This window comes from Tauraco erythrolophus, chromosome 2, assembly GCF_009769465.1.
Source record: "Tauraco erythrolophus isolate bTauEry1 chromosome 2, bTauEry1.pri, whole genome shotgun sequence".
Lineage (NCBI taxonomy): Eukaryota > Metazoa > Chordata > Aves > Musophagiformes > Musophagidae > Tauraco > Tauraco erythrolophus.
The window spans coordinates 97,263,773-97,331,684 of record NC_141466.1 but is presented as its reverse complement, the minus strand read 5'-3'; the positions used below and the strand labels follow the sequence as shown (position 1 = coordinate 97,331,684).

General features: G+C 48.7%; 5 protein-coding genes across 9 annotated transcripts in view; 3 read left to right on the top strand and 2 right to left on the bottom strand.

The window, feature by feature from the left end:
* LOC104373427 (epoxide hydrolase 1) overlaps positions 1–8,671 on the top strand; it is a 9,295-nt gene extending 624 nt beyond the window's left edge. Inside the window, 11 exon segments of the mRNA XM_086626181.1 lie at positions 192–403; positions 1,215–1,374; positions 1,376–1,395; positions 2,190–2,420; positions 2,797–2,926; positions 3,897–4,108; positions 6,827–6,859; positions 6,862–6,934; positions 7,260–7,298; positions 7,300–7,383; positions 8,351–8,671. Coding sequence (XP_086482307.1) covers positions 192–403; positions 1,215–1,374; positions 1,376–1,395; positions 2,190–2,420; positions 2,797–2,926; positions 3,897–4,108; positions 6,827–6,859; positions 6,862–6,934; positions 7,260–7,298; positions 7,300–7,383; positions 8,351–8,552 — 1,396 coding nt within the window. The 3' untranslated portion in view covers positions 8,553–8,671.
* Positions 8,672–10,303: 1,632 nt separating this feature from the next.
* MAD2L1BP (MAD2L1 binding protein) lies at positions 10,304–12,303 on the bottom strand. Its single transcript, XM_086626168.1, is given in 6 exon segments — positions 10,304–10,651; positions 10,654–10,941; positions 10,944–10,980; positions 10,982–11,092; positions 11,686–11,852; positions 11,964–12,303. Coding segments are annotated over 6 exon segments (1,032 nt in total). The 3' UTR covers positions 10,304–10,562.
* A 1,378-nt stretch (positions 12,304–13,681) lies between these two features.
* GTPBP2 (GTP binding protein 2) lies at positions 13,682–24,487 on the top strand. Its single transcript, XM_086631658.1, has 12 exons — positions 13,682–13,698; positions 16,034–16,060; positions 16,691–16,875; positions 17,182–17,290; positions 17,841–18,038; positions 18,311–18,485; positions 19,123–19,342; positions 19,785–19,920; positions 20,328–20,386; positions 21,135–21,306; positions 21,584–21,748; positions 22,172–24,487. Exons 3-12 carry the CDS (start codon positions 16,742–16,744, stop codon positions 22,367–22,369), a joined length of 1,566 nt encoding a protein of 521 aa, XP_086487784.1. The 5' UTR covers positions 13,682–13,698; positions 16,034–16,060; positions 16,691–16,741; the 3' UTR covers positions 22,370–24,487.
* Positions 24,488–26,916: 2,429 nt separating this feature from the next.
* Positions 26,917–35,952, bottom strand: POLH (DNA polymerase eta). 2 transcript variants are annotated; one of them, XM_086628222.1, is made up of 11 exons: positions 35,816–35,952; positions 35,588–35,722; positions 35,261–35,497; positions 34,931–34,935; positions 34,727–34,896; positions 32,244–32,347; positions 31,065–31,184; positions 30,354–30,477; positions 29,619–29,684; positions 28,750–28,913; positions 26,917–27,884 (listed from the first exon to the last, which is right to left on the bottom strand). In XM_086628222.1, the coding sequence occupies exons 1-11, from the start codon at positions 35,950–35,952 to the stop codon at positions 27,026–27,028; spliced, it is 2,121 nt and encodes a 706-aa protein (XP_086484348.1). In that variant the 3' UTR covers positions 26,917–27,025. The 2 variants fall into 2 exon arrangements, with proteins under 2 accessions (XP_086484348.1, XP_086484357.1); XM_086628231.1 differs by lacking the exon at positions 34,931–34,935 and having other exon boundaries at positions 35,286–35,497.
* Positions 35,953–36,280: 328 nt separating this feature from the next.
* XPO5 (exportin 5) lies at positions 36,281–66,993 on the top strand. 4 transcript variants are annotated; one of them, XM_086631655.1, is made up of 33 exons: positions 36,281–36,385; positions 36,732–36,853; positions 37,501–37,573; positions 38,177–38,314; positions 38,609–38,791; positions 40,534–40,575; positions 41,460–41,486; positions 41,784–41,969; positions 42,308–42,384; positions 42,822–42,921; positions 44,339–44,422; positions 44,841–44,966; positions 45,214–45,304; positions 46,787–46,915; positions 47,676–47,791; positions 48,735–48,890; positions 49,293–49,334; positions 49,937–50,044; positions 51,390–51,589; positions 52,203–52,302; positions 53,937–54,118; positions 58,938–59,038; positions 60,143–60,239; positions 60,773–60,909; positions 61,502–61,599; positions 62,088–62,134; positions 62,326–62,420; positions 63,253–63,315; positions 63,805–63,887; positions 64,647–64,754; positions 64,935–65,072; positions 65,234–65,398; positions 65,944–66,993. In XM_086631655.1, the coding sequence occupies exons 1-33, from the start codon at positions 36,281–36,283 to the stop codon at positions 66,082–66,084; spliced, it is 3,660 nt and encodes a 1,219-aa protein (XP_086487781.1). In that variant the 3' UTR covers positions 66,085–66,993. The 4 variants fall into 4 exon arrangements, with proteins under 4 accessions (XP_086487781.1, XP_086487780.1, XP_086487782.1 ...); XM_086631654.1 differs by having other exon boundaries at positions 64,935–65,108; XM_086631656.1 differs by lacking the exon at positions 40,534–40,575.
* The last annotated feature ends 919 nt before the right edge of the window (positions 66,994–67,912 follow it).

Genomic DNA, 67,912 nt, shown 5'->3' with positions numbered 1-67,912 from the left:
ATAGATGTAACCCTGCTCCAAATCTTGCCTGTGAGCTTCAGAAATAACGAACCCCCAGCCTTTGGTGACTCCATGAGATCCGCAGGCATTTGTTACTGCTCAGGCCCAGCTGATGTGCATACAAGCCTCAGCATAGTCTCTTTACCCTTGATGCTGCTGGTTTTGAACACAAACAATTTATGCCTCCCCAGGTCTTTTGAATATTCTCAGAAGAATGCAGTCCTCATCCCTGCAGCCACCCTGGGGGTTGGAGGGATGCTGGTTTACTGGCTGAGGTCTAGACACAAGGTCAAGACTATTGAAATGGGCGATGGATGGTGGGGCTCAGGTGAAAGACCCCTAAAAGTGAAAGAAGATGAAAGTATCCGTCCCTTCAAGATTGAAACATCTGACAAAGAAATTGAGGGGTACCAGTGGCTGGGATGTAAGGAGAGGCAGAAATCTGCAAGGTGGAGCTAGACCATCACCCACCTTACTGCTTCGAGGTGATGCTTGGGGGTGGCAGCAGTACACATATATGCAAGTGCAGCTACCTAGCACCATTAGATGATGCCCTGGCTCACTGCCCTTTATGAATGGAATTTGAGCTCAGATTCATTGCAATGTCCATAAAGACTTTCTTGAGACCACAGACCCTCCATGCAACCTGGGGCTGCTCCAACAGAAAGGCCACGCTTTGAGCAGCAGACTTTGACAGTGGGTCTGGAGATGGTGGAGCCGGGGGGAGGGGTCAGGACAGCAGTGGCACCAGTGGGGAAGGACTGAGAGGCTTCCACAGGGGGAAGGGCTGGAAGGGTGAAGAGGGACGAGGTCTTGACTGAGTCGCAGCACCTCTGTCCCTACATGCCTGTCCCTAATTATCTGGCCAAGTAGCAGTCGGCAGCTCAGGCTGAGCTTCTTATTCCTCTCCCAGCCAGCAGTGCTGGCAAGCTCCTAGTGTCAAAAACCCTGAAGCAAGTTAGCAGCAAGGCAAGAATAGGACCCAACTTCCCTGGGTGCCCGAGGGGAATTAGTAACCTGTAGAAAAATACATTCCCCACCCGTGTAAACAATTCAAGGGGTCATGCAGAGCATGCCACCGCTTCAGGAGGGGCTTGTGGTGTCCCAGATAGTGGTACAAAAGCTGGCAGAGCCAGGAGAGCCCATCCGTGCCCACCCTGGCGTAGGGCATGCACAGGCAGCTGGCCAGTTTCAAAAGAAGGGCTCCCCTCTGCAGGACCTGCACCGGCGCCTGGATCAGGCCCGCTACACACCGCCGCTGGAAGGGGCCACCTTCGACTACGGCTTCAACTCCATCTACCTGCAGAAGGTAGTGACCTACTGGAGGAACCAGTTCGACTGGCGCAAGCAAGTGGAAGTCCTTAACAAATACCCCATTTCAAACCACCATTGAAGGTGAGGGGGTCTCTGTGGGCTTGAGCAGGTCTCGCTCTGAAATGCATGGAGAGAACAGGGGAATGTAAGAGGTCACAATATTTAAGACAAAGTATGCATAACACCTTAATGATATGAGTGAAATATCACTAATGGATGCTATATTATTAAGTAACCTTCTCTAGATTAAGGCCATTACACAGTGCCAGTAAAATTAGGGTCTGCTTCAAGATGGGCTTCATCTGGCTCTGAAACCTGTGCTAACCTGATGATGAGGTTTTCTTCTGCTATTGCCTTGGGCCACCTTTGAAAACTGCAAAATTAATTGGGCTCTGAGGCTAGAATTTTCCCTACCACCACCCAATTTTAGCCAGGTGACGTTAGCCAAACTTTAGGTAAGTGATCTGCAGGTAAACTTCTGTCTTGCACTTATTTTTTCATGTTTCTCTTTTTATCACCCACATATTTTGTAATTTTGTCATGGTTTTGCATGTGCCTTACCTGCATTATGCTATTCATTTAAGTGCAGCTCTACTTATATACTGTGAGACCAGTTTCTCAGGAGACAGATGCTCGATCTCGTGCGACCTCAGTATCTGGGGCTGGGATCAATACCTCTGTCTGTGTGTAAAAGATGAGACGTAGGTACAATACCAGGCATCCCCTTTCAGCTAGGCATCTTCTTGCGATGGGTTGATTCTGTAACTTCTGCTATGAATGCTAATTACAATTTTGGCACCTTCCTTCTTCAGAGACCAGAGCAGAAATTGAGACGGAACCAGAGCTTTAATTTATCTGTCTTGGATGTGTGACAGGAATCGATATCCATTTTATCCACGTGAAGCCCTCCTATGTCCCTCATGGTCGAGCTGTTCAACCTCTGCTGATGGTCCACGGCTGGCCTGGCTCCTTCTACGAGTTCTACAAGATCATCCCTCTGCTCACAGAGCCAGCTGGGCACGGCCTGAATGAGGGTGATGTGGTGTTTGAGGTCATCTGCCCCTCCATTCCAGGCTATGGCTTCTCAGAGGCACCGCATCAGAAAGGTAAGCAATGAAAAGGCTCTGTTAGAATTGCAAGGTTTTTGGAGTAACACCTCAGCCATCCCCAGCCCCTCTGGGCGCTGCAGTTCATGGACACTTGGCTCTGCACTAACACTCACATCACTGAGGCTCTGGGGCTGGCTGTGGAGATTTGGAAGGCAATGGTAACTGGAAGCCAGATCTGCTTTCCACTTTCTCCATTTTCCACTGAATTTCTATCATCTTGTGTTCACTTTATTGCCAAGGAGCAAGGCAGAGCAGCATAGCACGCTGTGCCTTCACACAGCAGCATACTCACATCCCTCTGTCAGGCCATGATATTTGGCCAGGGGATGAACACTAGGACAAACAGGTCTCCTGTGTTTCTCTTTACCTACAGGCTTTGACTCCATAGCAACTGCTCGGATATTTCATAAGCTGATGAACAGACTGGGCTTCAAGGAATACTACCTACAGGGAGGAGACTGGGGATCTCGTATTACCACAAACATGGCCCAGATGCTGCCACAGTGAGTAGCAAAGGGAATCAGTGCAGAAAAGCTGCCTCCAGTTCTTACCGTGCCTTCTGGCTCCATGATCTTGGTCCTGCCTTCTGTTTGCTCTGCCACTCATTCTCTTCTGCTTTGTTTCCTCCTCCCTTCCCCACCCCTATGCATTCAGTTGTATTCATATGCTTTGCATTGATACTAGCACAGTTCTCACGCTTCCTAAATCTCAGTGCTGTTTGGCTTCTCTTTCACTAGCTGTGGAAGTAAACTCTGACGCATTTTGATTTGAGACCTCAAGGAGACAGATCATCATTCTAAATCAGGAAGGAGATAAATTTAAAATCAGCAGGGAGAAAAGGAAGGAAGGAGCTCAGCCTTTCAGCAGCTGAACAGTACCACAAAACATAGGATTTTCCTATCTAAAATGCAGAGTTGAGGCTGATCGGAAAAAGAAACACAATACCTTCCTTAGACAATAGCATCACAGCTCATTGCTTAGCATTTAATGAAAAGTGGGCACCACAGCCATGCTTAGGTCAGAGAACAGATAAAGTGGGAAAGTCTTAAATCAGTTAGACTGCGGGCTGAGCAGCTCACTGTGCCTGGTTGCAGTTGTGCTTCACAGCACCCAGAGCACAGTGACCACATGTGATCTACTCAAGCTTTTCAGAAAATACCCAACATAGCCTGTTCCCTACAGCACAGAACAACACAAGATCAGCAGCCAGAGCTACCAGCATGGATATGCCACATCCAGAAACTGAATACCTAACGCTGACATCATACCAGTGGCACAGCTGGATGGAGATGGCACCAGCTGTACCATTTCAAACTTCCATAATTTTTTTTTTTAATCATAATGAACCTGAAGGGCTTTATGTATTTGGGTCAGTGAAATGCTTCTATCACAGCTCCAGTCAGACTTTTTTCTAGAAAATGTGGAGACAGAAAATCACTTGATTTAACCTTCTATTCATTAACTTAATTTTAGATCTGTGAAAGGGCTTCATCTGAATCTCGTCTTCATCAGCAGACAAGGTTTGAGAGGGATGATTTCTGTGATGCTTGGGGCTTATGTACCATGGCTTGTAGGCCTCACTAAGGAATGTTAAACGTACATACCCTTTCATCCAGAAGAATATATTACTCTTCTGCGAGAGTCTGGATACTTACATATCCAAGCCACCAAACCAGACACTGCAGGTAATGAACCCTCTCTATATCACTATGAACATTGTATACTAACTGCTTATGGTATATAAAAACTTAAAGTTGATCAAAGGCCAACCATGTTTGAGAAGCAATGAGTTCTGGTGACTGAATGCGAGACATGGAGACAAGAACTGTGTAAAAGGAAGTTAAAAGGAACAGCATAAAAAAAGTCGGAGACTACAAATACCACTTTTCAAGGTCTTTTAAATGGCATGCCATTTCTCTTGGGGAAAGAACCCTCTTGCAAAAGGCCTCTTAAAGTAAAGCACAGGGTCCTGAAATTGTAGCTTCTAGAAATAAATGTGAGTGAAAACAAGAAAAATATCATAAGCAAGTGCAGCGTGTGCAGAAGGGTAGACACAGCCCCAACACCTGAAAAGCCAAAAGCCTGACATAGTCAGTGCGGCCAGTAGATAAGGAGTCTGAAGAAAGGTATGGCCATCTCAGAAAAGTTAAATGAATTATTTGCATCAGTCCCCCCTAGCGAGGATTATGGAGTATTCTTTTATAGAAACAATCCCTTGTCAGGAAAGAGAGCAGAGCTGTCTCAGACTGGTGTCAGATGGGGGACCATAGAATGAATAGCACCCCATCCTGGCAATTCACTGAAAAAGAGGAAACAGACTGAAATGTCAACTAATGCCTAGTCTGTTGCTTGAACTGATTGTAATACCAATAGAAATAAAAGGAGACAAACAAGATAACAGGTTGGGGTTTTGTTTGGGTTTTTTTTAAGAGCCAAACAGTGAAGGGAGCCCCAGAAAAATGAAGACCAATATGTCTAGTCTCTAATCAGAAAACTAGCAGAACTATTTTAAAGAGGAGAATTGATTTACAGGTGATAATATCACAGTGAAATCATGCTTCAAAAATTAGAGCTTTGGCAGAATCAGAGCTGTGGATCCAGTAATGGAACATATTTCATTTCCAAAAAAGTTTTATTGAGGTTCCTCCCCCAATGTTCTTAAAGACATTAAACTGCCTTAAGAAAATTATTAAGTTCATGGACTAACAGCTAGTTAACATGAGAATCCAAGCATAGGAATAAGTAAGCAATTTCCAGGGGAGGGAGACTATCACAAAAATCCATACGTTTCAACATGATCCAAATTTCTCTACAGATAAAAGTTAATGGTTAAGTGAAAATTCGACAGCTATCCAGGGTTTAGTTCAATCTAAAGATAACCACAGAGTTGCGAAACCATTTCAGTCACTGGTTGATTAAACTGGCCAATAAAACTGATGTCAACGAAGTTCAAAGCAATTTAAGTAGGGAAGAAAATCACAATGGGCTGTAGTTTGGCTGCTGCCGTACAAGAGAATACCTGAGTCATGGACAGTGTGTTGAAACATCAGCCAGCTCAGAGTTTGAGATAATCTTACAAACTCTTAAAGAAAGCAAAAAGAGACTGAGACAAAATCCATAATATTCAGAATCCGTTGCGCCCCTGTTCATCCTGTTTCATAAATATATTGTAGAATCAGAAGAATACAGGAAGGGGAGAAAAGGAAGATTCAAGTGACCGAGCAGCTTCCATACCAGCACTGTATGTCTAGGACTTTTCAACCTGTAAAAAGAAGAGTAGGACTTTTGTAGCACACCACAATTGTGAAATGTAGAAAATTAATAGGGGAGGAAAAATGTACTCCCTACTCAGTCTCAAGAAATATCTACATTATCAGTTTAGTTCTCATTAGGCAGGTTTACAGCAAAGCTGAAGTGTTTTCACGCACCAGAAGCTGTGGTACAGGTTAAATGACTAATAAGCTGCAAAGACGACTGGTACCTCTGAGCATCTAATCTACAGATGTTGAATACAGTGCTTCAGAGGCAGCTTTCAGCCCAGAAAATGCTCATCTCCAGATGGGTCATGTGCTAGCTGGCACATTTTAGCCTGCCCCACCATTGCTGATCAAAGCATTTACATGACCGTGATCTGCAGCAAATCACTCTCTGCCTGCTAGTGCAGGGAAACTGTTGTGCCAGTGTTGTGCCAACTAACTTTGTGTGAGCTGTTGTCTACTATTAAATTGAGACCATGTTGTGCATCGTCTTCTACAAAGTCACTCAGTGCTACGGTCACACGAAAATACACTTGAGAGTAGGCAATACTGAGTATACTGTAAAACTGCAGCCTAGGGTATAATACGGGAATTTTCCCAAAACAAGCCTCCGTCACTACTGAAGTAATCCCTATCCCTGTTCCAAGAACACAGGTATGTGCTGTGTCCCTTCTGTGTTTATAGTGTTTGTTAGTCTTCCCAAAGGCAAGAACAGATGACAGATACGCAACACTCCACTGTTTAAATAGTTAAAAAGCGATGACCAGCATTCAGGGTCCCAGTTATCCGTCCTAAGCAGGACAGTACTCCCAGATAGTTTATCTGAAATTTCTTTTCAGAGTGTAATCCCTTTACATCTGGATTTTCTCATTCTGCCACGCATTACCAAGAAGTGAACAGGACTTTCTTAGCTCCTAGCTTCTTTTGTATAGGAATTACCCAAGTTTGTAGTGCTGTCAGTTACAGCTGGAATTCCATTAGGGTAAATTTGTCAAGAATAAAGTACTACCAGGGTTAGTAAAATAGACTCTCTACTGAATTCTCATAGAAAACTCTAAAGAATTCATGAAAGTCCAGTTTAACTTCCAGTGAAGTACTGCAATGCCAGGCAACTGCAACTGCTCTCCCATTCTTCTCCTGAATTAGGTTGTGGACTGAATGACTCGCCTGTGGGGCTTGCTGCTATATTTTGGAGAAATTCTCTACCTGGACAGATAAATCATTTCTGCAGAGAGATGATGGAGGCTTGGAAAGGTAAGAAAATATATGCTTTCCCATGAGAAGACTCATTAAAAGAATTAGTGATAACTAATGAGATAGTAAGAGACAGGCCAGTCAAAGCTGAATTATAGGATGAAAGATCACACGTGACAAGTAGTTTAAACTTATAGCAGACCTGCCTGCAAACTACTGCTTCGGCACCAGGCAGTTTTGCTCTGGGCACATGGGTGCCCATTAATTTGCTGCTTGAAAAAAGAGTGGAGAACAAGAGGAACAACGGTTCTTCAGAGCATGAGCCAAATATAGCGTATTGAGAAAGAGCTTCCAGTTTAATTTCTTCATCTTTCTCTCTCAACAGCAAATACACTCTTGAGGAGCTTTTGACCAACGTGATGATTTTGGGTGACATCCTCCATTGTGTCCTCCATGCGATACTACAAGGAGAACATCTCCAAGGACCCTACTCTATCTCTCCATGACAGGTAATGAAGTGGCAGGTGCAAGACAGGTTTGCAAATGAGATTGAACCATATTTGCCTGTATAAGCATTTAGATCAGTTACAACAACTAATTTAACTAGTTTTAAAAAAACATCTAAGTCTTATTTTCTTTTGATAAATATAGTTATGGGTCACTTTTCTTTTGAACCTGTAGTTCACACAAGGTAGCTTGTGGCCAAGACCATGCAAAAGACTTATCAAAATGTATTCAGTCTTGTGCTCAAAATACAAGTCTACATACTTATTCACCAAACTCATGTAATCCGTGGCTCAGTTCATTAAAAACAAGACAGAAAAATCATGAGTGTTTCTAGGAGAGAAGTTTAAACGGAATTAGGAAGGCTATGGCTTAGTGGTGGATAAACTAAGAACTACAACTGCTAAGCACAAACTTGTGGAAGCAATTCAGAGAGCAGTACTTGAAACCAAGCCCCTCCTAACAGCAGCTGGCTTTAAGATGACTGTAAGAGAGGCTGACCAGGAAAATGCTGCTGAGCATAATTCTCCAAGTGATTGATCATACAAACAAATAGGAGAGTCATCTTCTTTGTAGACTGAACCAGTTTACCTTTCCTCTCAAGAGAGGAATTTGTTACGCTGGTAACATAAATTCTAAAGTAAACATGAGCTAGCTCATTTCTGACTTCCACAGTGAGGTGTGGCATCTCACCATGTATCACAAAACTACAAAACAAGGTAAGCTTAAAATCTGAAACATTTCAAGATTGAGCCATGTGCAAAGTTGGCTCTACTTTAGACATCTTTGGGTATAACATTCTTAAACTCGAGAGCCAAATGCAAGTGAAACACTTCAGCAGAGTACAGACCACAAAATGGGTTGCAGGGATGAAACTTCTCCAGCTGACTGTGGCAGGTACCAGAGTCAGAAAGCTTTTATAGACTTTCCCCAGGACTTCTTTCAAAAATACAGTTAACTAATGTCTTCTAGGGTTGGAGTGCATGTTCCCACAGGGATTGCAGCTTTTCCTCAGGAGATAACACATGCACCCCGTGTCTGGGCAAAGGGTGTCTACAAGAACATCATCACTTACTCTTACATGCCACGTGGAGGGCATTTTGCTGCCTTTGAGGAACCAAAGCTTCTGGCAAAAGACATCATGCATTTTGTCAGAAAGGTGGAACAGCTGTGAACATGCAGTTTAGATACGTACATAGAACGGAAGCAAGTTGTTCTGCCAACAGCCGAACCTTTACTTTGAGGGATTAAATAAATTCAATGTAAACATATACAGAAGCTAACACTTTATTTTAATAAAATTATAGTACTAAACTTGTTAATCAAACTTTGGAACTCTTCATAAAAAAAAAACCAAACACAAGCGAAAACGCATCTTGTCTTCTTTCATTCCCGGCACTGTATCATTGCTGCGTTCGTAGTTCAAGTACAACAGAATACGTAAACAGTTTAATGCAGTAACATTGCACTCACTGGGGGAAGAGAGTAGAAAGAAACTGGACCCTTGTTCCTCAGAAGTAAGGCTTCTGTTCAAAAGTTTCTTTAAATACTTGAGTGCTAGCATTCTTAAACAAGCATTACAAGTAGCTTTGGTGGAAGCGTAAAGGGTTTTGATCTCCTGAGCACCACCACTTCTATGTTCAAGTTGCACTTCGTTCAAGAGCTGCGATTACATATTCAAGTGGGCAGCTGCACATAAGGCAGCTTTCTTCATCCAGCAGTTTTTCCCCCTAGAGCTAACTTTAGCAGTTACTATACATTGTAAACAGTTGTTAATGGTTAATAAGGCAGAGACAGCACTCCTAGTGTTCGCCAAGCTCAAAAATATCAACTTAATTTCCTCCTAGTTCTATAATCTCATTCCATTCCAAAAAGTCAAAGATAAAACATGCACCAAGTGTAGAGAGTTACTTCAACCTTTACACTCCTTTCAAAGGATTTTTACCACTCCATCGTGCAATTTTTGCTAGCAAGAAACTGCAAGCAACCTCGCTACCAGTAGGCTCGAGTTTCTCGCCAAATGTGACAAAACTATTTGGAGCTTTTAAGCTTGTTTCATTGCAGATACATACCCAACTGACTGAAGATAACTTCAGCAGATATTTAATTCTGACACACTGTACTTTAAGGGTTTCTCTCCTTCCCTGTCCCTTTGTGCACCAGAGACCAGGCCAGAAGAAAGGGCTTAAGTTCTGCTTCCAAGTGGTACATTTGGATTTAGAACAGGAATTTGTCAAGTAAAGATAGTGCTGAACTTTAATCACTCTCCCCTCACCTCTTCACATTTCATAAACATTTAGATTCTAAGAGGTAAAAATAAGCAAGAAACTAACTTTGTTGTTTTAAGTGAGAATAAACTAGCATATAGGGGCAGGAGTCCTAGTTTCCTCCAAAGAGGGTTAGAGCAGAAACTGCTTACTTTTATTTTTACTGTGTATCTAACTGATTGTCAGGGCTGTTGGACTAAAGGCTAGTAAAAAAAAAAAAAAAAAAAGGAAGATGTGCTTCCCTGCCTCCACAGAACTGTTCAACGTCTTCTCATCACCAGTACAAGACAATGCTAGGTACAAGACCTCCCAATTGCTGAGAAGTCTGGATCTTTGGATTAGTAAGTAACTGAAACTGAGTTATGGAGAAGTCTAATTTTATCAAATAAATGGAAAAACACTTTGAGTACTCCAGCCTGATCAGACTGCAGAGAAAGGCCTCCTTTTACAGGAACAGGATCGGTAAGAATGGTTATAGCCTTTAGAGTAAAGGCCGAGTGTATTAATAATTACGTATATTATCTAGAGTCCCAAACAATCAGTTGATGTAGTAATTATTACCAGAGAAATGGCTGCGTTAAAACTCAGAGAGAGAAGTCTGTATCCAGTATTTGCCAGTTCGGTCATTACGCGGCAGGAGAGTTTCAGTCCCACCACACTCATTCATCTCCTGTGCCACAACTCGGGTCCCTAAAGAATCACTGTATCTGTGTGCAGCTGTGCCTTAAAGGGTATTACTTGCTTTCAACAATTCAGGAGATGAAGACAAATGAACACAGTCAAGCTACAGAAAGACGGCAGATGCCCTGGAGAAGAGATCCAATCAGACAAGAATATGTGGTTACATTGGTAAAGTTATCACTTAAAGCAGCACCAAAGGTTATTCAATATTTCCTAAGAGTTCTACAAAACACAAGTCATTCATGAAAGCCTTTGAGCATCACTGGTGCTTGAAACCAGACATAGTCCTCCCAAGTAGAAGTCATACGCTGAGGCGGCGAGGCATTATGTCGATGTCTCCATCACAGGACAAGTTAACAGTTAGTTTCCTCCCTCGGGTTGGCACTTTATAGTTGAGCTTGGGCCGGAACCAATCAACACCACAATTGCGGTGTCCTTGGAGCATAACAACAGTGCTCACAACAGGGAGAGTCTTAAGTTCACTGAAGATGTCTGCAACAAAGAGCGAGTGAAAGAGCTTGCGAACGCAGGATGCAGTTTTCAGGCTCTCTTCAGCACTGCCCTCGTATATACCCTCTAAGTTGAGCTCATAGAGCTCCTTGGGGCTCATGACATGCCTCCAAGTAGAATAAGAACCCGAGGAACCAGTGTCAAAACTAAACATTACTTCCAAGTGCTGGAGCAGTCCCTCTAGCTCCCATCAGCATCTGCTGGCACTTCTTGCTTGCCAGGCCGTAGAGGGTGGCTTCTTAATCACATCTCCATCCTGGAAAACAAAAAAAAGATTAGTACATTTCATTATTTAGGACATATTAGTCTAATACACTCTTCAGAAAGTGTGGCTCATCCCATCCCTGAAAGTCAAGGAAGGTTCAAAGAGCTTTATGCTCCTTTTAAGAGATATAGGTACCCACATATAGAATCAAGTGATCCAAAAGGAACAAAAGTGTCTGCTCTATAGCTACTCAGTTCGAATCTGAATCACACTACTGATGAATTCCCACAAGAATTAGAAGCCTCATCTTTTGAAGATCAGCTATCACTCCAAAACAAGGGTTTTTTTTCCTTAAAGTGTTTAAGTAACCAACAAAAGTGACATGCTTTGAGCAGAAAGCAGGACAACAAGAGAGAAACAGTAACTTGTTGAGACCTTTAGCCACCCAACCTAAGCCTTTTTTTAAAAAAGAAAAAAAAAAAGGTTGTGGTAACATTTAAGGATACAGCTACAACTAGCTTTTTACTTTAGAAGCAGTTGACACGTTAAAACACAAGTTACTAAGCTAAAATAGCCAGCCGACAGGCAAAACCCAAATGCCACTGCCCCAGGCCGGGGGGGGGAATCCCTTCCCACCTCCTCACCTGCGCCGCTCGACGGCAGAAGTAGGCGAGCTGCTCGTAGGGCAGCGGGAGCTGGTGCCGCTGGTACACGGCGTGCTTGAGGAGCTCGCAGGCAAACCGGCAGGAACTCCCGCGGCTCACGGCACCGGGAACACCACGGACACGGAGGGCAGGCCGCCACCGGCCCGCTCCGCCGGGGCCTCATCCCGCTACCGCAGATCTAGGGCTGCCGCCGCCTCAGCTACGAGAAGGGGGGGACGTGACAGAGGTCGCTTGAGCAGGAACAGGAGCTACGCCACGGTAGGAGCCGCCATTTCCTGACCGGCGGAGAGCTGCCGGGTGGAATTTGAATGGCCACTGCCGCAGGGCATCATGGGAGTGGCGAACGGCCGTCCCGCGCGACTTCCGGAAGTGCAGTGGGGGGTAAGGACTTCCGCGTGGCGGCTCGTGGCGGCCCGCCAGGAGGAGGGCGGCCCGCAGGCGGGCCCAGCCCCGGGGCGGAGCGCAGGCTGCGCCGGCCGGCCCGCTTCTCCCCTGGGCTTGGCAGCGCTGTGGGGAGCAAACATAGGGGCCGCTTCCGTGGGTGCTCGGTGGGGCCGGCGAACTGCCGCCCCGGGCAGGCACCGCGGTGGCTCGCATGGCCCAGCCGGCCGCGGGCGCCGTGAGCTGCGGCTGCCTTCTCGAAGTAGGGCTGCCCAGGGGCCTCCGGGAACTCCGGTTCTCATTGCGCCCAGTGCTGCGTCCCCACCTAGAGCACATCTGCAAGGTCCGCGGCAGGGGAGGGGGCAAAGCCCCACCGGCCGCCTCCGGGCTGGTGAACTCCCTACCGCCCCTCCGACTGGCAGCGCTCCTGGCTCCGGTCTCCTTGCAGAGGAACTCCCTTCGCCCCGCGGCGGGCTCTCCTCCCACAGCTGGGAGGCGGAGGCTGGGAGCGTGCGGTGAGTGGGAGCTGCCGTGTTGGGAAACAACGTGGCCGCAGCCCCATTGGGTGCAGCCTCCCACACACGGGGAAGGGGAGGGCGGCCGCTGCCGATGGGTGGGCGGAGGAGCTGCTCCCCCGGCGTCGGTGGCAGGCGAGGAGATTTTAGAGCTGCCTGGGCTGCCTGCTGAAAGTGCCAAGGAGCGTGCGAGTGTTACAAACGATAATCAAGCGCCGACCTCTCCGGGGGATGCGGCGGGAAAGCGAGGCGATGCGGCGCACGGCAGGAGGGTCCTTTTACTATCACCCCGTCCCCGGCAGGAGGGTCTTTTACTGTCAACCCCTCCCCGGCAGAAGGGTCTTCTACTGACACCTCCTCCCCGGCAGGAGCTTAAGGCGTCTGTTCGGATAGCGCAGCGCCGGGCTGCTACGTCTGTGTGGTTATGAGGCGCCTCCAATGCCAAACACCTCCAAAACCGTTCCGGCTCCCCGACGGCAGTCAGAACGTCTGCCAACAGCTGGCTGTCGGTGCACGGAGAGCGCCCGTGGCTCTGGCCCACCGCAAAGCCACGACTGCCGAAGGGGAAACCCGCCGGCGCCGGCCGATCCGGGCGAGGGTCGTTGGCCGCGCCAGACGGCGCCCAGTCCCTCGGACTCCAACTCCCGCCCGCCCCCCGCGAGGCAGCCCGTGAGGGAGCGAGGGGGGCGAGCCGCGGGGCGCGCCGGGAGTTGTAGTTCCGAGCGGCGGGCCCGCAGTGCCTGCTGGGAGTGTAGCGGCTGGCAGGCGGGACTCGGTTACCGTGGCGCCGCGCGGCGTTTGCTGACGACGGGGCAGGGGCGGCGGGGCCGGCGGAAGGGGAGGTGGGGGAGCGGAGCGGAGCCCGGGGCGGCGAGCAGTCGCCGCACCGGGGCGGCGGGCTCGCGCCGGCCGCAATGGACTCGCGGGTGTCGGAGCTGTTCGGGGATGCTGCGGACGGCGGGCAGTGGGGCGGGCGGGGCGCTGCGCGGGCGCGGGGGACCCGCGCCCGGCGGCGGCGGCGGCTCGAAGACGAAGAAGAAGAACGGGCGGAGCCGCGGGGGGAAGGCCAAACAACCCGCCGTACCTACCGCCCGAGGTGAGCTCCCCCGGCCGGGAGAACCGCCGCGCGTCCCTTCAGCCGCGGAGGGGGCTGCTCCCGTCCCGGGGCCTGGCGGCGCGGGGGCCAGCGCCGCTCCTGTCAGGGCCCGGCGGGGCCCGGGGCCGGGGGGCGCCGCCGCTGCGGGGCTGCAGGAGGCGGAGGGATGGTGCCCCCCGGAGCGGCTCGGTGCGACGCGGACTTGCCGCCCCGCGGCAGCGCGGAGCCTGTCAGGTTGGTCGCGTGTCAGGCTGCGGCAGTTCTGGAGAGGCTTGGCCGAGGGTCCGGCGTTCGGGCCGGGGTCGGGCCAGCAGCCTTGCGGGCGGTCGTGCAGCCCCGGCCCCGAGAGCGGTGTGCCTCCCTGGCCCGTGCTCCGGTCTCTTGTGCCCGCGGTACCAGCGAGCTCCCTGCCTGCTCCACCAGAGCCCGTCCGTCAGCGGTATCTCGCTGTCTGGCGTCCGTCCGTGGGTGCTTTGCTGCCTGGGAGCTAAATAGCTTCGGAAATAAAGCTTTGCTTAACTCGTAGTCCCGAGCATCCTGTTTGCATCTCTCCTTGAGAGTCGATCTGGTGGGTGTAAGTCCCTTTCCAGCTGCCAAACTCATAGAAATTGCTCAGCGGGTTCTAGTGACTCCCTTCCCAGCTAATCTGGCAAATGTTTTCTTACATGGAGATGCAGACGGTACTGACAGTGTGTAAGGCACTTGCCTCTTGTAGCAGAAAAAAATGGCATCGGTAGTAAGTGGGTGTATTGTTTAGTTCAGGCAGTTGGCACAGCTCTAATAGGACTGACGATGTGGGGAGCATTACGTTGCCCCAGAGTTGGTTGCTTGGCCCCACTCAGTGAGCTTTCTTTAAAATACATAGAGCCTGCGCTGAGAGGGAGTAGTTCCTCCACAAGGCAAGGCTGTGACTCTTGGCAAGAAGGGGAAACAGCACTTTGACACTGTTAGATCTTCTCCATGGGCAGGATTGTCCCCTGCAGCTGCGGTTTAGTTTTATTTCTTTCAGCTGTGGAGGCTGGACAGCCTCCTGTGGTTTCAGCACAGCTTCCTGTCCCTGGCTACCCTGTGCAGTATGTGGCCCAGCAAGTCTGGGCTTGTTGCTTTTCTGGTGTCATCTGGCTTGAAGGAGACCCACCCTCTTATTTAGACGACAGCACAGTATGTGAATATGTTTTTCTTAGAGCTGGAAAGCTGGTAGATGATAAGAGAGGAAAACCTTCTGCAAGTATCTGTTTGTCACTGCGTAGCTCCACTGCCCAAAAGCTGAGCTGACAATTCAAACTTCCCTATGTTGGCCTTTTGCCACCATAAGCACCGCTGTGATTAGGAGCAGAGCTAGAAGGCAAGGAGAGGACTGTTGCCTCTCCTGACACGCAAATCGGTATCCAGTGGAAAGGCAAGTGCTTGGTGTTGGCAGCCCCATTTAGTCTAGGAGGTTACTTGCTTCCTGCAGGCTCCAGGCCTTTCTCAGTGGTCCTTAGACCGAATCAGTGGGAAAATTACTTCAATTGGCTATACGTTCTCTTTGGAAAGTTGGAGCCTGTTGTAGTTGGAGTGAGCTTGATGCGTACCCAGGCCTTTCTGTGATAACCCAGTCTGGCTCCAGTCCTTTCTGGGAAAGTTATTCTGAGCACGTTGTGTACAGACAGTCCCGATCAGGTCTGGCTCTCCAGAACTGCCAGGCCAGTGACCAGCTTGCTGTGCTGCAAAGAAGTCAGAAGCTTGCTTCCTATATCTGTTGTCCTTCTCTCTTGCAGAGAGAAGATGTGCAAGGATATGTAAAAGAATCAAATGAAAAAACAATTGAGTGAGGGAGAGTATCAGTGTGCAGGAGAGAAGGCAGTAAAGTTTATTCCCAGTCCCCTGTTTCTGTGCACATTGGGTGGATGGAAGCTGCTGAATAGGGTGGGAGTGGGATGCTGTGGGGTGGCATTGTGGGTCATGGATGGGTGACGGGGGAGACTTTTAATCATCTGCTGGCCTGTGCCTTTTTGAAACTGGAACTCTCTCTGTGACTGTTAGACTGGCCCCATTCTTTACTGGCAGTAAAAAAATCTCCCAAAAGCAGTATTACCCCCTATGTCACTCTCTAGTTTTGTCCTCTGGTTTTCATCATGTGGAATGCAAACAGCAGAAACAAACCTAAAGTAAGTTCCAGTTGTGTGTAGGAATGAATGGCAGAAGAGGCTGTGACCTAACACAGTGTATTTCTGCCATTTTCCCTCTTTGAAATGGTCAGCACAAGCTGCAGAGTATCTGGGCAGCTGATGCCTATAGAAGTCCCTGCTGGCACAGCATCTAACCTTTCTGTCTTGTTTCGTTCTCTGACCAGGCAGAAGATGGGAACATTGAGTACAAGGTGAGCCTTTCGAGGTTGCGGAAGGAGGTCTTCCTCCCGGAGGGTTTATTTTGCAGTGAGTAACTTCACCAAAGACAGCATATGGGGAACATGTGCAGGGGAGGGACAGAAAAACAAACACTATACCAAGGAACTATCAGTCATCTGTGTGCCTGTGCCTAGCAATACCCTATATGCTGACCTGGAAGAGTTTGATCTCAGTACTTGTTTTTAGGAATCTGTTTTAGGAGATGAGACTCACTGTTTTTTTTTCCCCTGAAATCCTCTTCCTTTTGAGAGAAAGCTGCAGGTGTCCCTGATAACCATTTGTCACTTTCTTGTGGCTGTTCTGCCATTTGCACCGTCACAGATAGGTCCCACATTGCTGTCTCTACCCCCACAGCAGGCAGGGTACAGATCCCTTTGGCAAGATGCAGGAAGGTTCTGCTACCATATGTATGCACCTTTGTGAAACTCATTCTCACCTGTCCTGTGGCTTCTGGGTAGACACTAACATGAACTGTGTTTTCCAGAGGCGGGTCAGAGTTGAGGGCATTGCTTCATGGTGTTGGGTTAGGGAGTTGCTGGCTTGGGAGATGGGTTTCCCTCTGCCTCCAGGCTGTGGCTATAACTACCCACTCCGTTAAACAGCTAAAGCTAGTGAATCCCTCACAATATCGCTTTGAGCACCTGGTGACACAGATGAAGTGGCGACTACAGGAAGGCCGAGGTGAGGCTGTCTATCAGATCGGCGTGGAGGACAACGGGCTGCTGGTGGGCCTCTCAGAAGAGGAGATGCGTGCCTCGCTCAAGACACTGCGCCGTATGGCAGAGAAGTACGTGTTCCTTTTCATTTTCAGGATGTGTAGGCTTAAACAGCCTCCAGTAGAGAGGCTTGGCCCCAGGAGTGCCCTGAGGAACCAGTGACTCCATTCTACAAAGCCCCTGTATGACCGGAATTCCCTCATCGTGAGGCTCTGGAAATGGGAAGGCAGTTACAGGGCTTTTGGATGGAAGCTTGAGGCTCCTTCCCTGCTATCCCCAGCTTTCATCCCATTCACTTTACCAGCTGTGATTCTAGAGGTCCAAGAGCTGCTGAGTACAAGTGTGTGTCTCACTCCTTCCTTCTGTGTTTGTGGCAGGGTTGGAGCTGACATTACGGTGCTGCGGGAGAGGGAGGTCGATTACGATAGTGACGTTCCAAGGAAGATAACGGAGGTGCTTGTCCGAAAGGTGCCTGACAACCAGCAGGTAGGGATCTGCAACTTGGCTGTCCTTTCCTGCTGGAGACTTAGAGGCTTCATGCAAGCAGCTTCCTTTTGGTGTGGGAGCCCGGACCCTAGAGGCGTTTTGTCATAGGTTGGCCCACAGCAGATGCTTTAAAGAGCTGCCAGAGGGAGGCTTGATGATAATGCTTTTGATCTCCAAGATTGTGGTTGAGGCAGATAGCAGTAGTGGAGATCGCCTGGATCAGAGGTGAGAGTTATTTCACTTCTATGGCAACAGTTCTGATGCAGGCCAGTGTGCAAACAAGGAAGGATTTAGAGTTCCTGCTGCAGCAAATGACCTTTTTTTGTGATACCAAAGCCTGATGTGTCACATTACAACTCTAGAGAGTATGTCACAACTCCTGGGCAATGGTTTGCTGGGAGCAAGAGCAGAATCTGAGCAAGATTACACTGTACAGTGTCCATCGTGGAGGGAAGCTCTCTGAGGCACATCTCCACTGCTGTGTTGTGTTCACGCACACGCAGCAAAGCAGCGGTTAAGTTTCATGATTGCTCTGTTCTTCTTCCTGTAGTTCTTAGACTTGCGAGTAGCTGTGCTGGGGAACGTGGACTCAGGGAAGTCAACGCTGTTGGGTGTCCTAACGCAAGGAGAGCTGGACAACGGGCGGGGCAGAGCACGCCTCAACCTCTTCCGGCATCTCCATGAAATCCAGTCAGGAAGAACGTCAAGCATCAGCTTTGAGATCCTCGGCTTCAACAGCAAAGGAGAGGTGAGGAAGTGGGCTGCTGAACTTAGAAAGCTGGAGGAGAATAGGACTACCCTCCTGTTACAACTGTGAGTGAGACATGAGGGAAGAGAGGTGGCACAGCTCTGTGTCTCTTTAGCTGAACCTGTTACTTGTCCATTCACAACAGACATGGTTTCTTGCGCCCATGGGGAACAATCTCACCAATTCTGAGGTCAAAGTGGATAGTTAAGAGCTGGGTTTTCTTCACTTGCCTGCTGGGGCTTCTTTTCTCACTGAGTCCTTATGTTCCTCAGGTGGTAAATTACAGTGACTCTCGAACAGCAGAAGAGATCTGTGAGAGTTCTTCCAAAATGATCACTTTCATTGACCTGGCTGGCCACCACAAGTATCTGAAAACAACCATCTTTGGCCTCACCAGCTACTGCCCGGACTTTGCTATGCTGGTGGTTAGTGCCAACACTGGCATTGGTGAGTGTTGCCCGGCCTGCATGGATTGGCAGCAATGTGTGAAGAGAAATGAGAAATGGGAGGAGTGGGGTCCTTGTTAGCTGGGAACAGTTGTCAGAAAGAAATACTGGACTGGAAGCCTCTACTGATTTCTTGTAAGCCAGTGCCTGGGAGGGGAGCAGAGCCTGGATCCTCTTACCAGCTGTAGACCACATTAAACTGTGCCCGGGACAGAGAAGCTTTGTTTGGAATTTGAGACGGTGTTTGTCAGAAAAAAAAAAAACAACAAACACTTTGACATATTCTTGGGGGTGCTGAATTCTGAAAACTTGTAAAAAGGCAGCTGGAGTTCTCCCACATCTTTCCTTGACATTTTTGTGGCTGTTTTCTGGCAAACTCTAGCCTAAGAATGAAAACTACTGCATCTTTTGAAGCAAGCCGATCAGTCACAAAAATTCTTGATGTTTTTTTTTGTTTCTGGACTGATGTTTGGTTTTGTTTAAAAGAATAATTTTGCTTTTTCATTCCCTGATGAACTAAGCAGTTAGGGTGAAATCTCTAGAATGGGCCCGTGGGAGAGCCAAGGAACATAGCTGTCCCATAAGCAAGCAACAGTGGTGACTGCTACTGCACCTACGCTCTCACTTGTCTCCTGCAGCTGGCACAACGCGAGAGCACTTGGGCTTGGCCATGGCCCTCAAGGTCCCCTTCTTCATTGTCATCAGCAAAGTTGACTTGTGTTCGAAAGCCACCGTGGAACGGACAGTGAAGCAGCTGGAGCGAATCCTGAAGCAGCCAGGCTGCAACAAGCTCCCCCTGCTTGTGAACTCGGATGACGATGCCGTTACAGCAGCACAGCAGTTTGCACAGTCTCCTAAGTAAGGGACCATTCGTTTTCTTCTGCCCGGAGCAGGCAATTTGGACTGGGCTGCTGTGTGGAGCTCGGGAAGGGTGACCGTGGGGGAGGCAACCACATCTTAAACATCTTGGCTTCTCATCAAGTTTCCTACCTTTGCATTCTCCAAGAAGGCATTTTCCCTTCACAGGCCTTTTTCTGGGCTTTGGGAGCAGAAGGTGCCCGAGGCCGCACTGGATTTACTTCTCCATGACAGAAGTGTGGGTTGGCAGGGGATTGGTGCCTCGACGAACCAGTGAGGCAGGGGTTGCTGCAGAGTTGTACCTAGCCCATGTGTTTTCCTGCTCTGGCCATTTATCACTGCAGTCTCTGTCCTCTTGCTGCACTCAGTAGTCAGAGTCGCAGCCACCTTCTGCAGCTGCACACTGGCCTTCTGCTTATTCCTGTCTATTTGTGTCTGACAGCATCACCCCAATCTTCACACTGTCCAGCGTTTCTGGGGAGAACCTGGATCTCTTAAAAGTCTTCCTCAACATCCTCCCTCCACTGACCAACAGTAAAGAGCAAGAAGAACTAATGCAGCAACTCACAGAGTTTCAGGTGCGTAAGGGTAGTTTGTTTCTGGTTCTGGTACTGCACTCATTGCTGTGACATGTGGCAAATATCTGGAGGCTCTGGACACCATAGGGAAAGACGTGGTGAACTCCTGGACTATCAGTAGACATTAAAGTAAAGAAAGGACTCAGTGCTTGAAAAAAGCCTGTTAGGCTGGGCTCTATCCCAACCAAGAGATGTCTGTCTCAGGGAGAATATTGTTTCTCTGGTTGCCACTTAAAAAGGCAGAGGTTCCTCTAATGGGAAGGTAGAAGGAGCTGGTGAAAGCTCTGAGATGGTGTCTGATGACCAGCAGAGCACTCACCTCCACACAAGGGGCGAGCAGCTTGTTCTCATAATGGAGTGCTGTTTCACAGCTATCTGAGCAGCTTGTTCTTGTTGCCTTGCTGCAGGTCGATGAAATTTACACTGTGCCAGAGGTGGGGACTGTTGTGGGAGGAACTCTGTCAAGGTAAGTGAGGCCAGACAGACAAGTGTGGGTGTGAATGGTTGCTGTAGTTCCCACAAGGTTAGAGTCACCTGGTGCAGGTGGAAGCAGTGCGAGGCTCAGTCCTGACTGCTTCCATATGACTGAGCCAAGTGAGGGTGAAGCCCTCCAGGGTGTTGGGAGGTGCCATAAGCAGGCCATTGGTCATGTGGTGGCAAGCAGGGCATCTGCTCTAAAGTTGCCAGATTAGGAATGTGACCTGTAGCGTGCTGAAGGAAGGCATTCCGAGACCCAAAGTCGTCAGAGGTTAGCCATGATCCCAAGGCATTGCTTTCCTCCTTCCTCAAGCAGGAGGAGGCAATAATGTAGAGGGCAAGTCCTCCCATCCCTGCGGAGCTTAACTGCATGTTACCCCATGAGAAGGAAGCTGTCCCTCAGTGTTCGGGAGTGATCAGAGCAGTTTGGCTACCAGCACATCCACACAGAACAGCCGTCTACTGCAGAAGCAGTGCAGCGTGGCAGAGCACGGGGGACAGAATGGCCCCCTCTGTCTAAGTGATACCTGGTATTCTTAGGAGTAAGTGTGGCTTTCGCTTCTACTGTAGGAAATCCCTGTTCCCACCAGCTTTGCATTCCTGTTAGTTGGTCCCAGTAAAGAGTATAAGGATTCTCACCTCCTTGGCCCTGGGGAGTTTGTGCAGGTTGATCTTGGAGGGTGAAATTTCTTCCTTGTCTCCTGATGAACTCGGTCCCACTCTTCTGCTCTGGGCAGTGGGATCTGCCGAGAAGGGGAGAACCTGGTGGTTGGTCCCACTGACGATGGGAAGTTCCTCCGGCTGAAAGTGTGCAGTATCCAACGCAACCGCTCAGCCTGCCGTGTACTGCGGGCCGGGCAGGCAGCCACACTGGCCCTCGGACCCTTCGACCGCTCCCTGCTGCGCAAGGTGAGTCCTGCTGTTGCCAGGTTCCTCTTTGGTCCAGTGAGCTGGACTGGAGGCTTCCTGGAGATCCCCCATTGGTAGGGTGGGAAAGAAGTAGAGATGTTTGCAGGAAACTTGCCGAAAGGGGAGGAAACAGCCAGGCTATGAAGTGGGATGAGTACGGGGCTGAGAATGGGATGCAAGCTTAAGTCCCAGAGTGGAAACATGTTTGTGGTTTTGGGGGCTGTTCAGAATTAAGGGGACTGGCCCTAACTGGTCTGAGTTTTGGGTTGTTGTGCAGGGCATGGTCATGGTGAGCCCAGAAATGAACCCCACCATCTGCTCAGTGTTTGAAGCCGAGATCGTGCTGTTGTTCCATGCCACGACTTTCCGGAAGGGGTTTCAGGTGACAGTGCACGTGGGGAATGTGCGACAGACTGCTATAGTAGAGAAGATCCACGGAAAGGTAGGCATGCGAGGAAAGAGGAGAAAGATAGGCCTCCCTGTGGGGCTTGTTCGGATTCCACCATGCCCTCTAGTAAAGCTAGGGGCTACTGGTATCTGGAGTAGCTCTGTCCCTTCCTAGGAGCACGCTCCATCCCTTTATCCTGCCCATTTGGTTCATTTTCTTCCCAACATATTAAAGAATTCTCTCACAAAACAAGCCACATGATGGACTACAGCAAGACTGTGAAGGGAGGTGAACTCTCCATTCTCCACAGCTTGTGTCTTCCTGTCTCCCCTTATGCTTACAACAACAGGAAGGGGCCAAGCCATGCAGTCTGAGGGAGGCATCCTGCTCATTTGCCGCATTTTAGCATCCATACACATCTCTCTTGCATGCATTGGTATGGTAGATGGGTCTAAGCTCTCCCCTTTGTCTCTTCAGGACAAGCTGCGGACAGGAGAGAAGGCAGTTGTCCGTTTCAGGTTCATCAAGCATCCTGAATACTTGAAGATCGGAGCCAAGCTGCTTTTCCGTGAAGGAGTCACCAAAGGCATTGGGCACGTCACTGACCTCCAAGCCATCACCACCAAAGAAAATGGCCTGGAGGAGTCCTTGGGGCCTGGACAGTTGAGCTTCTGACTACCACTAGGTCAGAGAGATCTTCATTCACCAGCAACTGGGGAGAAGGATGGAAGCTCCCGTGGCTCTCTGAGTGATGCCTGGAGCTGCTGCTGTCCCATTCTGGCCTGGGCATCCCTCCTCCGCACTGTGAGATGGAGCTTGGGAGAGTTTCTTGCATTCAGTGCCATACATGGGGCAAGTTAAGCATGTTCTCCACATCGCCTGCAGCTTTCGTTACCCTGCCCTCCAGAACAGATCAGAGGCACCTGCAGACCTGGACGAGCAAGTTCTGGCTTTGTTTACTAGTTGAAAATTAGTGGTTGGGGGGAGCAAAACCCTTGAAGACTAACAGTGAAGGAGGATTTTTCCATCTCTGACAAAAGATCTGGTCCCGTTTCTGCTCTCTGAGCACTGGGTTGATAACAGTCCTCTCTTGAGTCATCCTGCAGCACATCCCTCTGGGCAGGGGATGGAAGAGGCCCTGCTACCCACAGCAGGGGCTTGGTTGAACCTCTCAAAATGCATTCAGGACACTTTTTAACCATTTTAATCTTGTTTGGCTTTAATCTGCTGTGTGTCCATTTGTGTGTTGGTTTTGCATTACTCCAATCTGAGTGTCTTACTATTGGACAAGTGTCCTGTTCCCCTCTCATGTGTACACACTCCTTCAGCATCCTGCTTTCTGACTCGTGGGAAGCTGCGACTGCTCCGAGTGGCACAGCCTCCCGACGTAACATCCTGAAGGCAGAGTTTGCTCTTGCATCCGTTCTTTGCAGGAGCTGGGCAGGAGGCCGTTCTGTGGAGTAGAGTGGGGCCGGAGCCTTGTGCTGGTGTGTGCAGGTTGTTTCCGTGGATGTTTGGCTGCAGGTGTCACTTGCGTGTCGGCAGCGGTGGTTTGCAGTGGGCTCCCTGGTGTGGCTATTCCAGGGCCCAGCCCAGCTTGTTCCTCACATGCTTGCCTTAACGTGTGAGGAGGACAGGCTGTGTTAATAACGCAGAACCAGCTGGCTTCTATTGTTTAGATGTGATTTGACAGTGGTGTGATTTTTTTTATTTCTGTTTCGCCTTGAGAAAGGCTTCTTTTTGTTCCCTTGCCACTGGGGTTGGTTGGCAGAGGAAAGCTGGTGTTGCCAGCGAGGACTCTGTGTGCAAAGAGCGGAGCACGTTTGTCTCCTGCTCGCTGTCGTGCAGCTCCCCTGTGCGACCGTTACTCCGGGCCACTCGCAGCCTGGAGGCTGCAGCAGGGGCTGTGTAGCTGTACATAGGCTTTTGGGTTTATTGTTGACTGTTAGACCAAACGTGTCAGCTGTGAGCAACGGGCCTTCTGCCAGCCCTGTTGCATGGCATGGTGGCCTGCCAGCCCTGACCAAAGGGAAGGGCGAAGGCTCGTGATAGCACTTGGACACCCAAACAGCACCTCTACCATGCTGAGAGCGAGTTTTGCTTCTGGGCCGCTGGCACAGGCAGTGCCTGCGGGGCTGAGTGGCCGGTGCTGATCTGTGGATGTCACAGAGCAGTGTTCAGGTGGGGAGGTGGTGGCTGCACCCTGCGAAGAGCCTGCTGAAGCATGGGGAAGCCAGTGGGACGGTGGTATGTACGAAGGGACTCAAGAGGCAGCTCGGTAGTGATAGGAGTGACCCGTCCCTTGAGGGAAGCACTGACCCAGGTGAAATTCTGCTTCTTCCCCATCAGCCCACCAGTGAGACAGGAGCTGCTGTCTCAGGGTCGCTGCTCAGGCAGGATCCCTCTTTCTGCACATCCTGATGGTGGTCGGGGTGTTACGATGACGTGGTCTTTCACCCATGCCTGCAGGAAGGACAGACCCAGCTGCCAGCAGGCTCTTCCCTTTGGTGCTAGTGGGTCACAAAGAAAGCTGCCTGGGGGGTGGGGGGGATTCCAGCTGTTTGCAGCAGCCCTGGTGTTTTCTGCCCCAAAACGGGCATGGGGTGCTGTGACATTGTGTGAAATAGCTGATGGCTGGTCTCACCTCATCCCTGCCATCTGTGGCATGACTGTTCTTGGTGCCATGCTCTTCATAATTACTGTTTTGTTGTCTTGAATTTTTCTAATGCTGGGGGTTGTCCCTGTTCTCCAAGCATCTATACATAAATGTACAGAATAAAGATGTTTTATTGAGTTTGCTGACTGAGTTGTACAATGAGCGAGGGTGGAGCTGGGCTCTTGCCCTGCTGCACTTGGAGCTGGGTCATGGTTGGAGATGGCAGCCCTTCACCCTTTCCTAAGCTTCCTGCATTCAGCCCTATAAATACCGTCCTGTGGTGTGGAAGGAATGCACGCACGCTGCTGTTTACAACTGTGCTCTGCCGGCTTATCTGAGCAAGCCTGGCCGTGCAGCCTGGGGTGACAGGCAGCCACGTCACCCTAAGCACAGCACTTCGGGCTGTTGTGGGCGGAACAGGCTGCGGCAAGTGCTTCCTTGCAGCCACAAATTCCCCTGGAGCCTAATTAAAGGGATGCTTTCTAGGGCACGCATCTAACTGGTGCTTTGTTTTTAAAATAGCCTTGACCTTATCAAGGGGTTTGCCACTGCCTTCTCTCTCTGAGAAGAGGTTGTCCCCTTGGGACAAGCAGAGGCAGAAAGGCTTCCCTGTGGAGGTGACTTGGGTCATTGAAGGGATTTGCCTGTTCTCAACTTGTTTTTGTGTCAGGTAGTGGCATCTGCAGGGTCCGGTCCTGCCAGACACTTAGGAAATGAGACGTGCTGCTGTCACAGGAGCGTGAGGCAACCCTGCCAGACTGGTTGCTATTTGTCTTTACGGGAGGACTTTGGGAAACTTGGCACTTTGCAATGTGAGGACTGTCATTAATGGGAGTGACTTCGTAATTCCTTCCTCTGCTGATTACCAGCAGGGCTGCATGCACCAGAATGAGCATCTTGTGCTTTCTGAAATCTCGCAACAACTGTGTTGTTGTCAAGAATGAGACTCCCACTGACAGTAACGTAGAAGCTTTCCAGAGCAAGCTGTCTGCTGGAAGGGGAGCAGCTCAACAGCTGGAGCAGCAGGGAAACACCACATGCAAATACGGCTGCACTTTGCATCATTATCTGCTGCCTGAAAGGCGCTCTGGGGAGGGGAAGCCTGCAGCTGATGAAACTCTCTGCAAAGTGTGTTTCCAACCCCACCCAGTGCTGCCTTGACGTGGCACCTTCCTTCCCCCTGCCCTGAGAGCCGAGTTCAAAGTGTTGGCAGCAGTGCTTCTGGAAGAGGCTGGCGGGCTCCAGGCAGCCAGTGGTGTAGCACAGAGCTGAGCCCTGCCAGGCAGCTGAGGGCAAGCACATCTCTTTCCCTGGAGCCAGTCTCGCCCTCTCTCAGTGCCCACTTGTCCCCTCCACGATATTCTGCTTTGTTGGCTCTGTTGCCATTTGTGGAGCGCCAGGCAGCCACTCTGATGGGAGCCACTCTGTTCAGCCCAGAGAGCTGAACAGGTCATTCAGCAGAGCACAATCAAAACAGGTACCTGTCATCAGGCTGTATGTAGTGTCACCACGTCTGGGAAGGAGGAAAAATGTGGTTATACGCTCTTTCTGCGATGGAGGAAAGCTTTCACAGAGGGTTAGAATCATAGAATCATCTGGTTGGAAGAGACCTTCAAGATCGAGTCCAACCATTCACCCTGCACTGTCAGGGTCCCTAAACCATATTGCTCAACACCAAATCTACACGGTTTTTAAACACCTCCAGGGATGGGGACTCCACCACCTCCCTGGGCAGCCTGTTCCACAACCCTCTCTAAAGAAATTTTTCCTGATATCTAACCTAAATTTTCCCTGGCGCAACTTGAGGCCATTCCCTCTCATCCTGTCGTTCATAATGTGGGAGAAGAGACTGATCCCCATCTCCCTACAACTTCCTTTCAGGTAACTGTAGAGAGCGATAAGATTGTGTGATTCTGGCATGTTTCCCCTCCCTTCTGTGAGGACTTTAGCAGTAGACTGTTTATATGTCAATAGCAATTATCAGGAACTGTGTTGAGATTTCAAAAAGCGCATCAAGCTTTCTGCTTGGTGCAGCTCCAGCTTCCCCAAATCTTATTTGACAGGAGCAGTCTTTCTTGTGCACTCTACAGCTGGTGATAAGCATCACGCAATGGACTGCTACACAGAGGGAGTTGCCAAACTGTCTATAACAAAAACCCTGATGGGAGAGAATAAAAATCAGTGTCTTCCAGGTGGAGAGAGGGGAGAAGGAACTACAGGGCTAAGCTACCATATGTAAGTTATACAGTAAGGGCAAGGCCTGCAACTGCAGCCAGAGGAGAACCACCATGAGGTGAAGGCTTCATATGAAGTGAGTGAATAGGGGTTCTAGGCTAGGCTTGGCTGGAGAGTTCCTGAGATAAGGCACTGTGCTTCCATTGCCTGCTTTTACTGTAGGAACAGAATTACTAAGCAATGATGCTATGGAAGCACCCATGGCAGGAGATACAGGTGAGAATACGATGCACCTTCTGGTAGCACCAAGCAGGCAGAGGCAGGCTAACTGCCACCAGCAATTCACAAATTCCAGTTCCTCTTAGACTTGGGGTAGAGATAATTTATTAGACTTTTCTGCATTAAAAAGCGACAGGCAATATAAAAACTTTTAACTGTATTTAAAAACACTGGTTCTTTAAAAACACTGATTATCTAAAAGCTCCCAGTGTAGCTGGGAGTTAAGGAGGTAATGGCTTAAAGAAAAAATCTAAAGTTCTTGTGACACCTTCTCTGGGTCGTTTTGCACTAGATCCCGCTGGAGTTTTGGGCTTGTTCTTTGCCTTGGCAGGAGACCTGGAAGCAGCAGCCTTTGAGCTGGGAACTGCTGCTGGAGCCACAGGAGCGCTAGGCTCCAGGAAGGAGCTTTGCAGCTCCAGAGCAAAGTGGTAGTCCATGTGCTCTGGGAACTCCCACACCAGCACAAGCTGGCCACACTTCTCACAGTGCTGCTGGTCCCCTGGTGAGGTAGGAGGGAGCAGGGCGAGCTCAGGAGAGGGTGGCAAATTCTGCTCGTTTCCCTCCACAGCTTTGTCTAATTTTAGAAGGGTCCTGGAGCTGGGTGGAGTTGAGGGTGTTTGTGTACCATCAGACAGCAACTTCTCACAGTGAAGCCTCTTGAAAGGAGAAGTAGGGCTCCCATCTCTGGGACTCCGCTTCACAGGGGAGTCCAGGTCACACTGCACAGAGGCGAGTCCAACGCCATCTCTCTCTTGGTGCTCTGAGGAGCTGGGCACAGGTGACTCTGCAGTGCTAGCAGCGGACAGGCTGGTTTCTGCCACCGTCTGTGACTGCTGCCTTTCTGCCGCCTTTTGGAAGAATGACTCAATAGGATTAGCTGGCTTCTGCCTAAGCTCTTTGCTTGGGCTCCTAAAGAACTTGACCCTGGGCCTCCCAGAAGACGTGGTGTTTTGGCTGGTAGTGGCAGTGCCATCAGGCTGAGTATCACTCGTCAGGAAGGTGGCAATGCCTGCAGAGAGGAGCGTGGCGGGCTCTGAGAACTTGTTTGCTGAGAGAAGCACCGATATGAGTGGTGGAGACCTGCAAAGGACAGAACATCAGCTCAGACACCAGCCTGGGAAGCAAGAAGTCTTTTGAGGTAAGACTTTAAGCAACATAAAATGTTCACAGGCCGGGGACAGGAGGACTGGAGTCTGGGTATCTGGCAAAGGGTGGGAGAGCTGTTTCCTCTGACAAAACATTAGTGTTACTACCTCCAGATGAGGGTCTTAGAGACATAGCAGGCTGCATTGGGCAGAGCAGAAAGCCTCTTCCCAGAACAGCATTTTCCAAAGGAAAGGGCACTGGAGCAGGGGCAGCCAGCTGCCAGCCTGGACTTTCAGTCCACCACAGGCCGGAGCTGCTGTGAGACTCCCAGGCAAGGTGAGAGGGCCTTAAGAGCGCAGAACCTTGTCGGAGCCCAACAGACAGGACCTTCTTTCTTGCCTTAACTATGCCTCAGCCTTCACTGCAGAGCAGGAGGAAGGAAGGAAGTAATGTTGAATAGAGCTGTGCACCTTAGTTTTCTTTCCTGCCCCAACAGCCTCCTCCCAAAAAGCACCTTTGTCCTTAGGGGAGGAGAGCAAGGCCTAGCTAGCTTCTCCAGCTCAGCAGGGCAAGGACTGCCACACTCCAGCTCGACAGCCCCTTGCCAGAACCATCAACTCTTAAGTACAGATGTCAGAAGTGTCTTGCTAGATGTGGGGTTAGGAAGAGGCCAGGCTCTCACAGCTGTCCTACCACTAACAGAGGTCACTGCACTCCACTACACATGGGCTGGGAATCGCTTTTCCTACTAGTTGGCATAACGCTCTCTTTCCTTTTCATCAGGTCCCTGGCTCATCCTGCAACTCCCGCAGCAGAACCATCCCTGACAGGGATGTGAACCACTTCCTCCCACACTCACCAGGCTGCCTGGTGAGCCCCAGCCACGTTGCAGTTTTGGATGAGGGCAAAGGCATCGTTGCACATCTTCTGGGCGTCATAGCGGGACAGAGCACAAAGGCGAGACACCCGCGTGTCTCCCTGCATGCGGATGACCACCATCAGCTGCTTGGCCACCCGGTGGTTCTGCAGAGAGAAGAGGCAGCTGAGTTTCAAGCGACACCTGCAGGAAAGAGCAGGAAAGGCCGAGGAGACGGTGTCGCTGCCCAGAAAGAACCCCGGGCTATCAGCTACCACCTCTCGATGACACTGTGTGACAGATGGCAGCCTGTCCTGCCTGGCCTGATCTCCACGGGACGAGATACAGGACAGCAAGTGCTTGTACAGCTGTGCCACACAGGAAGGGAAGTGGTTATCCCTTGCTTCGCTTCAAAGGCAGCTGTGCACCTTTTCTTGTCTCCCCCTTCAGCAATGAAGCGAGCAGATTAATTTCACCCCAGCCTACAGTCTGCCGCAGGATTTGGGCATATCGCTTCCTCCCACAGCACAGGCAGAGCTGCATCAGCAAAGGGCTTGCAAGCTGCAAGGGAGCAGCAGTGTGCCAGGATGAGGGCACGGTGGCTTTCAGGTCCCTGCATCCTAAAGCACGGGACAAGGACCATCCTTAGCCCTGCAGTGTTCTGGGTCAAAGCCATCCTTTCTGGCAGGGCTCACGCACACCTCTTTGCTCAGGGCACCTCAGCACGCAGGCACAAATCTGGGGGCAGGCAGCTTTCCTCCCCAACCACACACCACCCTCAGCCTCCTGCAAACAGCTCACAGTGCAAACGTGCTGCGTGGCTTCCTGAAGGCTAGCAGGGAGAACGCTGGCCCCGTGCCTCCCCTCCTTACCTGGCTCCTGTCCTTGATCAGTCTGGATTCCAGCTCCAAGGCCAGCTGCAGGAGCCAGTGTTGCACCTGGACAAAACAGTGGTAACAGAGAGGCTGGGCCTCTGCTCACAGCACTGCCGGGAGGTCAGAGCAACGCTTCGCATACCGGGGAATGCTGGAGGGGGATCAGACTGGAATGGACACAGACTATCACAAGGCCCAGTATCTGGAGTACTCCAGGAGAAATCAGCCCAGGTAAAGATTCAACACGGGAAGCAAGGCATTGTAGATACAAGTCCTGCAGCGTTACTACCAGACTTTGCCAAGCAATCTGGGTCCCCTGTCCTGGATCTCCCTGTGTGTCTCCCTACAGCTCTGTGGGAACCTCTCCTTAGCTAACAGGTAAGGTGCACCCTCTCTCTTTCTTTGGGCTCATTACCTTCTTTCTAGCAACCAAGCCCTTGAAGCTTGAGACCGTGAATACCTTTTGAACGGCACAGGCCCACAGTTTTGCTCCTGGACATTACAAGAAGATTGGACCTCTTCGTGCAGGAGTTGATCAGTGCACTTCTGTCAAATGAGGGTTTTCCTAATTTTTGAGGCCCGAACTTCCTCCTTCCACTAAGCCCCTAGGCTGACTTTCAGGGCACTGTGACACAGAAAAGCAGCAGTTTTGCAAGCTACTCTCAGCTTTTAGTATTCTCATCCTCTCCAGTACAAAGGCCAAGCCTTGTGCTAGATGTAGGCTTCTCCTACCTCCTTCTGTGTGGCCAGGGCTGCCCTCCCAGGGAAGTTCTTGCTGCAGCCAATGGACTGGGGCAGGTACCGGTTTTTGACAGGCTCCTCTTCAATTCCTCTGCACAAGTCGTAGAGCCAGGACCTGAAAGCCACAGAGGAAGCATGAGGTGAAGGCAGCCAGAAAGGCAGACATCACTGGGCACCAAGTCAGCCTTCTGCTGAGCCATGCTTTCAGCTCTGTGCAAGCTGTGTCCCTGCCTCTAATCCCCAGCTCTCCAGCTGCAGCCACAGCTGAACAGGCAGGCTTCCTTCAGGCCACAACTGCCTGTCAGTACAACTCCTCCTCCTCTTCTCCTGAAGTGGCAACAGTTCATCAGTCTGCAGGGCACCCCAACCGCTGCTCTGGGCCCAGAAGTGGTGTTTCAGGCTCCAGTCCAGCCTTGTAATTGTCTCTGTAATGAGACTGTCAAGCCTGCCTGCTTCCCAGCCTGCAGGGAGCCTTTCCACAGCTTGGCCCCATCCTTAGACACTGCAGAGGAAGGCAGAGGAGCTAGCTGACAGGCAAAACATTATCCTTGGGAGGGTGCCTGGGAGCAGGCAAGACTGGAAGCCTGTTTGTGGGCCTGCCAGACCAATGCTTCTCAAAGATACCACTGAAGTTTTACCTTCCAGCCTTCCTAATCACAGCAGAACAACCTGTGACTGAATGGTTGAGTGGTTTATCATTACCCAGTTTTGTCTCCAAAATGAGTCTGGAGCTCTCTCTCACTGAACTGTGTCAGCTGCCCAATGTACTCTACTCCCAGGATCTCTGTAATGGCAGTGCCAAGCTTGCCTCCCAGGTTACGGCTACAGCAGAGAAAGAAAAAGAGAAAACACAAGTGAACATAGTGCAGACTCTGCCAAGTATTCTTACGGCAGCTGTCCCTAGAGAAGGACAGCTAGAAGCAATCAGGAACTAGCAGGACGAAAGGGAATGCTTGGTACGTAACAGCTCTTCTCGTAGTAGAAGGACACATAGGAGTTGAAGCGGGAACTGCTCCTTGGGACAAACAGTTCCAGTGCTTCTCCTTCAGCTCCATCTTCAAAATATAATCCCAAACCGTGCTCTGAAGAATGCCTCACGTGCTCCCTGCTTCCTCCTACACAGATAGGACCCTTCCCCACACCCCCCTCCATCCCTAGTGAGACACTCAAGGTAGAGAGCAGCAGTGTAGGTCTGGAGAGCAGGACCAGGGATCCGTTCCTCTGGAGCAGCGGTGCTGGTAACTTTTCCCTGCACCAGGGGAAGTATTTGTGCATTGTGGATGCTCAAAGCCAAACCACATCCGCTCTCTGGGAGCACAGTGAAGTCACACACACTGGGGCACAGCTATGGCCTCCTTGCCCACAGTTGCTCCTGGCTTACACCTATGCACCCCCGCAGTCATCCTGAGCACAGCTCTACCTAGGGAAAGGCTGCCTTCAGGATACTAGTGGGCTCTTTGAGCGTGGTCCCTTCACTGGCAGGGCCGCAGCTCCCAAGTATGCTCCTCCTGAACTGTCACTCACAGCTGTGAGGGATTACTGGCAGGATTTGCTCTCCATTTCTTACAAGCATTGATGAGCAGTTACTGTGGCATTCAAAGCCTTTGCTGGCTGCTATCAATTAGCATCAAATTGCTCTCTGTTTAAGTGGCCAGGAACAGCCTCCTACCCCCAAGTCACTTTAGTTCTGCTCACACAAGCAGTGGTGACAAACCAACAGGAGCCAAGTACCACAACAATGCAGACAAATGGGGCTTCCTTCCTGATAAAAGCCTGGATTGTGGAAGCACAGCACCAGCATTTGGTACACATGCTCTTGCCACAGAACAGCTCAGCCCGAGCTTCAAGCTGCATGGACGCAGGCAGCTCCCCAGTACTTACATATTGCTGACAGGCAGCTGGCTGAAGAGCTGCGGGACAAATCGCGAAGATACTAGTGTCTGGCGGTTGGGCTTGTTTAACCCACAAGCCAGTTTTGCCAGTGTCTGTAACACAAAAGAGGGTGGAAACCCTGTTATTATAAACTTTGCACTGACTTTATTGTGACTCTACCTAACGGCTTGTGCTGTATCGCCTCCAAGAGCTGCCTTCAGAATAGCTGCTAGGAAGAACATGCAGGTTTCACTGTTGCCTGCTCCCAGGTAGTACCCACCTTGGGACCTGGCACGCACAGCAGGGTACACTGCTGCTTTCAGACTTCTAGCTCTACAAAGAGCTGGATTCCTGCTCCAGGCAGCTTAGGGGATCTGGATATATCACCTGTTCTGGTTGGCTTAGTTTTCCATCATGCTAGAGCTTCCAGAGCATCCCCATAATCCTCCTCAGGCTACTTCTCTCACTGTCTTACTCCTTCATCTTTTTTCTTGCTTTTTCTCAATGTCACTATTTTAATCCTCTCTTTGTGATGTCCACAGCAGCATAATGCTGCAAAAGGAAATCTGCAAAATACAAAATTGCTAGCCTGGAAGGGATGTTCTTTAGCCCATCTGCCACAGCGCTGCTTATGATCCTCACTGACTGCTTTTGTGGTTTATAGGAAAAAAGCAACCAGCAGGCTTTTGGCTAAGTCACAGTAAGTCAGGAAGTAGCCTCGACAAGCAGCAGGATGAGTCAGTAATACCAAGTGCTCTTGTAGAAATGGCAAATCCTGTTTCAGCATATGCAGATTAGAGAAGGTGAAAAAAAAAAAGTGAATTTATTTCTTCCCATGAAGTCTCAGTGATTGGTTCAGCTTGCAGCACTTTGCTTTATGAACAGTGTGAGTAAACTTAGAGGAGTCTCCAGTGAAAAAAGAACAATAATTGGACATCTGGAAAATGACTAGATATGAAAAGTTAAAGGAAAGGTGTCTGCTTTCTTTAGAAAAGAGTGAGAACATATATAAGCTTGTATAACGGGCTGTTAATGAAGATCATAGCTCAATAAGCAGGAAAGAAATTGTGCTTCGTTATAGGATGAGTGGTAAAGAAATGAAAGAGGATATTATTAGACTTGTTTAAAAAAAAAAATCAAACACCCAGCTAAACGTATTTCAGGCTGCTCTGTTTATTCTTGATCCTGTGATAGACTAGAGTGGAGGGGAAGCTTTTCCTCTTTCTGGTCAATCAGTCTTTACCTTTGCTGCCTGTGCTTGGGTCATGCTCAGCCAGCTGCTGAGAGCAGCTGCAGAAACAAATGGACTTTGATGCTGCAGCTACAGAGGGTTTCCTGCTGGGTGAAACGCACGGTGGTTTACTGAGAGCACCTAGCACTTGTTTGCAGAAAAGGTTTGTACCTACAGAGGTGAGCTGCTGTGGAAGCACTGTAGCGTGTTCTGCACAGCCACATGTAGGCTCTGGTAATCTCTGCATTGTTCTTGCTGGTATAGATATACAGTTCTTCAGCTATCCCTGGGATAGCAGGGATGTTCTCTGTTATTCTTGATTAAAGAGAGCAAAAAGGCAAATTGAACATCCCTTCCACAGGAAATTTCTACACCAGTGATCTTCCTCAGCTAGCTCATTTCTGCCTCACAGTCTGCTCAAGTTTCAAGGTGAGCCAGTGCAGAACTAGCTCCAGTACCTTTGTACAGCTGGTAATAGTTCCAGCTGTTTCTGCAGCAGTCCATGATGAAATTTATCTTCCTTAACTTCCAAAGCATGCATTCAGTCTTGATCCTTTTCCTTTTTTTTTACTCAGAGCCTGCATTTTTAACATTATAACTGTACAAATAAGCCCTCTTGCAAGGAATGAAATGAGTGCTAGGTGCTCTCAGTAAACCACTCTGCATTTCACCCAGCAGGAAACCCTCTGTAGCTGCAGCATCAAAGTCTGTTTGTTTCTGCAGTTGCTGTCATGCATGAAATGCTCCTGCAGCTGCTCTCAGCAGCTGGCTAAGCATCACCCAAAGCGTGGCCAGCAAGGGTGACTGATTGACCAGAAAGAGGAAAAGCAACTCAACTCACCGCAGTGCCCCAAACCTATGTTCCTCCTCCAAGTCGCGGGGAATTTGTGTCAGTAAAAACCATTCCCTGGCTACAGCCACTGTTGGTGGAGGTTTCCTGCTTTAAACTCTCATTTTTTCCTGAAGAAAACTCTCCTGGAGGACTTAAAACCCTTTTCTTCCCAGTGAACCAACTCATTAGGGTACACCAGTCATCAGGGAGTAAAATTAAGTGCTGGCTGCATAGGCCGCGCGTCGGAGAAAAAAGACTTCTCCCCTTCTCAGATGTCCTGTAATTTCCCTGAAGGCGTGCTCACACAAGGCTGCATTCCCTCCTCAGCTCATCTTCTACAGGAGACTTGGAAGAGTGCAAGCTTAGCATCTACGGCACATTCTGACTCTGCTATTCAGAAGAAATCAGGCTGATGTATTACACACGTACTTTGTTGTGCGAAATCCCAGCTGAGCACCTGAATCCAGTAGCTGCTTCTACAGCTACCCTAATTTCTTCCACAATTACTGCACCCATGGTCAGCTGCAGGTCAGGACAATCAGGGTTATCGAAAGACAGCGACGCCAGCCACTCGTGCAAGCCACGTTGCCGCAGCTCCTCTAGAAAAGGGACAGAAAGGGGACCAACGTGGACGTTTGCTGCTGAGCCCAGCGAAGGGACCAGGAGCATCGGCCAAGCCCAGCCAACAGCCGTACGCCTCTGCAACTGCGCGCCAACAGCAGGGACGAGAAGCAGGCACCTTAAAAGCCATCCACTGGGGAAAACAGATCCCATTTACCATGCTCTTGCTTCAGGGGAGATGAAGCAGCCTGGCCTCTACCTCTGTAGGTACAGGGAGTGTTACTGACCGAGCGGGAGGGGGGGGTGGCAACACCGGGTTCCTCTCTCGCTGCGTCGAGCGGCCTCAGGGCAAAGCCGTTAGCGCCGCCCCGCCGCGGTACGCAAAGCGCCGGCCGCCGGGGCGGGAGCGGGATCGGTGCGTGCGTACCCTTCTCGCCGGGCTGGGGGCCGGGGTCGCCGGGCAGCCCCTGCACGAAGGTGGTGGGCAACAGCGCGGCCGCCAGCGGCCGCTCCCGCAGGGCTCGCAGCCGCTCCCGCGCGCTGCCCGTCAGGTCTAGGTACGCCTCGTCGATGCTGGCCCGCTCGATGGCGGCGAAGCGCGACAGCACCTGCATCACCTCCGCGCTGGCCTCCCGGTACCTGCCGGGCGGCGGGCACGGCCTCAGGCACGGCACCGCCCCGCCTCAGGCCGCCGCCGCCGCCTTCGGCCCGGCCCCCGGCCCCGCTTACCGGGTGAGGTCGGCCTTGCCCCGCGCCTGCGGCACGCGCGCCAGCGCCAGCTCCGGGCAGAGCGCGCGCGCCTCCGTCGCCCACATCCCGCGGGACACGCCGAAGGCGCGCGCCTCGTAGCTCACCGCGATGATCCTGCAAGACACGGAGGGCGGTGCAGGGCGGGGGCGGGCGCGACCCGGCACGGCTCCGCGGGGAGGAGGGCTGCGAGGGGCCGGAGCCACCTACCCGCCGCCCTGCCACTCGGTGTACTGCACCACGGCGCAGGGGCGGCCGCGCAGCCGCGGGTCGAGGCGCTGCTCCACCTGCATGAAGAAGCAGTCCATGTCTACCAGGGCCACCACGCGCTCCCGCCCTCGCGACATCCCACAGCCGCCACCTCTCAGCAGATTAACTGACTAACTGCCCGCCCGCCGACCCGGCGGGGTGGAACGGGGCGGGGACTCCCCGCCCCGCCGCTTCCCGGGAGCCGCACTTCCCGCGCGAGGCACACCGGGAGCTGTAGTTCCTGGGGCGGGAGGGGGGGAATTCGCCACGGCGGTACGCGGCGCAAGCGCTTTTCCCGCCAGCTCCTCCCCCTCCACGGCACATGCGCAGAGCCGCTGTGGTGCCGCGCGTGCGCCGCGTGGCGGCCACCTACTCCTCTCGCCCCTCGGTGGCCGCCGCCGTGGGCCGGCCGCCGCTGCAGCAGCCATGTCCGCCGAGCAGGTGAGCAGCCTCTGCGAGCAGCTGGTGAAGGCGGTGACGGTGATCATGGACCCGGCCTCCACGCAGCGCTACCGCCTCGAGGCGCTCAAGGTACCTGACCGGGGAGGGAGGGAGGGAGGCGAGGGGAGGCGCTGGGCTCTGGCCACGCGGCTGCCCCGTTGCCGGGGCCCGCCCGGGCCCGGTGGGCGAGAGGGCGGACGGGGGCCGGCCTCGAGCAGCCCTCGAGGCGCCGGGAGTCGTGAGCAGGCGGAGGAAGGCAGCGGGGGCTGCGCCTGCGCGGCGCTGAGGGGGTCGGGCGGTGTGTGTCCGCCCCTCCGCCCCCCCACGGCGGGCTCCCCGAGGGGTCGGGGCGGCCCCGTCCCCCGCCCCGTTGCCGGCCGCCCCGTGCCCGCTCCTGTGTTGTAACTGTGCGTGCGTCTCCCCGGTCCTTTCCCAGTTCTGCGAGGAGTTCAAGGAGAAGTGTCCCATCTGCGTGCCCTGCGGGTTGAAGCTGGCGGAGAAGACTCAGACGGCCATCGTCCGGCACTTCGGCCTGCAGATCCTGGAGCATGTGGTCAAGTAGGGCAGCTCGTCCCGCCGCCCCTGCGCTGGGGAAGGGTGCCAGCCGGCTGCCGTGCAGCCGTTCGCGTGGGCTCTGCTCCCGTTCCTGTGCCTCCCGCTTCGGGGAGGCACTTTCGGGATGCAGAGAGTCTGTTCTGCAGCACAGGGCAGTTGCTGTCCGGCTCTGATTCTTTCCTCCTCCGTAAAAGAAAGAGAGGAGAAGACGGCTTTCAGGCAGGTTGGGAAGGTTAATTCACCAAGCTCTAAGGCGCATTGACATCGCAAGATGTAAATAAGCACACAGGGTTATCAGTAGGTCTTTGCAACATTCTCTGTCATTAGCCTCATGCTAACAAAGAGGCTTTGTATTAGTTCAGCTCTGAGATTCCTCTCTCTGCCGCCTCTACAGACCTGATGCTTTGTGCTTTTGCTGCTGCTTCTCGCGTCGCGTCTGTTGACCTCAGTGGTGCACGCCCATTTGCCAGCGGCAGGTTTAACTCAGCCTTGTCATTAAGGGATTGGAGACTGGCAGAGTCAATGAGCTGTAGTGTCTCTCTTTAGTTTAGGTAAGGAAGCGATGGTTCATTGAGAATTAAGTCAGGGATCTTTATAAATGTTTTCACTTGGTGTTCTTTTTTTTAAAAAAAAAAACCTCTTTTGAACAGGTTCCGCTGGAACAATATGCCTCGCCTAGAAAAAGTATATCTAAAGAACAATGTCATGGGCCTTATATCCAGTGTAAGTACCTTCTACCCCAGACTGTTCTCTGAAACATGATTCTCTGACTTAGAGATAGAAAATGGGACTGAAAGGAAGAAAGACTTCAGTTGATTAGCACAGAGGACCTGAGTTCAGTTCTGTGTTTCACTACTTTCTTGCTGTGCATCCCTGGTTGTTCCAGTGCTTTTCTGTCTTGTAGTCAGGTCAATACCCACATCATCTAACATGGCAGGAAGCTGAGGCTTTTATAACATTAAAAAAAACCCCATATCTTATGTAAGGAGGAAACGCAGTAAATATGGATGTTCTTGTCCTCTGTCAGAATACTAAAGTTGTTATCTTAGTCATGTTTTCTCTATTGTTGTGCTTGCTCTCATGACCAAGTGACCTTCTTTTGAGGAAAATCCTCTTGGTTCCCAGAGTTTGCTAGTTATGGTTGTTTGTGAGGGTAAGACTGTCATCTGAGGTAGCTGGGATGAAGAGCTGCCCAATGTTGTGTTTTGTTTTGTTGTTTTTATTATGTGTGGTTTAGAATATTTGCAACCCCTGTGCTTCCCAGGTCAGAATTATAAAAGTCTGATGTTTGCTGTTGCGTGTAACTCTGCCCCTCTTCTGTCACAGGGAACTCAAAGTATTCTGGAGGAGGAAAGTCACATTAAGGATGTTCTGTCTCGTATTGTGGTGGAGATGATCAAGCGTGAATGGCCTCAGCACTGGCCTGACATGCTAAAGGAGCTGGATACCCTCTCCAAGCAAGGGGTATGAAACGCACCTATCTGTTCTCTTCTGCTTGCTCCTAGTATGGGTTTGTCTTCCATAATCCTGAGGAAAGCCTAATTCACTCATGGTCAGGTGAGACAGGCTGACAATGGACTCAGAAGTCTTTGTAAGATTAAGTTATTCTCGCAGATGATTTTAGCAGAGAGCGCACCATCCGCCTGTCTTGTTTTCTCAAGACTTGACTTCATGCATGCTCGCTTTCTCTCTACATCTCTGAGCTCTAAAGATTTTAGAACTGTGCTGATGGGACTGTATTTCATTTTGGGACATCAGGAAACTCAGACGGAGCTGGTGATGTTCATCCTCCTACGTTTGGCAGAGGATGTGGTGACTTTTCAAACACTGCCTACCCAGCGACGACGAGATATCCAGCAAACCCTCACCCAGAACATGGAGAAGATCTTCAACTTTCTCCTGTCTACCCTGCAGCAGAACGTCAACAAGTACAGACGCATGGTAAGAGTCTCCTTTCCTTGGGAGTGCTGGAGGCGTTTAGGAATTGGCATACAACTTGCAAGTTGTTGTAGAAGCAAGTTGTGGTTTAACCCAGCTGGCAACTAAATGCCATGCAGCCACTTGCTCACCCTCCCTCACCCCCAGGGAATGGGGAAGAGAATTAAAGGGGAAAAGGGGAGGAGACTTGTGGGTGATGTAAGAACAATTTAATAATAATATAGAATTAAAAGTAATAATGATTAATAATATATGAATATATATGTAAACAATGATAATAATGTATACAAACAAGTGATGTAGAGTGTTATTGCTCACCACACGATGACAAATGGCCATGCCGGCAAGTGATCCTGAAACAGATAAGCCTCATACTGCAATCCTGGATGAATGAGAGGCCTGAAAAGAGAGCCAGAGAGAGATAGAACTCGGAAAGTCCAAGAGAGCCCTCCAGAAGAGAGATAAATCCCAAACTTCCCAGTCAACTCTGATCTATGTACTGAGCATGAAGTTGCACGATATGGAATATTCCATTAGCCAATTTGACATTGAGTCCTAAACCTAAGTTCAAATCATAAGAGGGATTGTGGGCCCTTTGTGCCACCCGTGCTTCCCACCCATCCTGTTGTGCTCCTGCACACTGGCGAAATACGGGAAGCTGAGAAGTCCTTGATGTCTCAGCACCAACTATAAACATCAGTGTGTTATCAATATTCTTGTAACAACTCCCATACTTAATCAGAAACGCAGAGTTATTCTAGCTGCTAAAAAGAAAAACTAACCCTGTCCCAGCTGAAACCAGGACATAAGTGCAGGAACTGTCTGAAATCTTTTGTTGTCACTGTGAGTTAGGGATCTGCTGTGGCCTGGGAGGCCGGTGTTGAACAGAGAGACTGAACACACAGGGCTGACAGGGGTAGTGTTGATAGTTTGGATTTGCTAGTGTAGGTGGCTTGAGAGGATGCGTGCCTCGTCTGTCCTGTTGGAATGCTCCGCTGACACTAGGGGTGTATGGCTTAGCAAAGTGAAGGTGTGGTTGTGGCAGAAATGGGGTAGGTTTAAGGTAGTTTATATAACACAGTGGTAAAGAGATGCCCTCCTGGGCCTGCATCTGCTCTCTTATGCTGCAGTGGTGTCTTTGTGGCGATGCACTAAAATGCATGAGTTTTTGATGTCTTAGCATTGCATCTGGGCCTCTCTGGTCCTTTTCTTCAAGAGCTCAAGTCAGGAAGCCTTTTTTTGTCAAGTTGTCGTTAAGAATGCTCTTCATTTTTGTGTAAAGAAACTTCTTTCCTGAATTCTTACCTGGAGTCAGAGATGTGCAGGTTGGTCAAGACGGGTGGTGAAGGCAAGTCTCTACCACAGTCTGTTCCCATGAGAAGGAAGTGGATTTCAGAGTGAAGCACAATGGAGAAACCAATTTAGAAACAAGTTGCTTAGATGTATCTCTTGTTCTTTTTTTTCTGTGAATTAAAATCTAAACTTACACTAAGTGTGAAATTGGGAGGCAGTGAGAAAACCTCTCCTACCCTGCTTCTCTTCATATTCCTGCTGCGCTGACAGGCCGAACAAAACCCACCTGTAGAGCAGACAGTTCTCTGTGCAGTTCATGGTGGTGGGTGGGTGACCCTGGTGCGTTTTGTGGTCTGGTTGAAATGCATTTCCACATAAGGTTTGAATTGCAATGCTTGAGGCTCTGAAGTGTGGCTGCTTCTGCTAACAGTGGAATCTTTCTGATTGGCAAGGTTGGAGCACCCCAGGAACAAGAAGTCCTCACCACTCCACAGGTTAGCGGATCTTTGGGATGTTTGTGCACAGGGTAAATTCTGAGGGTTGGGTGTTCAGTTACCTCTCTGCACGCTGAGACCAGGGGATATGATGGACAGTTCCCCAACACCATAATAATCTGCAGTGCTTACAAGTATGCAGCTCTGGTATGGTGGCTCAGTTGTTAAATGTTCAGGACACGACCAGATTAACTTAAAATCACTGCACTGAATACATTGATGGACAGAGTTTCCAAACCAAAACCTTGCAGTGGAAAGAAATGCTTGTGGTATCTTTGCATCTGAAAAACAAATCAAACCTGAGTGTCTGAGGGACTGGCTTGCATTAGTCAAAAAGATGGTGCAAGCAGTGCATTGCTGCTGTTGAGTGTTTGGAACTGGGAATCAGGCTAAAAGCTCTTGCCCCAGCTTTCCCTCCAGCCGCCTTTCTGACCATGGACAAATCTCTTACCCTTTTCAGACGTCAGTCTTGGTACATAAAAGCCACCAGCATCTTTCAGAGTCTGGCTTCCGGATGTAAGATGCTCTAAAAGGTCATAAGTTTCTTCCCTGGAAGCTTCCAGGGAGCACGGAAGTGCCTTTTCTTCTTGGCCCCTGTGTCTCGCTGGTGCCTGCTGACTGGATTTCATCTTTTGGATGAGAAGGAAATTGTGGCTTAACTTGCAATTCGAAGTCCTGTTGTCTTACCTGCCAGGAGGCTGCGGAGGTGGTTATGATGGCTGCAGCAATGTCCTGAGCGGGAGACTGTGGTGCAGCCTCACTCACTAGGGAGCTGTTGTGAAGCTGCTTCTGGCTGCTTTCTTGAGAAGAAGCCTGTCCAGCAGTGGCTGGGTGGAAGAGTGTGCTGTGGCTGCTCACTTACCATCTCTTGTTTTCTTTTTCAGAAGACTGATCTGACTCAGGAGCCAAAGGTGAGTGAAGCTATGTGGGAGTTAGTGCATTAGTCGTTCTTAAGACCAGGATTGCTTAGAACTAGGCTTTTCCCAGACTTTGGTGTCTAGTACCTGCAGTTCTCATTGACAGATGGATTTGTTCATCCATAATACAAAGTCCTTGAGAAGAGAGGAGTGAGGGGTGGCAGCAGAAGGGTCCAAGTCTCTTACTCTCTCATGGTGGTTCCTGGTACTGTTCTTCCAGGGAGTGGACGACTTTAGATGGGAATTGGTGTATCTCATGGCTCTGACCTCTTGCCTCCTCTCTATTCACAGGCCCAGGCAAACTGCCGCGTGGGGATAGCAGCACTCAACACCTTGGCTGGCTACATTGACTGGGTAGCCCTGAGCCACATCACAGCAGACAACTGCAAGCTCTTGGAGATGTTATGTCTGCTCCTAAATGAGCCTGAGCTCCAATTAGGAGCAGCAGAGTGTCTCCTGATTGCTGTCAGCAGGAAAGTGAGTTCTTCCTTCTCAGCTCCTCTTGCTCCCCTTTGTTTTCATCCTGTTCTCCTATATAGTTCTTCAGATTGAGCAATAATATCAGTCTGCCATGAAGAAGAGTTAATGTCTTGGGGTCAGTTTTTCAGTTTAAAGTTCTTGTGGTGGGATTGCTTGGGGAAACTTCTTGAGATCAGAAATACCTTAGATTATTTTGACACTTTTTGACTGACATCGTTTGTGGACTGTAAGCCTCTCCCCAGATGGGAGGGCAGCTAGGAGTCTCCTAATTTCACTTGCAGATGGGAATAGGTGGTTATGTTCTAATTGAGGCGTTTGACATGTTTTACACATAGGGTAAGCTGGAGGATCGGAAGCCTCTGATGGTCTTGTTTGGAGACGTTGCCATGCACTACATTCTGTCTGCTGCCCAGTGAGTACCATCCTGCTGCTGTAATTTCGCACAAAACTGCGTACAAATGGCTTTGTAGATGTGATTTGCAAAAGAGAGTGCTGCTTAACTGCAGGAAGCTGGGACTGAGTTAGGAGAGAACAAAACCACTGTTTCTTTTCCAAACCTGAAAAACTGCAAGTTTTTTTTAAATCTCATAATTGAAGGATAAAGTGGTGTAAATATCACAGCTTTCCCAGCTCTCCCTTTTGTTCTGAAACTAATCAGGAGGGACTCTTTCCGAGAGGTAATTTCAAAGGTTTTAGATACCAATAAAGCCATACTTCTTGATAATAGCAAAGAAAATCCCACTGCAATAAAATCAAATTGCTCTAGTTCTCTATCTACAAGATAGTGGTGTACCTGTTACCTACAGTGTGAGTAACTGATCCCGTTCTCCCCCCTCGCCTCGTTCCCAGGACAGCAGATGGAGAAGGCCTGGTGGAGAAGCACTATGTCTTCCTGAAGAGACTTTGCCAAGTTTTGTGCGCGTTGGGCAGCCAGCTGTGTGCATTGCTAGTAAGTCTCTACTAATACCAGCAGCAGCCCTGGCAAGGCTAGATTTTAGAATGAGTGAGGCAACCCTGATCCAAGGTAGGACCAGGGTTCTCTCTGCACGTTTGGTAGCTGTAGGGTTCTCTCCACGCATTTGGAAAAGGCAGAAATGGCTCTGCCATCCCCATCTGGGATAACTGTAGCCTACCAAGTCATAGCAATGTAGAATGAAGGGATCTTGACTGATTCCAGGCCTCTACTATAATTAGGAATCTTCTATAACCTGTGAAATGCTGAAGCTTCATTGAAAATTGGTCTAGTTGCTTGCTGTCTACTGCTACAGAAAAACTATTCTGGGAAATTACTGTTGTGTTGGAAGCCTTTTAAATTTCCCTATTAAAAATAACTCGTGAATATACCTGTCTGTTCTACGAAGATTCTCTCAAGCTGAAGGAAGAAAGAGATTTCGTTCCTGCTGTTCATCTTTCCAATGCTTTGTGTCAATGTTGAGAAGGAGATGCATATTGATACTTTGCATGCCGTGCTGGTTATTGAATTCCCACTCTCTCCGTTCAGCACAGTGAAGAAGGCAGGCTTGTTGAGAGATGCTGGTTTTGGAGATACTGAGGCAGCCAGCCTGTGCAAGTGATAGAGCAAAGTGAATTCTCCCAGGGAGGGGAAAAAAACCTCCAACATTTCGGAATTTATCCCTAAAAAGAATGGACAGCAAACAAAGGGTGTGTTACTACTTTCAGTGAGTTCATTTGCAGTTAGGCAGTGAGAGCTGTTTGTCCATAATGAAGTAATGAGATGGGGATTTGAGTCCTCTCATCCATATTCACTCAGGAGAGGCAGCACTGAGCTCTACAGCTCCAGAACAGGGATCTTGAGGGGCACCAGGTCGTATTATGGTTAGCGAGGAGCAGCAAAACCTTGAATTTATAGCTCCAGGCAAAACTCATTTTCCAGAAAGTTATTGGTAAGAGATGTCCATACATTAAACGCAGAAAATACGTGGAGGAATGGAAGTGAAATCATCTTGGTGTATTTGCTTGTAAAATTCTACAGTCTACAGTTGCAAATTCCTGTGCTTCGGTACTGCTGGGTGGGTTTGACCCAATAGGAGTAAAATTGTGACTTGTGGTAGCAGCAGCAGTTATGAATTTGGTTTTATCAGCACTCTAGTATTTGAGAAGTCAGTCTTTTCTCTTGATTGAGAGTGATGGTGTCTCCAGCACCCCCAGGCTGGTCAGCAAAACTTGCTACTTCTCAGGCTATACTGGTTTCAGAAAAAAAACACACTTCACTGCTTTTTGTCTCTGCTCCTTTACAGTCTGTGGCCTTAGATGTGGTGTTCCTGCTTTACTCGGAAACATACCATTGTGAGCCCAGTGTGACATAGAGCTAGTATTTTGTCTGAAATTGTTTGTCTTCCTAATAGGGCTCAGATGCTGATGTGGAAACGCCAACCAACCTTGGAAAATACCTTGACTCGTTTTTAGCCTTCACAACCCATCCCAGCCAGGTGTGTAAAGGGCTGAAAGTCTCATGTATGTCTGTGTAAGAATATGTGAATGCATAATTGAGCTAACCTGTAGAAGACTGCAGAACTTCAGCTGCCAAATATTGCTCTCCAGGCTCTCTATTTCAGCTGAAGACCTGGAAGGCAGAGTGTTTCCTCTTCCATTAGCACCCCATAAGGAACAGTGCCTAATACAGAGGTGCTGAGTAGAAAATGCAGAATTTGCCGTCAACCCTAGTATTTACTTAGGCTTTTAGCATTCTGGAAGCTTGGATTGTGCCTGCAAGGTGCCTTGGCCTCAACTGAATATCAGTCAGTGTAATTTGCTGTTGCCTTTTGCTAGCAACACCTGATGTTAGCGGTGGAGATTCCAGCACTGAAATCCTTCTTTGGTCCCCTCTTTTCTCTCTTCTCCCCCCAGTTTCTACGCTCTTCCACCCAGATCACATGGGGAGCCCTCTTTCGGCACGAAGTTCTGTCTCGTGACCCCTTGTTGCTGGCTACGATTCCCAAGTATCTCCGTGCATCTATGACCAACCTAGTGAAGGTATGTGGGAACTGTGGCCAGAAAGGTGTGAGAAGGTGCCTAGGTGAACATGGCCTGTGGATCGTGGGGGAGAAACTACATTTTTATTGTGTCTGCCAGAGACGTGATTTCCAGGCCACTGAGCAAACAGCTTTGTCTCAACATTTTACTGTCTGCTTCTTGCCTTCAGTCTTCATTTCCTTGAAGCTGGTGTTAGCTGTTATGGGTGACTCCTTTTCCTTCCTGACCTTGTCCACTCTGTCTCCAGGTGGGCTTTCCCTCTAAAACAGACAGCCCCAGTTGTGAATACTCCCGCTTTGATTTTGACAGCGATGAGGACTTCAATGCCTTCTTCAACTGTAAGTTGCCATTGCCCTGTGTGGATACTGTCGTCTGTGCCTTTCCTCCTACTTTCAGTTGCTGTCTGAGCCTGGAGCCTACCATGTTGGCAGCTTCCATTTGTGTCTTGGCTCTTTCAGCTTGGATCTTGGAGTTGAGTTAATTTAGGATTTTCCTGTGGCAGCTCAGGTGTTTCATTTTACTTACTTTTTGCCTGCTGGTGAGGTAGGTGGCCTAGTAGCATTTGCTACCTAGCGTCAAAGAAAATGTGCGTTTTGGTCACCTTGAGGAGGAAATGAAACAGCCTGGAGTCCTGCTCGGGTTAGGAGAGGAAAGCAGCTGGCAAAAGACTTTAAATGTCATTCCAGAAAGAAAATCTGCCTTGGCCCTGCTAAGAAGCTTCTGGTTCAGTACTGGTAGCTGGAGTTGAACAATTAAAAAGAGCCAGATTTAATCATGATCTTAAAGCAGAAAACAGGAAACCCTGGATATTACTAATTCTATTTTTTCTTTCTTTTTCTATTTTACTTCCGAAAATGGTGGTTGTTTCTCACTGGCTGGTATAGTTTGGAACTCACTTGGTGGCTGGGAGGATATACTTAATAAATTACTTAATCTTCAAACATAAATGTAAAAAGTAAGGATTTAAGTGTTGCATTTTTTTATTGCTTATTACATAGTTTATTTTTTACTTATTGTAATAAATCCGTTTGGGTGAAAATCAAAAAGTAGCTAAACACACAAAGCCAGAATTTGAAATAGTTTTAGGGAGTTAAATTATATTGAAGGTATTATGTATATAAAAAAAAAAAACTGTTTTGAAACACAAAATATAATTACTTGATAAAATAATTATATTTGTTTGACTACAGATGCAACCTGCATTTTAAACAATGCAAGTTGCATCTGTAGTTAGCAGAACTGATTCTTTCATGTGGTCGTGTACTGGAATATTTGGAACAAATTAAATTCCTGTTCTGTACTTTGCTTTTAATGTCTTTGAAATTGAAAACAAGACTTCTTTGGGTTTTTTGAGTTTGCATTAGTTTGTCAGCCTAGAATCTAAACTGAGTTAAGTTGAATAATCTAGAAAAAGTGTGTTTAGCTGAAGGAAGTGGTAGTTATCTAATGCTGTTTTTCTCTCTCAGTATCTCAAGGTGCTTTGTAAGCAGCAAACGTGTAGTTTGAATAATTTTTTAGATGAAAAATAGAGGCTTAATTGTAGTAAACTGGGGTTTAGCATAGATTTTCATAATTCATACTGCATTTTAATTGCATTTCTTTTTATGTTAATCCATCATTGCTTGGTCCGTTTAAATCGCTTCAAAAATTGCCCATCCTGTTACACCTAGTTTACTGACTGTGTATCTGAGCTTACTACACAGCTCTTGCCAGAGCAACAGTCCATAATGTTCCCAGGTCTGCGAAGCTGCAGGTGAGCTTTGGGGAAGGGAGCATTTGCAGCATCAGCTTGTTGCATGGTGTCTGATTTTTCACTGCAGCTTTCCGAGCTCAGCAAGGAGAGGTGATGAGGATGGCTTGTCGTCTGGACCCTCGAACTGGCTTCCAAATGGCTGGTGAATGGCTGAAGTACCAACTCACAGCTCCTGTTGATCCTGGACCCATGAACTGTGAGTTACCTGAAAAAAAAAACCAAACAAAAAAACCCAACAAACCAGGAATATGGGATTTGTTTTTTAATTCAAGCCAAGAAGAAACTTTTTTTTTTTCTTAAAAGGGAGCCAAGACTCAACACCAGGTTTTCAGGCTTTTAAGGTCTTTGCAAGTTAAAAGCAAAATCAAATCCAACCTACCCCACCCCAAATTTAACCCTTTGCAGTCTACCTGTGGAATAGCTAATATAAAGTCCCTGGCTCCTCTTTTCCTTCCCTCAAATCTCTCTGCAAAACAGATGCAGCTGTCCCTCTGATACAATTTTACAACTATTTGGGCCTTGTTATCTCTAACATATTGATTATTTTTGTCTGGAGAAGTTCTGCCTATCTGGCAAATCCACCTGTTAGTCACCTTGCTTTCCTCCTGTGAAGGAAGCCCACTTGGTGCTCTGCAAAGTCACACCGAGGGCAGTCTTGCCTGCAGTGCTGAGTCTGGGCATGTGGCCTCCCTCATTTTCCCTTCAGTGATTTGTTGGTGTTACTCCCTGTAGTATCTCAAAGGTGAGACTTATGTCTCAGGAGCCTTCACTTGAATGAGACAAATCACATGGGAGTACCATAATTGGTCCTGGCGCATCCCTGCCAGGCATCTGCAGGGAAAGCTGTGTGACCAAAATACTTGAGTGCTAAGATGTTCAGCACAGGAGCTTATCAACCTGCTGTTGTGCATGTGGGGAGGAGCATGGTGAGAGCTCCAGTGTTCTCTTCCTTTCAGCTAAGACAGGCGAAGGTCTCTGCTCCATCTTCTCTCCGTCCTTTGTGCAGTGGGATGCGATGACCTTCTTCTCCGAGAGCGTCATCAGCCAGATGTTTCGAACCCTGGATAAAGACGTATGTGTATCAGATGCTCTTGCCTACTCTCCTGGCTTGTTCTGGGTTGACATGAGTGGGTTTTTTCAGTTATGTTGTCCTTGAAAAGTCTGTAGTAACCAGTTATCTCCATGCAAAAACCCACATTGTTTGGTGAGTGATTCTCATGAAGAGTAGTGACCCTTCTTTAGGTGAGACCAGAGTCATACTGGCTTACGCTTGGGCATGTCTTGATTCTGGACACTATGCCATGAGAAGTTGCAGGAGAGCACTCGGGTGGCATGCTTTGACATAGTGCCTTGCTAGAGGAGAAGAGGACTGCTTAAGCAGAAATTTCCGAAGTTTATTCTTTTTAATTATCCCCTGGTTAGATGATTTTTTTTTTTAACTTTTAACTAAATGAGAGAAACTTATGCTTAAGGAGTAGGAGGTCAGAAGCAATTTCTCTTTTTTTTCAACAGTAGACGAATCAGAAGGAAAATGTTTTTTTCCTCAGTCTAGACCGACTTGATTTTTTTTTTTTTTATTAGATTAGGCTGCTCATGTACTTTAGTTCAGCATTCCAGTCACAGTAAAATAATTACATATGTTCATGTGGTTGGTTAAGCATGGAATCTGTTGGACAGAGTCAAGAGGAGAATTAGGAGCCAAACTGAGAGGAAATTGGGCTTTCTCAGAGGTGCAAGCAATAGTGTGGGGACTTGAGGTTGACATCTCAAGACTGCTTTACCAGCAATGGCAATGCTGCTGTCCTTTTCCCTCAGCAAGTGCACATCGTTAAATTGAGGTTTCCACTGCTTTTCTTTCTGCTTTGAGAAGAGCTGTGTTCAGCTGAGAGGCCTGATATGACATCAGCAGCTCCATGGCTTAGCTCTAGGAGTTGTAGGATGTGTGCTACTGGCTGAAGTAATGAGTGTTGCCTCCTATTTTCTTTCCTCCTCCTTTCCCTTTGCTGCCTTTGTAGGAAATCCCAGTGAATGATGGCATAGATCTGCTGCAGCTTGTCCTTAATTTTGAAACAAAGGATCCTCTCATCCTGTCCTGTGTGCTCACCAATGTCTCTGCACTCTTCCCATTTGTCACTTACCGACCAGAATACCTACAGCAAGTACTTTCCAAGGTAGGTATTTGCAGACTGTGCAAAAATCAGGTAGACTTTTTGTGGTGCGAGACCCCTGTACTAAACTGCACGAGTTACTCCTCTTGGCATCACTGTTAGGGAAGGACTATCCTCGAAAAACTGAGACTGAGTCTTGTTCAAGAAGAAACAATGTCAAATAGCACAAATTTTAGTTCCTAGCCTTAACATCAAGTGCATGTTCTGGCCAGTAAACACCATGCTTTGTTTCAAGACCTCGCTGTGCTGCTGATTCATCTTTCAGCTTAGTCAAGGGTTCTCCACTGACTTTAATGAAACTGCACTAAAGTCCTATCATATATTCCTTGAGCTCAAAAGACACGCGAGTGCTAGGTATTAACAAATGATGTGAGTTTTTGGATTTTTTCCTCCCTTTTCTCACAGCTGTTTGCTTCAGTTACCTTTGAAGTTATAGAAGAAAGTAAGGTACGTTTTTATTATTATCTACTAATGAGCTATAACAGTTGAATCAAATCATATTCTATTTGAGATCATGCTGAGTCTGAAGACTCTGCCGTAGTAGGCTTCTCAAGTATAGTCCTGCTCCTGAAAGGGTTGGGAAGTCTAGATATAACTAATCTCTTCTTGGTTGGCATAGCCTAATAAGCTTCGGCTCACAAACGTGGAAGGCCACAGGTGTGGCCTAAGGCCAGTGCACGTAGTCCCCTGGTCTATGCTGGCATTCCTGAGAGTGAAATCCTTTCATTAGCTTTCATTCTTCAGTAGTTGGTACATGTGGCTGTGAAGGATGGCTGTAAAGCTGCCAGCTACCTAGGGAGTGCTTGGAGTCCTGAAATAGTGAACGAGATCCATGGCATCCTTGCTCCTGGAGTAGAGCTTGTTGGAACATGGGCTTCTTGAGTTGGCTACTGCTCCAGAGTAGATGTCGTTGTTGCATGATTGTTTGGGATGGGGTTGTGGAAATGCTTTATTGATCTGTACTCAACAGTGCAGAAAACTGTATGTAATGCATTTGTCTCTTGAAGATACCTTGCATTTGTCTGAACTTTTGTTTTGTTGCATTGAAGTTTGTTATGTCTGTCCAGGCTCCTAGAACTAGAGCAGTGAAGAATGTGAGAAGGCATGCATGCTCCTCAATCATAAAGATGTGTCGGGATTACCCTGAGCTTGTCTTGGTATGTAAAATCAACTCTATCATGAAGAGTCTTGCCTCAGTTTCAGCTGGATTTTGTGGGATCTTCAGCTTCCTTGGCTACAGCCTCTGTTTTTTTTCCAAGAAATGTACCTGCTGTGCAAATGGTTAAGTTTTATGCACTGTACCTCCCTTATTCCCCCCACCACCTCCAAAAAAAATTCTGCCTGAACAGTTGAATTGCAAAGTGAAATGAAAAGGTGACGAGTTAAATGCAAAAGGGATGATGAGGAGGATACAAGCAGCACTAGATTCGTTTTATTGGAATATTTGCTGAATTTCCATTTTTTTGTCACTTGTGGTGCTTTTGATTCCTTAGCTGAAGACGCTAGCAATGACTAATCTCCAGACTTTATTCTGTTACTTAACAGAATGTAGGAGCAAGAGGAGAGTATTTGTTTTCTGGATTAGCTTCAGGAGACTAGATAAAAACAAACACATTTAAAATCCATGAGCCAGTGTTTGGTTTGGTTTTGCTTCAGCAAACCACCTGCATGCAACATGCATACCTCTGAACTACTTTCTTCAGTGATGTTTGTGTGGATTGGCTCTAGGATTGTGGGAGTACTGTAAGACCTTGCTAGTTTAAACAAAGACGTTTTGAAGGGATGCTAATTAAGGTAATTTAGGGGTTCCGGTCTGCATTCTGCAATAGCTGCTAAGAACTAGCAGGTTTGTCTTTGTTCCACTCCACTGGTCCTTGAGCTGCAGCTCTCTTTCCCATGGCCAGCCAAACACCCTCACTTGAAGAGCCAGGGGCCCGAAGCTGCCCCAAAATATGTTCACATGACTTTGCTGAAGGAGATGATTGCTCATTCTTGTACAAAGTTACAGGAAGACATGGTTGCAACTAGGGTGGGTAGGGAAGAAACTCATCCACTCCCGTGGAGATAGTGATAACTATAAATTGTTATTAACCTAGTTGTGAGCAAAGAAACGGGAGAGTCCTACGTCTGGCGCTTGAGAGCCAAAGGAGCAAGGTACTTTCTGTGAGCAAATAAAAGCACCAGAACTATTTTGAGGTGTGACACTGCTCTAAGGTATATCACTGCCTATAAGAGAGAGATTTCCTCTGCTTATTTTAGTCATTCTGGAGACTAAAGTAAACTGGGTGCAGGATGGTGATAGAGGGATAGGGAAGAAAAGAGGTTCTTTTAGACTGAACATTCAGAGAAACTTGAGACTGAGAAGGATGTGGCTATCTAGAGAAAAGGTAACTTAGACATGCTCCTCTACCTGTTCTGTCTAGTACAGTACACTCTGCCTCCTCCAGTGGCCCTCCTCCACACCAAATACATGACACTATTCCTCTTGGATGTGTTTTCTAGCCAAATTTTGATATGTTGTACAACCACGTGAAGCAGCTGCTCTCCAATGAGCTACTTCTGACACAGATGGAGAAGTGTGCTCTTATGGAGGCCCTCGTCCTCGTCAGCAACCAGTTCAAGGACTATGAGCGGCAGAAAGCTTTCCTGGAGGAGCTCATGGCTCCTGTTGCTGGCTTATGGCTCTCCCCAGAGATGCAGAGGTATGGGTCTTTCTTCTGAGCTTTGAGCTGGAGGTGTTGCAAAGATAATGTTGTGCCTAATAAGGGAATGCACAAACCAAATGAAGATAGTGGGATGCTCGTCACCTGCGCTCTGAGCAGTCCTTGTGGTAGTCGCTCTCCTGCAGTTCAGAAACCGCCAACTGAGTCTAAATGCCATTTGTTGAAAATTGCTAGGTAAGAGTTAAGGTGATAGAGGAACACTTCCCAGCATGCTCAAAGCATTTGCAGAAAATGAGAAAGAAAAGATTTCTTTGCTCATCTCCAGAAGAAGCTGGGAAGCTGAGCTGCTCTTATTAAAGCTGAGGTGTCCTGCAGCCCTGGGCAGCTGGGCATGCACAAGTTTTCCCAGCAGGGCTATCTTCATAAGAGAGGCAGAGGTTTTTGGGTCCCCATGGCTCAAGAGAACTGGAGATGTTTGGAGAGTGCACGTGTCTCTGGTGCTTTTTACCATGTTCTCATGTACAGTGTGGAGCACTAGCTAGTCTCTCTAGCCTGCTCTATATTTGTTAAGATGTTTATTGCCAGTGCAAAGCTCTGCTCAAATCTCCTGGTACAAACCATAATCTCCATTACTGTCTTTTGCTATTGCCAGAGTTCTCTTGGATCCTGAAGCCTTTATCTCCTATGTGGGTGCAGACAACAAAATTGCCGATCCAGTCTTGGAAGATCCTAGTGGCCTGAACCGCTCTAGAGTGAGTATCATTATCAGAAGACGAATAATCCTTAGTGAGATGGGACTTGCCTCCTTCTGTCCCCCAGTTCTGTTGTGGTTATGCACAAGATCTCTCCTGATCATCTACTACTTTAGGATGCAGATCAGTAGGTTTTTCAGATTGCAGAATAACAGGCTGGCTTTTGCCTTGTTAAGCTGCAGTAGACCACACAAAACCAGATTATTCAGCAGAGTGCAGCACATTACTCCCTACTCTTTGTGTAACAAAGTTTGGTTTTGGAGAAGCAATCGGTTTACCTGATTTTTGGAAATACGGTGCAGTGAATTGTGTTTTTTGAGCCAGGCAGTATGGAAGGTGTCATGCTGAGACTGCAGCATGGAATATAACTAAACTTCGTCTGAGGAGACTTGCCTTGAGTTGTTAGTGAAATGTCTTTGCTTCTTGGACAGGCTGCAAATGGAATTGCTATCTTTAGGTTTGTAGAAGACACCGAAATGCAGTCCAGAGAGCTGTGCTTGTGATATGGGGCTAAAGCAGTTTGGCCACTGTGTCATCACAGATCTCTACATCGTCCCAGCACATGAAGGAGATGAGGAACTGATGGTGTAGACACTTCCTTTTAGAGGGCAGCCTACCTGGTTGCTTGCATACTCGTGGGACCATATGCATTGACACTTTGTCTAATAGCCAGTTCCTTGGCAGTCCTGCAATGGCCAAGGGTCACAGAAGATGACAGAATGTAGCAAGATCGGTTGCTACATTTTCTTGGCAGCAAACTGTGTGGTTTGACCGGGCCAGCAACTAAAGCCATGTAGCGGCTCACTCACCCTCCCCCACCCCCTGGGGAATGGGGAAGAGTATTAAAGGGGAAAAGGGAAGGAAACTACTGGAGTGAGATAAGAACAATTTAATAATAATAATATAAAATTAAGAGTAATAAAAAATAATACATGAACATTAATAATAATAATAATAATATATACAAAGAAGTGATGCACAGTGTAATTGCTCACCACTTGGTGACCAACGCCTGTCCCGTCCCAGCAAGTGATATCAAAACGGATAAGTCCCAACACTGTAATCCCAGATGAGTGGGGGGCCTGAAAGGAGAGGTCGGGGGCGGGGGGGAAGAGGGAAAACTCTGAGAGAGTTCCCCCCAGAAGAGAGATTCCAACTTCCCAGTCAACCCTCATCTACATACTGAGCACAAAGTTGCATGATATGGAATATTCCATTAGCTGATTTGGCCCTCAATCCTAAATCTAAGTTCAAATCCTAAACTAGGAGTTGTGGGCCCTTTGTCCCAGCTGTGCTCCCCCCAGCCTGTGTTTTGCACACTGGCAAAACATGGGAAACTGAAAAGTCCTTGATGTCTCGGCACCAACAATAAACATCACTGTGCTGTGAACATTCTACTCATAACAAATCCCATACTTAATCCAAAACACAGAGCTCTTCCAGCTACTAAAAAGAAAAACTAACTGTCCCAGCCGAAACCAGGAGACAAACTCACCAGAGTTTTTACCTGTCACCAGATCCGTCTCACTATAGAGCCTTCCTTTAAGACGGGATGGCAGTGGGTTTCTCTGAAAAGCTATTTATTCAGGTTGTCCTCTGACTAAGAAACGCTCTCTCCACATATCTTGCTGCAGATAAGCTTTTGTGTGTACACCATTTTGGGAGTTGTGAAACGAGCTCGTTGGCCTGCAGCTACTGAAGAGGCGAAAGCTGGAGGATTCTTGGTGGGATACATGCCCAGTGGCAGTCCAATCTACCGTAATCCCTGCACTGAGCAGGTCCTGAAGCTTTTTGACAATTTACTTGCTCTTATAAGGTGGGTCAAGTTGACTTGAAATCATTTATGTTGACTTAATCTCTGAAAGCCAAACTGTAATAAATACATGGAATGCGCAGAGCATGTTCTCCCAGTGAAGCCAGCAGGAACACATGCTGGTGCAGGTGCCCAAGTACTGTTCCTGACTGTTCACAGTGGGGAATAGCACTGGGTAAACTGGAGCCTTCTGGATGTTTGTTGGCCTGGCCTACGAGAGTCCATCAGAGCCAACGGGAGCTTGGGCTGGGGTTGCCTCCCCCACCTCCACTGCTATAAATCTGCCACCCAGTTAATCGTTTCTCAACTAACATCTCTGCTCTGCCCTCAGCCCCTACAAGGCCACCTCTCCAGTCACCACCAGGGCAGTCCCAGCTCTCATCACATCCTGTTGGCATTGTTTTCTCTTCAGTGTTAAATTGAGCTGGTTTTGCTGAACGTGAACACCAGCCTCCTGAAGCACTGTCTGCTATTGAAATCAGAGGATGCATACTCTCAGGCTGTTGCTACCTTGCAGTGCCTCTCTGCACGTCACTGGTGTTGTGTGTGTACATCTGGGGCAGCCAGAGGAGGGAGCAAGAGAAGGCAGAAAAGGGGAATCCTGAATAACACAGTTCACAGAATCATAAAGGAAGAATCTGTCAGGGTGATCACTGACATTGGGATTTTGCCAGGCTTATGGGGTTATTTTGTGAGATAACACTACGTGTTACATATGTGAACGCCTTGTGAGGCTTTGTCCTTGGAAGGAGCCTATTGGGAAAGAGCATTTTCAGGTCCACTTAGATTTTTCAGGTCCCAGGTCTGAGGAAAGCAGCCCTGTTACTTGAGCTCTGCCTAGACAGGTATGTTTGGTAGTCTGAGCTCAGGACTGTGCTGCTTCCAGTGAGAAGCAGCATGCTGGACTGGTAGGACAAGCACATGCTGTCTTGGCCCACTCTAGCAGTGCTTCTTACTGCAAAGCTCTGTGCAGCACAGCAGGTGGTGCTTGGGCCAGTGAGCAGGCTTGAACCATCTTGTTACAGCTGCGGCGTTGTGCTTGAAGTTGTTTTGCCTTTTATCCTGGAAAGCTGAAGATCCTATTGATGAGCTTTTGGGACAGGTGTAGAATAGAGTTGCCTGAGTAGAGGTAGCCTCATGTCATTTCTTCTAGACCCTGGAAATGTGCTCCATATTGTGGGACACCAACTAAACCAGTACCCAAGGTCTGAACAGGCTGCAACAGACAGACTATTTGCTTGTGTGATTCTTCTTCTTGCCAGAACTTCTGCATTGGGATCTCTGTTACAACAAGCTTAGGAAACTATTGTCAAACTCTTATAACTACCTGTAAAGAAGCAGAAATTCTTTACCACCTCCAGGAAAACGCATGAGCTACATTCTATTGCCAGTGCTTCCCTATCTACATAAAGGAAGAGGCTCCCTGGCTGTTTTTTGAGATAATGCACCTGTTGTTTGAGCATCTACCCTGCAGACCAAAATCTTTTCTGAGCACATGGTAGTAACATACATGGAGCTGCCTGTACTTCACTCAGAGGTAACCTGGCTTTTCCTAAGGTCTGATTCTCCAACAAGAAACAATGAATGATGTATTAAGAGCAGTAGATCCTCCACCTCATACCTTTCCTGGCTGCTGCTGGATGTAGAGGCCTCTTTGTGTGACAACTGCAAGCTCATAGTTGTTCAGTGCAAATGTTGATGATGCTTATGTCTTCTGGAGAAGTTGAAACTTGTGCTATGGAGCTTCTGATGTGGTTTTTTGCTGACTTTGAGTTCCTTTTCCATGTATTGCTTCCTCAGATCTTGTTTAATATGGATTACACAAGAGAATATGGAATCTAGCAGCTTGTCAGCAGGCAGGAAGTACAGGAATATGAAGAAAGCTGGCTGGCAGGAAGGCTACCTGTGTTGAGGATGCCTTCAGGAACATAGTTGCATTACTACTTGGGGATGGATGCTTTTCTTAGCTCTATGCCATTAGGCAGCTTTCTGTGGGGATAAGCAAGGTCCAGTGTTGCTCATGTGCTTATGCAGGAAGCGGATGGGGAAGTCCTCACAGATTGTACTGGATACTGTGTGAGCAGATCTGCAAGTAGCAGTAGCACAGATCCTACTGAGCAGCAGAACTGAGCACCAAGTCAGGCACCAGTATGCGAAAAGGAGTTTTGCAGGCTGAGCAGTTGGGTCTGCTGCTCTCTGGATACCGTGTGGCATTCTTCTGTGTTTGCAGACAGCCACAGTGAAAGTTGGGTCTTTGCCAGGGTAAGTAGCTTGAAGGTAGGTCATGACTGAGACCAAAGAGCTGAGAAGAATGAGAGGGAGCCCAGGTATCAAGGAAAAATAAGGTAGTTTTGAGTGGCATCTTTTTGTACCTACCCATATTTGTCTCTGTCTTGGTAGCTGTATTACTTATTTTGAGGTTGCTTTGTTAATCACTGCTTGCAGCTTTTTGAGTGATGATTCTCCTGTCCTCTGCGATACCTCATTTCATCTAGGTGCTTTCTAGCTTCTGGCTTAAATTATTCTCTCCTGAATTTAAACTCAAATCATGATCTCCAGCTACCTTGACATGAAGGCGCATTTCTGGAGTTGGTAGCTGCATGAACTGATTGGCATTGCACCTTTATTGTGCTACGATTTGCTCGTGTTTTGTTGCAAATAGACTGGTCAGGCTCAGCAAATGTTTTGCATGGACAAAGGCTGTTTTGGAACTCTTCTTGATGAGAAACTGATGTTACCAAGGCATTAATGCTGATGAAACAATTGCTGGATAGACATGGATGCTGTTGGCGTTTTCATTGTCGATGTCTCCAGCTTTGGATAAAATTCTTCAAGCGTGGCCTGGCCTAAAAGACTCATCTTCTAGCCTTCAAGCCCATCTTTCTAGGCATCAGACGCTCTTTCCAGCAGAGCTGTAACCATCACTAAAAATCCCCCAAGTCCTGCCATATCCTTTGCTTGTCTTTTCTAAAGCATAAATGTCTCTTGAATTTTGTTTTTCCGTGTTCTCCTGTATATGGGATGCCCAGGAGTGCTGCTTACTGCTGAGAATCTCAGCTGGAACATGCCTAGGGGCTACATCTTCATCATGTATGAGGGCTGTTGGATGCTTTTTTAACTCCCATGGGGAGCAGCTGATTAGCTGTTTTCTCTCCATTACTACTGGGACCTTGCTAAAGTATTAATTAAGGGAGATTGGCGTGTGAGCGAGCATCTGCCCTCCCAACTGTCAAACTTGAGAAAATGCTTCAAGGACTCTGAAACAACTAAGGACCATGGCCATAGCTTCAGGATAAGACTGTCTGGCCCATCGTGCTGGGGTTAGAGCAGTGGGATTTCAAGGTTCACCACTGCAATTCAATAGTCCAAGAGTACACCCCACTGCCTTTCTGCCCAGCATAAGGCAAAGCCAACATGGGTATGGAGCAGGGAGGAGACGATTTTAGTAGCTACATTTCAGGATAGCCTCAAGGAGAAACACACAGGTGTTTGAGTCAGTGGGACAACATTATCCAAACTCTTGTGGAGGCTGGGCTGCTCCTTGTCCCCTCTTGGGAAAGTAAAACCAGCTCGTGCCCCCTTTGAGGCCTTTTGCATGGTGTTAGATCCAGCCCAGAATGAGAGTATGAGTTGTTAAGAAGTCATTTACGTAGCTCTTTCTTAAGAGAAACTTACATACTTGCCTCCCTCACGTGCAGTGAGCAGGGAAGTATTTAACATTTGCAGAGAGAAATGAGATAGTTGCCATTTCGGAGCTAACTCAGGCTCTCTGCAAACTCAGGCAGACGTCACTGCATCGGGGTTGCCAGGATTGTGAACACAGACTTTCAAAAAAAGAAATTAAAAAATCATTAAGACATAAGTGAAAGCTGAGACTCTGGAGAACATACTGAGGTCTGTCCGCGCTCCCTTCCCCCAGCCATTCCCATGTACCCCCCTGCTTTGGGAAATGCTGCTCTAGGGGGAGATACTGAGTTGCCCTTGATCACCTCTAGCAGCAGGTACAATGGCATTGCAGTTTTGGAGGAGGCTGCAGGATTTGTGCTGTGTGCAGCTGGCGACACCCAGAGTGGAGGTCTGAGGTCTCAAAGGAGAGAGGTAGGTGAGAGAGACACCCCCTGCCAAGTCCAGCTCTGAGTGTCAGTACCCTGGCTAAGAGAGGACCCATTTTGGCCTGGATGGCAAGAACCAGCCACCCGTGGCTGAATTGGTGTTCCTTGTGGAGAGCTGACCATGGCTGCTTCCTCACGATGTGGAATTGTTCCCAGCTGGATGTGCTTTCCAGGGGGCACACGTCTGCCACAAATATCTGATCAGACTGATGTTCTCCCTAGAGTCCCTCCAATGCCACCTGCCATTCTGGGGACTGTGACCCATCCCTGGGGGGCAGTGTGTGTATTTTGGAGCTGAAACAGCCCCTCCCTCTGCAGGGGCCTCAGGTGCACAAGATCTTTTGAGATTACAGTCCATGTCGTGTCATTCTCTGATCCCTTTGGCCAAGCTAAAAAGCTGTTGCCAGCATCAACTGGAGAATCGTTGGGAGTTTTTACTGCCAGTGCCTGCAAGGGGTGGGGTGAACTCAAGTGGTAGGGGCAGCCAGGAGATTCAGGACATGAGGTGGAGTCACTCCATGTCTCTGTTGGGTCAGCTTCCCCAATATTTTTGCAGGTGGGGAAGGGGGATCCCATGCACACGTGCTTGGTCTCACCTTCCTCATCATCTGCCTCAGAGGACCTGTTCACAAGCTGAAGGAGAGGATCCCACTGTCAAGGGCAAAAGGGGTTGACCAACATGAGTATAAACCAAAGCTCTTCTGTTTCAGGACTCACAACAATCTCTACATGCCAGAGATGGTGGCTAGGCTGGGGGAGACATTTGCAAAGGCCTTGGACATGCTGGAGGTGGAGAAGAATGCCATCCTAGGTAAGGGACTTCTCTTTGGGAGGAATGTGTAGGCAGATTCTCAGAGGTATTTGAGTTAGTGGTCCATCAATAGCAGTGGATGTTAAGAGGGGCTGGAGACACAGCTTCCTCATAGTATTTGCAGCTCAGCTATGATTTGAACCTGCTGAAATTAAGAAGTTAAATAAGTTATTAGTCTCAGACAAATGGGTTTCTTCTGCTTGAAACGAAGGGTATCTTACCAAACTGTTTATCCCAGCTGGGTGGTACTCTCTGCAACATGGCATTTCAGGCTGAAGAGACTAGGGTACTGTAATTGTCTGTCTTTGAGCAGAACTAGTGCTCAGCAGGATCCCTGAGTGCTGGTGCAGAGACCTGCTCTGAAGGGCAAGAGCCAAGTCCTGCAGCATTGTCCTGACGTTTTTTTCCAGACAATGTATTAAAAGGAGCCTTTTGCAACCATTTTAAAATAGATTTGAGGTTGTGAACACAGAAGCCTTTCTAGACAAGGGTGGCCTTGAGGATGAAGTGTGGACATGACTCTGGAAATTGGGGTTTAATTTCAGCTTCTGACAGACAGCAAAATATTTTGGGGAAGTTGCTTTGTCTGTCTTATCTCTATTTCCTATCTGTAAAATGAGGAGATGCTTCCTTTACCTGTTTTCTATGACCTATATACTCTCTGTCTGTGAACCACTGCACATAAGAGGCAAGACCTTTGATCTCTGCTCTAAACTTTTTAATATCATAGTTCATCAGTAGCTTGTGTCCCAACAGAGATGAATACAAGCCTGAAGGGATGGGCTATTAGAGGAGCTGCACAAATGTCAGCTTTGTTTCTAACCGGGTTCTGATAGCTCCAGTAAGTTTTGCTTTGGAAAAATGAGGGGGCTATGACAGCCTTAGTGGGAGCACCTCTGCTCTGGGTACAATTAACCTGAACTTGGCTGACCTCTGAGGGGAGGTTCTGCCCCAGGGTCACTGCACCTTTTCCCATTTTGCTGCACATTGATCTTGTCAAGGGCTTTCCTTGCTGCCATCAAGCTGGCTGAGGCCTGCCCAGTGCATTCTGAAGGTGTGCTGTGCTCTCTCATTAATGTAACTGAAGCTTATTCTTTCCCACAGGTCTCCCTCAACCTCTGCTGGAGCTGTATGACTCTCCCGTGTACAAAACGGTCTTAGAAAGGATGCAGGGCTTCTTTTGTACCCTGTACGACAACTGGTAAGAGCACCAGATATCTCACACACAATCCAACGTTGCACAGCTGGAGCTGTAGACTGTTGCTGGGTGCTGACTTCTAGAGTTAGACTTTTCGTGTGAGCTGTATCCTGTAATATCCAAGTATGAGCTGCAGTGGTGAACTCTGCTTGATGGTTGTAACCTACTGCATACACAACGAACACGGTCGCTGGAAAAAGTAGTTCAAAATGTGAATCTGCATTTAGCTCTTCTGCAGTTAGGTAGTCAGATTGGAGCACTTATCTGATATCCTGACCTAGTTTGTCTCTTTGCCACTTTTAATCATGTGTTAGGGTACATCAGCACTTGAAAGTGCATTTTAGTTCTTAAATGCTTAATTCAATGTCCCTCTGCAGATATCCTGGGAAAAAGAGATACTGTGCTAAAAATCCCTCTACAGTATTTAAGAACATGGTCACTGTAATATCAAGATGATACTACTTGTAGCCTTTGCAGGCCAGAGGAATGGTACCTGTTATCTAGCAGGCTTGCAAGTAACTTGTTTTTTGTTGAAGTTTCCACATCCTGGGAAATGCAGGTCCCTCCATGCAACAGGATTTCTACACTGTTGAGGGTCTTGCCACCCAGCTCCTCAGCTCGGCTTTCATCAACCTCAACAACATTCCTGATTACAGACTGCGTCCCATGCTCCGTATCCTTCCATCACTGTCTCAGGCCAGCTAGAGAGCCTTTGAACACATAAATTGAAAACCCGCATCATTTTCAGTATGGCCAAGCACAGAAGGGTGATCGAGGAGGTAGGCAAACCTGGTGTGGATGAGGTGTGAGCCTAGCAGGGCACGAGCTGATATAGCAGTGCGTGGGGTCAAAGGGAATAAATGCAAAGGATTTTGTGCTCCTGGAGGCACCACGAGAGGTGGGTAGTGCCTTCTGGGGCCCAAGGGGGCTTGGATAATATAGGAGCCTGGCAGTAGGATGTCTGACTAGACTTCGTGCTTGTGTGGGAGATATCTGGGGTTCCTGACCCACTTTCCAGGGCTGGACGTTCAGTTTCACATCTAGGAAATGGGCTTTCTTAGCTGAACTGTCAGGGGAAGGGGCTGTATACCTCATGCTCTTGCTGTATAGAGATACCACTTGTTAATTCAGAGCTGTGAGAAGATGAGCTTCAAGGTGTCTGTTGCTTGACCTCCTGGTGGAATAGGCTGATTTGGATGGTGTGCTGCAGGCTCCCTAGCAGCTGGCCATACGTACTGGATCTCTTCCTTAACTCATCTGTGCAGGTGTGTTTGTGAAGCCCTTGGTACTCTCCTGCCCTTCAGAATACTACGAAACCCTTGTCTGCCCCATGCTGGGACCACTCTTTACCTATCTGCACGTGGTAAGAAAACAGCTTCTTCAGAGCTTGTTCCTTGGCAACCCAGATTCCTTGCAGCAGTGGGCAGCAACGTGTAAGAGTGTCTGTCTCTCTGAAGCCAGCAGAGACAAGGGCAGTGCCTCGATACTGAATGAGTTTGATGCTGGTTAGGGGGAGCTTTTGAGGTGCGCTGAACCCTGGCTGTTGCACAGCACCACTTGCTGTGAATTCAAATCTGTGGATATTGGCTCCTCAGTCTTCAGCCCTGGGAATTTTTGTGGGATTATTTTTTGCCTGTCCTCTCCTTCTTTTGACAGCTCACTCAGATCCTACAGCCAGCACAGCCACAGCATCTTCAGCACAGTTCTTGTCCCATTCAAAATGGGGCTTGGCATGAGAGCTGTGTTTAAAGCTTTTGTGCTTCTGTCAGCAGCTATCACTTGGGCCTCTTTGCACTGTGTCCAGCATAGCTCCTTAGAAAGGTATTGAATCTTCCCTTTTGTCTTGAGCAGAGATTGTCTCAGAAATGGCAGGTGATCAACCAGCGAAGCATGCTCTGGTAAGCTTCCGCCCCTGGATATAAGGGGGCAGTGGGCAGTGGGATGGAGCTTTGGTCTTTTACGTGGCCCTTTGCTTACGGAAGGGCTTGGAAAACAGTGTTTACCCTGATGGTGACTCATTCCCTGTGCTTGGGCAGAGGGGATGATTTGAGACATTGGCTCCTTTCACACTAAAACCTGTTCTTCTCAGTGACGATGATGCTGCAGACGACAACCCTGAGTCTCAGGAGATGCTTGAGGAACAGCTGGTCAGGCTGCTGACTCGAGAAGTCATGGATCTCATCAGTAAGTGAAATGAAGCTAGGTCCCCTGGGGTATCTGGGAAGTTTGTCCTGGAGAGGACAACAGGAATTTCCAGTGTGCTGTAAAGCTTAAGAATGGCTAGTAGTATTTAACATAATCCTTAGAAGCCCGGTGTGAGACAGTTAACCCTGCCAAAATCTTAGCTAAAACCCAGTAAGAGATCAACTAAAAACCTTCAGAAGAGAGTTTCTTGGTTTTGTTTTGTTAGCATTTAGGGCTCCATGTTTTTGGCACTGTCCCTGTAGGAGTCCAGTCCTTTGGAATCTGAGTTCTCCCTTTCTGTGCTTTGGAGCCCAATATGGGACGTTGATTTGTGGACAACCTGTAGAGCAGTTTTGTGGCTGACAATTGCCACGTCTCTAGCCAGACAGAAGGGAAGAGTTTCTTCCCTAAAGCAGTCTCCCTTCTTTGTGTTCCCTTTCTCCAACATCATGTTTTTGTCAGCATGGCTTTGAGCAGAGACGCTGGGAAAATTGACTCCGCATAGCGATTACACATCCTCAACCTTGTGTCTCCTTTCTTGATTGGCCTTGTTGCCTTTAGGTGGTGTTCTTCCTAGATTATAGGCTTCAAATGTTTTTGCGTATTCCTAGTTCTCAGTAGTTCAAAGCAGGTTCCCCTGTGGGAGGATGCTGCGGGTGGGGTGTTTCAGCCTTCCAGGTAGTGGAGTATTTGGCTTTTACACTGGGCTTTCAGAGTCTTCGGATACTGTGTAAGAGCTGAGGGAGCTTGCAGCAGCTGTAGGATAATCTCTGCATGTTCTGAAGTCCCATCTTCTGCTTTCTGCTCCTCTGACCTGCAACTGTTTTTGCAGCTGTCTGCTGTGTTTCTAAGAAAGGTGTTGAGCATAACACTACTGCTGCTGTAGACGGAGACGGTGAGTAAATGCCTCCCTTTGCCTTTCCTGCCCTTGGTGTAGACAAGCACTTTTCCCATTTCTTCGTTCATTTTCTTGAGGGAGAGGCTGGCCTGTTGCTGGAATTTGTGTGTGAGGGGTATAGGTTTGGAAGAAACCTTCAGCTCTGTCCTGCACAGTGTGTCGGGGCCACAGAAAAACCTGGTCTAGTGTAGGAACAAATGTGCTGTAAGGTTCATAGGTAGTATGTTGGAGCAGCTGATTCTTAAGGTACCAAGAAGAGGGGAATGTGCAGTCTTCCTGAGAGATGGAGGTAGCTAGCGGGTGCCCTTCCTGCCCCACAAAGGGTGGGTCCTTTCTGGTTGGAGGGAGATGTTCTGGCAGGCTGTGCCAGCGTACTGGTTCTGTGTACGGTCTCCTGGCCCCCAGCTTAGTTCTCGCTGTGCCTTCCTGTGTGTCTCAGTCCTTGGGAGGCCATGCTCACAGTGCTGCCTTTGCTCTGCTCCGCAGATGATGAGGCAATGGCCACAGAGGTGACGGCTCCTGCCAGCGCAGAGCTCACCGAGCTCGGCAAATGTCTGATGAAGCAAGAGGTAAGAGCACATGCTCTGACTGCCACCATCCTTTCTCTGTACTCTTTGTCATGTTTGTCTGTGGGGCAGCCAGACACTGCTACAGAGATCTAAGCTGCTGGAGTGTTCCCTAGTGTGAGTCTTCTCTTGGAAACATAAGTGTATTTTTAAGGGCCTTGTTAATGGCTGCAGAAGCCAAAAAGCAAATGGGGGTTGGGATCCAGTATAACATGCAGCTACAGAGTTTCAGCCCTTCTGCAGGCAAGGCCCTGGACATTCAGCCCTCAAAGTGCTCCCTGGCTCTGCCTCCATCCTGAGTGCCAGCCTTCACAAAGAAGAACTTTGCCCAGCAGCTCTTTTTTTTCTGTAAAATCTGCCAGAGCTGGCACAGGAGCCACAGTGTTAACACAACCCACTGCACAGAGTTCATCCCAATACCTCTGTACTCCTCTCCTGTGGACACCTCAGAAGCTCTTGCAGAAGCTTTTGCAGTGACTTGACAGTAGCAGCTGATGGGAGTCCATGGGTGCTCCAGGGCCTTTCCAGGGGAGATGAAGGGAACAAGTTTGCTTGGCGTTGGTTCCTCATGGCAACAATGGTGCACACTGGGTACCTCTGAGCGCCTTCAGCTGGAGCAGCAGCAGCATGCAGGATTCTCAGAAGACAGCCCTGAGGAGCTCGTATAGAGTCCCTGGATTGCTCCTTGGCTCCCTTCAGGTTTGAACCCCGGAGGTGGGAAATAGTTCCTCTGACTGGTTTCCCTCTCTGATTCCTTTTCAGGATGTTTGCACCGCGCTGCTGATCACTGCCTTCACATCCCTCTCCTGGAAGGACACCTTGTCCTGCCAAAGAACCACAACACAGCTTTGCTGGCCACTGCTCAAACAGGTACCTCTGGGAGGAAGAAGGGATTAGTTTGGGCAGAGTTGGGAGAGGAAGCTCTGAATGTAGTGAGAAGCATGGCTGTTTCACCCCTGGGCACCTTGTCCCTCGAGAAGACCAAGCTGCTGCAGAAAGGCAGTTATGTGTCAATATCCTGCTTCCATGTTGACAGTGCCTCTTCCCCAGGTGCTTCCAGGAAACCTCCTGCCTGATGCCGTGTCCTGGTTTTTCACAAGTGTGCTGAAGGGCTTACAAATACATGGGCAGCATGATGGCTGCATGGCAGCTCTTGTCCACCTGGCTTTCCAGACCTACGAGGCCTTGGTGAGAAATTCTGCTCTTCATCCAGACATGAGGTTGGCTGGGCAGTTGTGTAAAACTAATCCCATGCCCACTTGAGTAGGGGCAGAGGAGCTAATGGTCCCTGAAGCAGGGTAGGGCTGCTCCTCCAGCACAGCTGTGTTAACCATTACTTCTCCCTGCAGCGCCCTCGTTACGCTGAGCTGAAGGCAGTGATGGAGCAGGTCCCAGACATCCAGATGGACTCTTTGGAGCAGTTTGATTCAAAGCTTCTCAACCCAACACTGCAGAAGGTGGCAGACAAGCGCCGGAAGGATCATTTCAAGCGCCTCATCGCAGGTTGCATTGGGGTAAGTAACATCCTGGAGGAAAACGAAGCTTTTTCATTTCACGCCCATACCCTGCAGAAGTGACGGGGAAGCCAGCCTACCTGCCTCTCGCCAACTGCCTCCCTTTCCAGCCAGGAGACTATTGCAGCATACTCTCAGTGTTTGTCCTGTCTGTCTCCAACTTGGAGGTACAGTGAGGACGGCAGCACAGACTGAGCAACCCCTCCAGCAATGGCTTCTCACTGAGAGGCAGGGGGTACCTTGCACAAGGATGCCCGGGGGAACAGTGTGTTAAAATGTTTGAATGTAGCTGCTAGGTGGTTGCTGGGGTTTTGTGAGGATGGTGGCATTGGAGCCTGGTGGCATTGAATCAGAAGCTGGGGAGCTGGCACACTGGTGGTTACCTCTGCTCTGGCACTGAGATTCCCCAAAATGCAAGCATGGGGTCTGGGCCTAGGGATGGCTCAGAATCTGAAGTCTGCCTCTGATCTGCAGCAGGCTGACCCTGAGCTGAGGAGGGGTATGAAGGCAGTAATGACTGATGCCTGCCTGTCTGTCCTCTGCAGAAGTCCCTCGGGGAGCAGTTCCGCAAGGAGGTTCATATCCGGAACCTTCCATCTCTCTTCAAAAAGGTGAAGCCATCTTTGGAGACGGATGTGCTAGAAAATGAGGATGGAGAGGGCCTTACTCCACTCTTTGAGCCCTGAGCCTGGGATGCTGCAACCATCTCCTCCCCTACCTTATATCTTGTCTCTCCTCATAGTAAGCACATTAGATTCTCCTTGTCATTGCCTCCAAAAGCATTTGTCTGAATAAAGCCCCTTACAGGTCCTGTCCCATTCTCCTCCCTGCACTGGGAGGGGGCCTGTGGTGGCATTTGAACCAGTCTATTAAGCTTTCCCTGATTCCTTCCCCTCCCCTCCCATTGGAGGAGCATCTTTAGACCTCTGCTTCTCTGCAAAGTGGGAGCTGAGCCCATAGAGTCTATTAGGTAAAGCCTGGTCATGCTGTAACTCTGGGTCACTCATGCTCCACGTCTTCATCCCTTGGGGTTTAGGATGAATGCAAAAGGCAGAGTAGTGCGCCATGTGAAAAGGGGCTACCCTAATCTTCCTCTGGGTGCTAGTAGCCAGGCTTTGTAGGGAACACATCAGACACTCCTGTCATGCCTATCAGCACTTGTCCCTAGCAGACTGGTATTCTGATGAATCCATTTCCCTCCAGGATGCTGAGCCTTGGGCTGAGGGCTGTGTGCCAGGAAGCCTAGCAGTGCTCTAGGATCTCCCTTGAGATCAGCCTTTCTAAGGTGCAGCTGCTCTCTAGAAAGAGGCAGACACTGTCATACATATATATACATATATATGTATACATAGATGATCATACAGCTTGTTCTACCCAGAGCCAAATGGAAGGCTTTTACTTTGTGCCAGCCTTTCTTGGACATCTCTCAGGGGGAGCAGGACAGACTTTCTTAATTATTTTTTCTTTTTACCATGCCCTGTAGACTAGAACGTGGCCAGTGCAGGGTACACAAAATCTGGACCAATATCTGAGGCATCTGCAAACCAAAAGGGATCTCCTCACCCTGTTGCTGTGGAGGTGACAGTAGCCTGTGTTTTTACCCAGTCTGGTACTTCTTGGAGAACTGCATGGTGGGGCAGGAGGAGTGGGGTTTATACTGCAGTTTACAGGGGGGCGCCAGGTCAGAAACTGGGTTTTAGATGAGGTGGGATTTTTATCAAGCCACTCCAGTCTGCAAAGCTGGTGGTTCTTACATGACAAATGGCTCACTCAGTCTATGCTAGTGTTAGCACAGGAGCTGGGGAGGATCTGTCCAGAGCTAGCTGGCAGTTTTGCCATCCGGGAGACAGAACAAGTAATAAACTGTGGTGGATGGAGAAGGTGGTATCTCCACTTGCGACAGACTGGACAGAAAAGCGGGGGTTGGGATGGGTGGGAGCGCACAAAGAAAGAGTGGGCCTTGGGAATCCACTCACCCTCCTGCCCCTGCTGTTCCACCAGCACCCTCCACTTTCCTCCTGGCCTCAAACTTTTTTTAACCTCTGAGCTAACATGGCTCCTGGCTCTAGCAAAGGCTGGGTGTATTTATTGTGTTGTTGTATTTTTAACATTCTGTGACTTCATGATAGACACAAGGGGTTTTTTTAAATGGTTTTTAGAACCTTTTTTGTAGGAATGTTTAAATCCGAAGCTGTCTCTGAACTGGTTATGTTACACCTCTGAATGTCAGTAAAGCTATTCCAGTTTCATACACATGGTGTCGTGCTTCATTTTTATTCTTTCATCTGTTTCTCCAAGATTTAAGGCCTCTGCTCTGCCCAGGCTGTTTGCCTAAGGATTGATTGTTCAGCACTCCATATGCCAGCTACCAAAAAGAGAGCATCTTTGCTGGTAGTCAACATACATTATCAGGGAGAGGATGAACCATTCCAGACTATGTAATTAAATTAGAAAGCAAGAGGAAATTGTGTTTTTAAGTATTTATGTCACTCAGCTGGTTTATATTAATTTCAC

Coding starts and splice junctions, on each gene's coding strand:
- XPO5 (XM_086631654.1), top strand. CDS start 36,281: ATGTCCGCCGAGCAGGTGAGCAGCCTCTGCGAGCAGCTGGTGAAGGCG. Junction 38,315..38,608: donor ATACCCTCTCCAAGCAAGGG/GTATGAAACGCA, acceptor TTGGGACATCAG/GAAACTCAGACGGAGCTGGT. Junction 41,487..41,783: donor ATCTGACTCAGGAGCCAAAG/GTGAGTGAAGCT, acceptor CTCTATTCACAG/GCCCAGGCAAACTGCCGCGT.
- POLH (XM_086628222.1), bottom strand. CDS start 35,952: ATGTCGCGAGGGCGGGAGCGCGTGGTGGCCCTGGTAGACATGGACTGC. Junction 32,348..34,726: donor CTGGGATTTCGCACAACAAA/GTACGTGTGTAA, acceptor TTTGTGTTACAG/ACACTGGCAAAACTGGCTTG. Junction 27,885..28,749: donor GGGGCTCACCAGGCAGCCTG/GTGAGTGTGGGA, acceptor TGTCCTTTGCAG/GTCTCCACCACTCATATCGG.
- GTPBP2 (XM_086631658.1), top strand. CDS start 16,742: ATGAAGTGGCGACTACAGGAAGGCCGAGGTGAGGCTGTCTATCAGATC. Junction 18,039..18,310: donor GCTTCAACAGCAAAGGAGAG/GTGAGGAAGTGG, acceptor TATGTTCCTCAG/GTGGTAAATTACAGTGACTC. Junction 21,307..21,583: donor ACCGCTCCCTGCTGCGCAAG/GTGAGTCCTGCT, acceptor GTTGTTGTGCAG/GGCATGGTCATGGTGAGCCC.